We start from the raw sequence: 60,317 nt of genomic DNA, 5'->3' as shown, positions 1-60,317 counted from the left end.
TAAAAACATCACAGTTTTCCTGAAAATGAGCCTTTTCACTTGCTAGCGAACTTTAGCCAAGTTCTTGAGGGCCATACTCCCCACCGGGCTGGAGTATGTAAAAAAAAAATCAGGCTCTTTTAGGGTGAAAATTTGTCTGATGTTTATGTTGGGGCTGAATTGATTTACTTTGACACTTTAAGAAATATAACCTTACCATTTTACCTTCGAGGTTAGTGTCGCGCTTGCTGGTGAGCCCAGGTTTGTCGTTAGCGTGGAGAGTGATCGCCAGATCGGCAAACAGCAAGATAATTACCAGAACGTGCAGCCACGGCCTCTGCATAGTGGCTTTTCTCATCCCCGGTTTATATCTGACCACATGCTACCTTTCAACCGCTTTATTTGTAGTCTTCAAAACCGCTTTAACGCCCACGCAAATGAATACACTTATTAAGTTGACCTGCAGCAATTTGTTTATGATTAGTAGGAATGCCCAACTATTATTATTTTTCTGGTTTATTCAATTAAACTGTACAGGGTAGGCAGCCACATCAGGATCGCTGATAAAACCCCATTTACAATAATTTACAGGCATCACATATCAGTAGAAGGGAATATAAAATGATAAGAGTAAGAAAAATGATTCATAATTTTAAAAAAAGTAAAAATGAAAATTATGAAATATTAAGTTATAAATCTATGTTCACCAAACCGGGGGGGCGTTTGAAGACAGTTTATTCAGCACAGTTGGTGAAATGACAAATTCTTACTCCCACATACGAATAAAAATATTACAAATTACAAAAGTTTAGCTAAAACTGGAATTGTAGATTTCATGCATCTATCAGTTTTTCACTTTGGTACAACTAGTGTAGTCATGGAACTGTCTCTGAGTATTCTGGTAGTTTTGTTGTTTAATGGGCGTCCTACAGTTCAGATGAATGGAATAATTGAATAGTTGAAGTTTTACCTTACTTGTACAACAGGATTGCCCTTTTAGGACTTAAAACATAAATAACATTTATAATGGGCCATTTTCTTACAAGAAATTTCCAGCTGTTTATTCCGAACCAAAGCCTGGGCAGTTGTGTTTAATGGAACCCATGTTAATTCTGTTTTGTATATCAGGCTGACGCATGTCCCTTTTACTCGCTCATGCATGCGTGCATTTTGATTTAAGTTTTCATAATTTTAAAATTGCCTTGGGTGCACAGAACTCAAAAAAAATTCATTTTAACTTTCAACAAAAGCTGTATAAATTTGGCATTAAATGGGAGAGTGCCTTCATTTATAAATTTCATATAAACACCGATTTGCTTCATATTTAATGATCCATGGCATCTGCACTCAGAATGTAAATTACGTTGTAGATTCAAATCTAACTAATGACTGGATGGAATGGCTATTCTATTTCACAGTAAAACATCCTGAAACAAATTTAAACGTGTTGCTCAACTTTCCATGGTGAATGTGCTCTTCCTCCGTCCACTAGCGCCTCTCCACAGTCAAGTACTCCACTCCTCGTTCTCAGCGTGCTCCCCCTCGGTCTACTGTTAACTACTACTCGTCTTAAGCGGGCTCCACCATGGTCTAGTGTTAATCCACTACCCGTTCTAAGCGGGCTCTACTTTCGTCTAGTGTTGCTCCACTCTTCGTTCTAAGCGGGCTCCACCGTCTATTGTTGATCCAGTACTCGTTCTAAGCATGTTCCACCTCAGTCTAGTGTTGCTCCTCTCCTCGTTCTCAGTGTGCTCCACCTCGGTCTAGTGTTGCTCCCCTCCTCGTTCTCAGCGTGCTCCATCTCGGTCTAGTGTTGCTCCACTCCTCGTTCCCAGCGTGCCCCACCTCGGTCTAGTGTTGCTCCCCTCCTCGTTCTCAGCGTGCTCCACCTCGGTCTAGTGTTGCTCCATTCCTCGTTCCCAGCGTGCCCCACCTCGGTCTAGTGTTGCTCCCCTCCTCGTTCTCAGCGTGCTCCACCTCGGTCTAGTGTTGCTTCGCTCCACGTTCTCAGCGTGCTCCACCTCGGTCTAGTGTTGCTCCATTCCTCGTTCCCAGCGTGCCCCACCTCGGTCTAGTGTTGCTCCCCTCCTCGTTCTCAGCGTTCTCCACCTCGGTCCAGTGTTGCTCCCCTCCTCGTTCTCAGCGTGCTCCACCTCGGTCTAGTGTTGCTTCGCTCCACGTTCTCAGCGTGCTCCACCTCGGTCTAGTGTTGCACCACTCCCCGTCCTAAGCGTGATCAACCTCGGTCTAGTGTTGCTTCGCTCCTCGTTCTCAGCGTGATCAACCTCGGTCTAGTGTTGCTCCCCTCCTCGTTCTCAGCGTGATCAACCTCGGTCTAGTGTTGCTCCCCTCCTCGTTCTCAGTGTGCTCCACCTCGGTCTAGAGTTGCTCCCCTCCTCGTTCTCAGCGTGCTCCACCTCGGTCTAGTGTTGCACCACTCCCCATCCAAAGCGTGATCAACCTCGGTCTAGTGTTGCTTCGCTCCACGTTCTCAGTGTGCTCCACCTCGGTCTAGTGTTGCTCCCTTCCTCGTTCTCAGCGTGCTCCACCTCGGTTCTCAGCATGTGCCTCCTGGGCATAGTCTCTCCGAGCACCTTGTTATATTCCTGGGGGGGGGTACCCCACTAGGTCATTCTTTGGCCCAGCACACAGTACCTATAATGCCAGTATGGCCAAAAACGCATCTCGCAACCTCAAGTCCTCGCTTCGAATAGTACCAAGTGTCAAACATTCCAATTTAAGACGTCTGTGTTTTTTTAATGTTCCAGCACACAAAGGGCTTTGTATTTTAACTTAGGTAGGCTTGCGGTATACCCTGCAAGATATGTTGCAGAGGGGGACCCCCCTAAGGTGATGCACGAGCTGTATACCCTAAGGCTATTGTGACTATACTGCACCCCCCTCAGAAATGTGAAAGGAATTCCAAAGATTCCATCAACATGAAAGAAAACACAATAGAGGGGGTCCCCCTCTGCCGCATATCGTGCATTATATGGCTTGCAGTTGCACCATGTACAAGAAAAATATGTCTTTTATGAGTGTGGCGTTCTGAGAAGAACTGATGGTGAACACTCGACGTTCAATATGCTTTGTTCGTCTTCAGGAGGGTGACTAGACCGAGGCATTGTATTTCCTACTGTTCCAACAATACAAGTGCTCAGTTCGAACAGTATCAAATGTCAAACATTCAAGCACGGTTGTGTTTTGCAATGTCCCAGCATTCAAAGGGCATTGTATTCCCTATTGTTCCTACAATGTGACATTCTCCCATGGAGAACTTTGATGCATGGAGGAGAAACTGACGAGGATAGGGTTGACAACTTCATTCCCTTTGCTTCTTATCTTCGTAAAGTATACAAAGAAGGCCACCGTTGGCAAAACACAGAGAAACGTAAACTTACATGAATTGAATGCAGATTGTATCTCATATGACGAAGCAATGAGCAGTTCTGTTGCATAATCAGTTTGAGGCAAAATAAATTACAGATTGAAATAATTTATCACAGCGGAACATTGGAGGCCCTCGTCACTAGGTGGGTCAGTAGTGGTCACTCATGGTTGTTTGCACGGTGATTTAATGCCTCGAACTAGTTACTGGCGTGACCTTAAAATGTTAGTAGCTCTGGAGAGAGTTACTTCCGGTCACTTTTGCTCGAGCAGCCATGGTGTTTGGTTGGAGAAGAGAAAAATCTGTCTGTTTTGCAAAAGTAATTTCGTTAGTTATGCCCCGCGCCAATTCCAAGCACCGGGCCCCTTCTGGGCCGACGGATGAAGCGAAGCGTTCCCGGGGGCGGACGTGCAAGTCTTCCCGTCGAGAGGCGCCGGTGGTCGGGGCCCTTTCAGGGTCCAGTGCACAATGGCCCGCATCGCCCGGTCCAGATTCCAGTATTATACCGTTGGCTACTACCGGAATGATTTTAGGGAGTGCGAGTGTTTAGTCTGCCCATGCAACGCCAGCGCCTGCTACCATCAGTCGGCCTGGAGGAATTCGACGCAAACGTTGGAGCCGGATAGGTCCCCTGTTGCTTCTCCTGTTGAATTAGCCCCACAATCTCTGCTCTCGGTCACTTCTTCCAGTTTCACGCCCGTGGTGTCGGGAACTCCAGCTCTGAGCACATTGTCAGTTACCTCCTCTTCCGTTTCGAATATGGCATGAACTAGTGTCTGTGACGATCTCGGGGCTGCGATTCCTCAACATCTGAAAGACAAAATTTGGAGGGGGGAGTACGTAGAATTCGGAACCTTGTTGATCTCCTCGCGCGGCGCAGGCTTGGAAAATTCGTTTGATGAGACGCTTTTTACAATCGGGTCCAACGAGTCCCCACTTTGGCAGATTCGTCCCCATAAGCAGGCTCCACGTATCACGTCGATCGAGCAGTGGACTTCGGCGTTTCTAGTTTTTGCGTCTGTGTATTTGTCGCAACATCCTACCCACGCCCGTTCGTTACTGAAGTACACAGACACTATTCGATCTGCGGCATTTCGACATGTGGGATATGGTTGGCGCGAGTACGACATAGCTAAGGTTATCTCCAAACCTCACCACGAACTTCACATCACTTCATGTGCACGAGCAGACTTGCTGGCGTGGCAGTAGTTTTTGTCACATTTCAGCGGAACGATAATGTTTCCGGATTCGGTATGGTACAATAGTGACCAATTGCACATGTACACTGATGCTGCTGCTGAAGTTGGTTTTGGGGCTTACTTTGCTGGCCATTGGTGTCAAGGGAGGTGGCCCGAGCATGTAAAGTCAGTCCCGTTCTATTGCCTGCTTAGAGTTTTTCCCATTGTGCTAGCGGTCCAGCAGTGGGCTGTCCAGTTGCATAATACACGCGTGATATTTTGGTGTGACAACCAGGCTGCAGTCAGTGTCATCAACAGACAAACGTCTAAACTTAATGATGTGTTTGGTGCGACGCCTCGTGGTGACATGTCTCAAATTAATATCCAGTTTCGATCTCAGCATGTTCCAGGCGTGGATAATGGCATTGCGGATACTCTTTCACGTTTTCAGATGACCAGATTTCGTCATCTCTCACCAGCTGCAGACCGCGATTTGACCCCCTTCCCCGCTAACCTGTGGAGTCGTGTCTTCAGTTAGAGGTCCAAAAGCTTTTGTAGGACCCGGTGGCCCCTTGCACGAATTTATGTTATCAGAGGGCTTGGCATCTGTTTCAATGGTTTAGTCAAACCCATGGTTTCGGTGCCGAGCACTCCCCCTCCCTGCTTCAGATAGTTCGATTTATTACATTTTTGTCGGTATCTGGCTATGCCCCTATAACGATTACCTCTTTCATATCAGGGGGTTCCTCCAATTTGCACTTAATGAGTTATCCTGATTTAACTGAGCATTTTCAGGTCAAACGTTTACTGGAGGGATGTCGTAGGCGTAGTAGTCGTCGCGACAGACGGCGCCCTATCACTTATGATATTTTATGTCGTATGGTCTCAGCCTTGCAAGCCGTTTGCTCGAGTAATTTCAAGGCTCAGCTTTTCCGAGTGGCTTTCTTACTTCCTTTTTTGGGGTGTTTCTTCGCATTGGGGAATTTACTGCAAAATCTCAACAATCTTTTAGTCCATTGTGTCGGTCTGATGTTATCGTCAAAGACTCCCGTTTAAGGGTTGAACTTATCCTACGTCACTCGAAAACAGATCAATATGGCCATGGTTATGTAATTTCCATCCCAGCAGCGCACAGCCGCCATAACGTGACGTGCCGACTTTGTCATATCTTGCCTGTTCCACATCCCCTCATGGCCCGCTTTTGTCACATTTTGATGGCAGTCCTGTCTCGCGTTACCAGTTTGTCTGGGTACTCCATCGTACCCTTGAGTCCATAGGGCTTTATGACGCCAGATTTACTTCTCATTCTTTTTGCATAGGTGGGATTACGTCTGCGGCTATGGCAGGTGTGTCTGAGGACGATGTTAAAATTTTGGGGCGTTGGAAGTCTGGGGCTTACCGTCGTTGCATTCGGATTCCCCGGCTATTTTCTCTTGAACGCTCCCTGTTGTATTAACTTAAGTACTTTGCTCGTGTTTTGTTCCGATTTTCTTTTCATTTTTCTTGCGAGAATTGGCCCCTGGCAAGCCCACTGTGTGGGTCATTGAGGACGGCTCTGCGTGCTGGTGTGCCCGGGTGGCAGGGTCATCGCCCTGGGGAGAGTGTCTTAATCGACTGGCCTATATCCACTGGATGGGACGGACTCCAGATGTTCCAGTTCCCCGATTTCCTGTTGGAAGGGTGGTCGGCAGTTCCGATCCTACCTGACGCCATCATCCTGCAGATTGGCGCCAACGCCCGGGGACTTGTACACCAACATTTACTCAGTATTTTAGCACGTCTGTGCATCAATTTGACCAGAGAAGCACTGCCGCATACTGTCATTTTTATTCCAAGTTACTGCCCCGCCAAACTTATTCTCATGCCCTGAAGCAGAGTTCCCTCGAGCGTACACGACGTTCGCTGAACACGTACGTTCATTCCTTATTTCAAAACACTTGCAGGATGTTATTTTGCCCTCCTACAGATCCAGTGGTCGTCCGCGGCGTTATATCATGCGGACGAATTTCATTTGACTGATGATAATTGCTCGTTCATTCTTGGCAACTTCTACCAAGCCCTGGCGCCATATTGTTTGTCCGTGGCATCTCCCCTTAATACTACCACCTGGGGCCTATTTGGCGGCGGTCATGTTGCCAACTTCATTCAGCAACAAGCCCGTTTGGTGTGAATTTCATTTCATGCACCGCACCTCGTGGCCCCAGCGTTTGATAATTGGCCCAAAAGTTATGGTATGCTGGAGTAAATCCTTGTTAATTTGTTCATGAAAGTTGGGTAATTTTGAATTCTGCTAGTTGTAATTGCTGTTTGAATTTGCATATCGAAGGCTTTGTACCGCGGAGGTACATTCCAAAAATTTATTTACCGCTCCATGTGCTTTGGTTGGAAACAAATGCTGATAATTGCTTTTCATACATTTTGCTGATATCTTTGTGTATTTGCTGATATGAGTTGCTGTTCTGCGTCACCAGTTTCGGGCGGGAACGATCTTTGTAATTTTTGCTGAATGGCTACACTTTGCCTGAAACGCAATGCAAGATATATGTGCAGTTTGGCGTCACCAGCTACGGGCGGGGAGCAATATATTGCTGAGTAGCTATACTTTGATTGTGCAGCTTCGGGCGGGAACAACCTGAACTGTGTAAAGTTCAATAAACAGCTGCTCAGGCCATTCGACAAAAGTTAGAATGCAAGTGTCCACCTATCACTGAGTTCAGCTCTCTGGTCGTGTGCATGTGGGGATAATAGAATGATAAAATCGCTTATATACAAAGTCAGATAATCCCTGTCTTACAATGTCTGTTACATATTCACTGACATTTAAAGCAAAATCGCTGCGTCCTTTCAGGCGTGACATTGCACATCCTACATCTGTTAACAGGCTCGTCATTCATGCATGCAATTAAAGTCAAGTCGTGACACGTTCAGCCTAAAGTTGGGCTGAAATTTGCTTCGTAGGCCCGGATGTTAGATTACGACTGTGAAGTCATTTAAAAACATGAAGATAAATATTTCTTGATCACTCAACGAAAATCGTTACCACATGAAACATCGAAGTTGACTCCACATCATCGTAGTTATCGTACATAAACAACGAGGCTTCTCAGCAGCCATGGCGGGTCGTTTTTGCCTGGCAGTTTTGGTCATAATTCTTCTGAGCGTTTACAGTCTGGTCACCCGTACCGATGCTGACGAGACTGAAGGCACTTCAGAGGAAGCTGTAGATCAGAGGAATCTCCAGGTAAATAGAAATATGTTACATCCCATCCCATTACATACAAAAGAACTGGGTTTTCTGACCATTCAAAAATTACTGGGAACCTCCCCTTGAAGATCGTAGTTGTGCAGTTGATTTGCACGAAATAATCTTCATTTCAGAGCATGTGTAAAACTTGAATCCAGATTAAACTTTTCGTTGAAGTCAACTCAAACAAAAAAGATCTTACGGGTCAGCTAATGCATACTTAGCAAGCAAATGGGATATAGTATAGTTCTGGTTAAATCCCCTCGGAGGTGTATATGCGATATGCGATTCACGAAACTAGCCTCGATGAGTTTACGACTCGAAAAGAGTCCAACGTCAACCACCTTGACAGTGACACTCATCAACGCCTTGGAAAGCGTTTACCACCTCCTGTGATATTCACACAGTACAGTGATCGCGTTTCGGCTGGATATTAGGCTAATGAAAGATCGAATTTGACCCGAAGAGCAACAGTGTTTTGAACATTTTCTTTGGTTCGTTCACCTGTTTCTAGGGGCCTACGTGTTAAGCAACTATAGTTTCAGTGGTCAAATGTATACAAAATGTAGTCTTTATTAATGAAACATCTTTCCACACAAGGATGAGGCAACATTCAGCTGCAAGATAAGTTAAAAGTATTCCCTGTTTTATTTTAACGTTAAAATATTCTTTTGATGGGAGTGACCATATTTCGCTATACGACATATAGTATTTCACTGTTTAATTAATCTATTTCTTTAGAGGCAGAATTTTATGGAAGTTTGGTTTTCAAATTGTCCCAAAAGCACAAAAGCAAAATTATTTCTCCTGCAACAACGTGAACTGGCATTAGACACGGCAGAGCCTTCATTGTTTAAAAATTGTAATTTAGTTTGAAAATTATACTCATTTGAAATTTCCGAAATTAATTTCCAGAATTATAAATGCCGACGCGCTTCATAAAAAAAAATAGTCCGTGACCACCCATAGAATGCTGATTTCGTCATTAAGTTAAATGTTTTTACCATCGAGATGGAATAACCAATATACGTCACAGTGAGTGAAGAATCCAGAAGCAAATTTCATTTATTTACTATTTCGCAGGTCAAATTTACAATGGATGAAACAGAATAAGTAGAGAAAAAATTACATACGGCAAAGATTACATAGGCAAAGAAAAGGTGTTGTTGAATTTGGGCTTTCTTCCTCAATATACCAGCGCTTTTTCTCTGTTATCAACATGCTGAACATAAAAATACCTTCACCGTGGTGATTATTTTGGTCAATATATATATATATTGCATTTAAACGAACGAATCAAATAAATTTAACACACGGTGTTCTTATTTGTTTTAATTAACTGCGTCTTAACGGATATAACAATCAAATCATAAACGCCTCAGATCATGCCTAAATTAATTTTCCCGGCTATGATTTGTAACAATGATTCTGTAATGAGGCATATCAGGCCCGGACGCAGTCGTTCTTGGATCACTAACTGATAAAATGTTAAGTATCGACGTTCACTTGAAATACGTTGCCGAAGTTTCAAATAGAAGCCATCAAGAATCACAACAGTTGTGGTGGATCGGCGCTGGTCATATTTTAACTCAGCGTTGGTCTCTGATCAGCCGTAAGACGCTAACGATAGTCGTGGCTTTTATTTGATCATTTTTATAACAGATACTCAACTATTTCATACCTGATCAGGCTAAATGAATTATATACTTTCTGAACTGAGAAAGCGTGTCGTTTGTTCTTGTGTCCACACAAAAAATGGAATGGTAAGGATAATACTGTGATGGTCACTACTTGCATAGCCCCAGGCCGGGTTTTGTTGAAGTGTAAACCCTAACAGATCGGAGGTGAATCCCGGTTCGGACCACTTCTAATAGGAGACACAACTCGAACTTGACCGGCAAACAGCAATCCGGTTTATTCACTTATCATTTATACATAGACACCCTGTATGATAAAATCCAACAGTGAAAAATATGCTTGGGTTCACATATACGGTTCATGTATAAAATACGTGTACATTACCTGCGTGCACTTAATGCACGTTGACCTCGATTTCAAACAGTCAGGCTTTTGGCCCCCCCAAAAAATCATGCAAAAACAACACTTATAATCACTACACTACACAAACCCAGGCCTGGGTAGGTACACTAGCTGGCACTTAACAAGCTGTTCGATGTCTTTTTGATGATGCTCTAATTACGCAAGATAGAATGATGGATCGATGGAACTGTTCAGCAAGGCTGTGTGAGATAGCTTATGTCGCGGGAAAATGTGCTTGACACGTGAGGGCGCACTTGCATCTATCACAATACGGACAGGCTGCCTCTCATTTCTTTTCTTGTCATCCTTGCAGATATTGGTTCACCGTGGCTGGGCGGATGAGGCGTCTCGTCAAATCGGTCGTCCCAAAGAACTCAAAAAGGGTTTGGGAAAAGGTGGGAGCAATCCACACCGACCACCACGTAGAGGAAGATCTGCATCATAAACTCCAGCTGGCAAATCTCGTACTACAATCCTACTTTCGTGTTGTAGTATTCATCAATGTGAATTTGTTACCGGAGGCGTTCATGGGCTACTTGCCATAAAAAAAAATAAAATAAAAACGGGTTAAAGGTCACACCCGAATGAGACATACCCAAGTTAATCTGTAAGTTTACTGGACCCCTTGGATCTTATACACAGATGCCAAGAGAATATGGTTGTAATTACCATATAATAACCATGTCACGTACTGCATACCGCATAGAGACGTGGATTATTTCAATCAGTTGGGAAAATTAAGAAATTGGGTAACGTATCTCCTCTTGGTGGCAGCAAACAAAGGGCAGTCCGTTACTGTAAGACTCTTGGTTACATGTATAAATCTTACCCTGAAAAGGCCAACAGGCACTATACCGTCGTCTGCAACTATTAATTTAAGAATCGGAATAATTATAGGCCTATTACTGATTATTGTGTGAATTTAAGCCTTTTCTGACAATGGCAACTTCATAACCATCACTAAAGCATATCCGAGATTCAAAGTCTCAACAAAAACCTGAAAAAGTTACACAATTTTACTTCTTCGTGAGAGCTCACTTTTTTAGCATTACAATGGTAGGGCTCACGTAGAAATACACCTATTGGGGCAAGGGTTAAAAACTGTTATCGATAATATTCCAACTCAGTATTTGTTTCATTCGATAAAGTTGAACAGGTTTCTAATCTACTTGAATACTATGTACTATTGTAACTTCGTTTCTATATTGGTTGATGTTTTGTTAGTGTCTGGTTAACTCCAACTCCCCCCCCCGTACCAACTAACCGTCACTGATTACCGTAAGCATCCGTTCACTGGTCAACATAATTCGATTTTATTTTACTGTTAAAACTGTCACCATGTTGTTTTAACACGGAATTTGAAGATTACACATAATACTGCAAAAGGTTACATTTTCTTCTCACAACGTTTTGACAGATGTTATGAATGACAACAGAAAATCATTTGGAATCTCAGCCATTAAGAATTCTACAACACTGATGGAAATAACTGTGGGCGTTAAACTTTTCTCTCCTGTTTTTAAGAAAATGTCAGAACACAGCTGTTTGAAACGAACAATCATAGGGGCCGACTTTATGCGTAATAAACTCTAAACGCAACTCCAGCTGTTTTGATGTTTATATTATGTAAACGTAAAATTACATTTAAATCACTTTAAACTCTTCGGTGTTGCCGTATGCCAAATAAATAATTCAACCAATTAAAAAAAGGAAACACAAAAGAATACAGATACAAGTTAACAGACACCCTACGTAATGAGGAAACGACATAATGGGAGGGGGGCTCTGGCTGTTTAAAACTGGTCCCCTCTCCATATTGAAATATCCATCAAACTCACGTCTGTTCAGTTATCAAGGCATGAAAGAGACTGCAAGTTTGTAGCATTTTCACAAATGCACATTTTGGGCAACATTTGGATATCACCAACACTGCCTGATGTCAGCGTCAGCTGGTAAAGGGTCGATTAAAAATGACATCATTATAAAGCTTTGTGCACTGTAAACAACCCTGGCCGATGCTACGTGTTCTGCCTCGATTCTGAATCAGCCGGCTGATATCTCAACTAGCGCCTTCACGAAAACGAGCAGGAACTTTTTTTCCACTTCCCAACGTCCACAATACATGAGAGACAAGGAGAAAGTTATGCTTTCCCTAACTTTCACACAGCTCTGACCTGACAAACAGAAAAGGACAAGACTTGAAAGGCCACTCAACGAGGGTTCGTGTATGGTTGATATTCTCTCTACCACCGCATACATGTACCTGCACCAAACAAAGACTGAAGCAAGAATACCTCTAAACCAACATCTTCTGAGAAGCTAAGCTAATGATAATTTAACCAGCAATTAGACGTACAATATTATTGCCATATACTTTCTCCTACATCGACGGATACAATAACATATGTAGACAGATCTCTCCAGCGGGCAAAATATACACCGATTGTGTGACACTTCAATACTGTTAATATTGAAATGTTCTTCCAGTTTCACAAAGTATTGAAGGTGTGGATGGAATTTAAGGATATTGGCGGTCCGAGGGGGCACAAAAAGAAACCAGTTTCGAAAGAAATGCTAAGAAAGGCAACTTTTGGGAGCTATTTCATATCTATTCCTTCCAAATATAGGTATTTTCCTTGCCATGGCGACGACGCTGGTCCTCACCGGAAAAAGACGACCACGCAGCTGGGCACCCACGCTCGTGCATATGCCAAAAGGCTAAGCACGGACCACATATTCCACCAAAAATTGGTAACACATGCTCGGTGCAACCCACATCGGGTGAAAAAAACGTGAGCATATGCGGTGAGTTCCCACCACGCGCCTGTCACTAATGTGTCAAAGCACACCGTGTCTTTCACGAACACAAGTCATATATAAGAACCACAAGTTTTTACGATACCATTTCAATGCTTTAAGAAGACCCACAACATTTCAATATCGTCTAATAAAAGTACTTTAATATTAACATCTTCCTTGATATATTTATAGATATCTGTGAAGCAAAGGGAAAGGCGGTTAGTCTTCTAGGTTTCGGAACTGCGTCTGCATGTTTTCGGCGAGCTCGTTGAAGTCTGCCTTGATCTTGGCCTCTCCGTCTTTGACCGGATCCTGCGAGTATTGGGAGAAATTATGGGAAAATTAGTACATAACAGCCCAATTTTCCATTAACAGCACTATCGACTGGCAAAAACCCCACCTGAGATCTCTTTGACTTAGGACAATATATTTTTCATCTCACGTGGGTGAATGGTATCTACCGTGATCTGTTCTTGCACACAGGTATTTGAAATGGTTACTCTCCAACGGAATGTGCAGAGTGAAAGTAAGCGGTTGTACTTAAAGACAACTTGCAGAATATTTTGGCAACAGCACCTTTGTCAATTACATCATATGTTACCTTGTACTTAGTCTCTCCGGGACGACGTAATCGTTTCTGATTCTGCTATTATTTTGCAGGCAACCTCAAAAGGGTTCCTCGTAACATGTATACTTTGACGTGACAAACAAGGTTCCGCAATTCAACTTGGCCTGAGTCTCACCTTGAACTTCATGCTGCTGAGTTGGTACATGATGTCGCCCATGTTTTCTCGGATGATGGCCCAGGTGATCTTGTTCTCGGACTGGGCGGTGCTCTCCACGGCATGCCTGGCAAGATCGTAGAACAGGACAATGTTCTGCAGCATACCCACCGTCTTGTAGAAGGGACAGTACCTGGAAAAGAAAAAGTTCTTTTTCTTTTACAGAACTTACACACTGTATTACACAGCATCTATGGAGATACCCCAACGAAAAAAAGGAATTGCATGACCGAACAATAAAACTGGAGCCTTCCATGGCAAAAAATCTGACCCATTTTGCCATAGGGGTCCAAGTATGTTGGCAGACAACACACTAAAGTAGGGGTCTGTAGTGCAGTGCACTCTGGAACATATGACAAAGGTAGGTGGTTCGAATCCCACTCATTGTTCACATCCAACCTTTAGTTGGTAGAGCCCCAGAGTGATTGACAAAAGGTAGCTTATTTAACCCTAACACTCCCCAGTCCTCCAACAGGAGAAGGACTGAGGAGGGTTAGGGTTAAATCCTACAGACTGCCCGTTTTTAGACCTCTGGGCAAAGTTACAAAGGTAGGTGGTTCGAATCCCACTCAATGTCAACTTCCTACGAACCTATCGTACGGAGTGTAGCCATTCTGTTGGAGGTAGTCATCTTTAAGGAGCTTAGCCACCTCCAGTGTAATCTTATCTGACTCGGCCAGGGATGCCTTCCCTACTAGCTGCACAATCTCCGACAAATCCTCCTCCTCTTGCAGAATCTCCTTGACCTGGGTATGAATATTCATGAAGGTCAAACACTGGAAACAAGGTGCACAGATGATTCATATGAATTAATGGTCTGTTGGAGATACAAGCCCTCACCACTGGGCCACACCGCCCTCAATCATGTTTACACTGAGGCGACCTGAAGTGTACTGAGAATCCACCCTCACCTTGGTTCGGAGGGGCACAAACTCTGCAAAGTTCTTATCGTAGAAATCGTCCAGGACCCTCATGTACTTGGAGTAGCTGATGAGCCAGTTGATGGACGGGAAGTGCTTACGCTGGGCCAGCTTCTTGTCCAGACCCCAGAACACCTGGACGATGCCTAGGGTTGCCGTGGTGACCGGATCAGAGAAGTCACCACCGGGTGGCGACACACTGGACATCAACAGGAGAAAGCATCAGTGCAGTGATATGATATGATTTCTGTCAGAAGTGTCTATGTGAAAATCCAAATGTGCAGTTGCCAATTATTCCTAGAAGATACTTTATTACTTCTTCCACAGAACCCTGAAACCGAACTTCAAGGACTCTCTAGGACTAAAATATGACAATTTCGATGACATTTAAAGTCATTTTACAGAGAAAATGTGTTTGGCAATCTGAACTGGAAGACGGCCAATAGCTACCACTATGCACTGACAGGGTAGCATGTAAATTTATTACTATTCTATCATCACATCAAAAGTGACCAATCAAGGCAACCCTTGTATGACCTTAATTTCCATGACTTTTCTATGACTCTTTTCCTGTGACAACAGGATTCCAGGACACCATATGTTTTTCCAATACATGTATACATGTATTCCATGACTAACCAGGTCAACCTATTTTCCAGTTATTTCCAGGCGCACGGGAACCCTCCACACAGCCAAAGCCCCAGAAAAATATATATCCTTAATAACATCCCCCTTTTTGCCCTGAGGGACTGAACAAAAAACTCAGTAGCACAGACAAATCTGGCTACTGGATTTGAAGTCATTACTGTCATGTCAGCAAGCTGTAATGTGGGACACATGCCACACATTTCAGTGGTCTTGAAAAAAAATCCACACTTCCAGCCTCCTTTTGTAAATTTCTGACATTTTTTCAATAATTTTCGACACTTTCGGGAAAAAAGTCATTCTCCACAATTTGGTGATTACTTACGCTCCCACAATGCTGACGCTTCCCTCCCTGTTTGGGTTGCCCAAGCATTTGACCCGGCCGGCCCGCTCATAGAAGGAGGCTAGACGAGCACCAAGGTAGGCTGGATAGCCGCTATCTGAAGTACAAGATCAGAGGCAAGTAGTCAAAATGGATGGAGGGGCAAAGAAAAGATAGGCTGGTAGGGGAAATTTGAACAAAGTGCAAGGTGCACAGGTGAATGTCGCACATTCTAACGATTACAGACCACTGTACTGATAACGCCATACATGCACTTCGTTGACATGCTTTTCCTTTGGTGCTAAGTGGACAATGGGCCCCTTACTGGCTCCACGGGAAAGTGGCAAATGCACATGTATTTGATGTGACATCTTCAGAGCATAGACTACTGGTTGAGCATGCTCATGCTCATTGACAAACATGCATGAGACTGTCCCTAAGCAAATTCGTTTCTAAGAAAACAACATCTTCTTTCCTCCACGTAGAAGATATATCCGGACTATTTCTTCCTGAACAAGGCAAGATAGAGAGTGGGTTATCATCAACAGAACAGGTGCAAAAAGTAATTAATCATTACTTTCCCTACGTGCACGCATCAGGCCCATCAAAATCCCTACAACAATCTCAGCTGGGAGAGTACAGCATGGTGCTGCCATTTCTGGCACAGACATCCAATCAAGCATGACAGCCGTATCTATCCTCACAGGTACCCATTTACTCCTAGGTGAAGAGAGGCACCTAAAAGAGCAAAGTGACTTGCCCACGGTCACACTGCATGCCTGCCGCTGGATTTGAACATCCGACCCTATAAACACAAGTAACGAACCCTATGCCATAGGTTCTTAACTGGAGCATTTTGAAAGGAACAGTGAACAGACTCTAGGGATAAAGAAACTGTATAAGGGGGGGGGGACTTACCAGCAGGCATTTCAGCCAAACGGCCGGAAATCTCTCTCAGGGCTTCAGCCCATCGGGATGTAGAGTCTGCCATCATAGAGACATTGTAGCCCATGTCACGGAAGTACTCGGCTAACGTGATGCCTGCAGTCAGAGGGGGAAAAGACATTTAGTCACAACAGCCTGAGGTTCTCCTAACAGCCTTTAAAATTGCACACGACAAGCAAATGGGTCTTTGAAAAAGTTGACAGACATCAAGGATTTGGCTGTTAAAAAAATACTGGCAGCAAATACTTCATAACAAGTACTTCAGATGGCTCCATCCTTGACAGGATAACTTGCTGACCAATTTTTATCACAAGCAAATCTACAAAATGGCTTTGACGACAAAACATTCAAGGCAAAACATTGGCTTCCACGTCGAAAGATATTAAACAGCTAACTGACAGCCTACTTGCAACATGCTAGCCAACCGATGGCCTTCAGTTTAAAACACACAAGCCAACAAATGGCCTTCACCCTATCATACACAAAGTTATGGCCTCCTTACCACAGCACACTGACAAACACCCTACAAAGAAAACACACAAACCAACCAGCCTCTGTGCACTGGTCAACAAGGGCCTACATAATATCCACACCAAAACACAAAAACCAACAAATGGCCTCCACACTACAGCACACTAGCCGACAAATGGTCTACACAAAAACATCACCCTACAAATGGCTCAAATGTACAGTACCAACCCCAACACACCACTCAACAAATGGCCTCCAAACCACAACAATGAAGCCAACAACTGACCTCCAATCCACAAAACTGAAGCCAACCAATGACCTGCATACCTGTGTAAATGGAAGCCTCTCTAGCAGCCACTGGCATGTTGGAGGTGTTGGCGACCAGAGTTGTTCGCTTCATGATGGATTCAGTTTTGCCGCCAATCTCTACTGTCAGCTGCCAAGACATGAGCAAAGATTACATGTAATTCAATTATGAGATTCTGTATGAAACCAGTCATATGCTATTCATTCATTCAACAGATTTTCTGTAAGCCATCCAACAACACACTGAACATGCAGCTGGGCCACTCTATACAGTTGGGATCCCGCATGTGGCACTTTCTGTCCCTGTTACGCCTGACCTGCATAATTTGACAGGGAATGTATCATTGAAATTGATTTCAAACTATTGTTGCTTATTGGCAGGCAAAATGTAGCAATTATTAACTCTTGGAAATTAAAAAATGAGTTCTAAACTTTAAAAAATCATGTGCCGAATATATTAACAGGGACAGGAAAAATTAGACCCCACATTTATAGAAAGACATATTTGCAAGATGGCACAGAAAGGGACAATTAAGATCAAACAATTAAGTGACAAATAAGTACGTTTTGTCAAGTTTAGGTTGATAAAGGTTGGTAATGAAATACTAGTTATTTAAAAAATGGTGTCCATACTGAGTATCTCAAAGTGCCCAACTTGATGCTTATAAACTCTGTTGTGTTGCGGAACAAAGGCCTAGGGTGATAGTGTTGGATTTTGTTAGATTGGGGACACGCAGCGGTTGATCTGTGGAGTGACTGGCTGGGGGTACCATGTCTTGGACTCTGCTCATATCAGGTTTGGTTCTACTTCAATACAAGTCACCCGTATACTGCTGAGATCTATCTATACCAAATGGCTCAAATTCTACAGCGTTGACTCGCTGGTGTTAAACAGGTTCTACCCTGTCCTGTGCTAGTAATTACAGTGACCAATCAGCATGGGTGTGAGTAGCCAGTTAAAATCAAAAGCTGACAACAGCTAGCAAAAAGCCGAAATGTAAAAAGTTCCCATACTTTTGTACAGACCAGGTGTACAAAAAAGCTGAAAATCGGCGTCAGCATCAACACAAAAAAGCTGAAATCAGCTGAAAAGCTGAATTCTCACACCCCTGCTTGTACCTGTTTAACTGTTTTAGGTTTGGCACTGTTTCAAACTAAACAGGCTAGTAGGTCAGGGTGAAACCAGGGCAACTCCAACAGTTATCAATAAACCCTCCCCCCCTTCCGCCACAAGAAGACAATGTGGTAGAAACAATGTGGAGGTAGTTTCCTCACCTCCGGGAAGTCACGAAGCACTTCGGACATCTCGTTGCCACGCTCCCCGCACCCTACGTACACGATGACGTCGCTGTTGGAGTATTTGGACAAGGACTGTGAGATGACGGTCTTGCCGCAGCCAAACGCACCAGGGATGGCGGTGGTCCCGCCTTGCACGCATCTACAGACATGGACGAATCCAAACCAAAAATAAAGCTTTCGTTTCCACAGGGCTGTACCCGATATTCCAGTACTTGAGCATTCCATTGGTTATTGAATATTTGTTTTCAAAATTGAATATTTAAAGGTGAGAATCAATGAAAGGAGAAAAATTCAATAATTCATTCAAAAATTTGCTTTCTGAATTTGTATTTCAAGGTGTTACAAGTAAACTTAACAGCAGACAATGCATATGCCGAATATCTTTGACCCACTTTGCAAAAATGAGTCACATGTCGCCACAGCAAATTTTAAGTTAAAAGCTTTTGAAAGAATCTTATGCAGTGTTTCAGCAATAGGAATCTTCAACATATTAAACTTTACACAACATCCCTTTTCACTATACCAAACTGAGTGACACATCAAAAACAAAGAGCTCGGTATCCTCTCTACAATGTAAACAAAACTCAACAGCGGCTCAATCACTTGTGACTCTTTCTGACAACGCTGGTCACATTTTGGGTGAAGCTATTTTGGGGGTCAACTTTTGGGAGCAAGTCATCTGGAGCACTGGGTAGCTGGTTGGTAATTTCTCAGACGTGATATCTTTGACCGCTGCGGTTTGTGCTGATACAGGAAAACAGCTTACGGGAACAACGCATCAAGGACTCTTTGTCCGGTCAGCAGTGGGTAGTTGGCGGGTAGTTTCTCATTGACAGGCCGCATCTGTCTGACAGGCCAGACCTGAAGCATGCTGTGTTTGGTGACCTCTCCGTCAAACTCGGTCTCTAAGATGACATCCTGAAAAGGCGGGGTCAAAAGAGAAAAGATGTCATAAAGTATCCACAATCAAAGAGGGTTGTCGTAAAGGTAACAAAGTATGAACATTTGGACTTTTCTAGGCTTGAAATGGCTCACAAGATATGGGCTCTAAAAACCGACCACGACTATACAGGTTTGAATCTCATGGTTGGGTTTCAAACCGAAGTACTGCCACACAAAACACAGGAATGGTTAATAAAACCTCTGAAAGTTCACAGATTGTGGATTCAAAATCATGAACCCCGGATATGTCATGTGAAATCCCACCTCTGCCCCCTGTTTAAATAAGAATAACAACAGCACCTGTGAAGCAGCTAGCCAGTGGCTGCGGCTACTTTCCCATGGACACTTACATTAAACCTAGCCACAGCCAGATCCTTTAGTTAAGACCACTCACAATCTTGGCTACTCACAGTAATGTCGTAACTCCCGGTGGGTGCTATCCACTTGACGGTTCCCCGACACTTTGGTGGGAGCATCAGTCGGTGCTCGATGAGGGAGTTCTCGTGGACGATACCATAAAAATCCCCACCTGTTATATGACTTCCCACCTGTTGACAAAAGTAGAACAACTAGCCATGATTACTGACTGTTGTGGTGTGGGACACGTTTCCAAAGTTGAGGGACATATAGCATCCCTTATGCATGGACGTCCACCCATTCCACATAATCCACGCACTTCAGGTAAGCCTGACTTACCTCAATCCCTGCACATCCACAAATTCCACAAGTTCCAACTTATCCTGTCCCCTTGGACATCCACACATCCTGGACAAGTCTGACTTTTACAATCTGTGGACATTCACACATTTTACAAATACCAACTTACCCGGATTCCCTGGTAGGGTTGGTAGTCCCATCGTATATCGCGGTTCAACGCCGCCACGTTGATGCCCCGCGGAATGTAGATGCTCTGGGTCAGGTCGTTGATATCCTGTTCAATTCAAAGGGAATGACATCTTAACTACAAACATCAAGCATACTCACAATGTACACTCCTGAATCCATCAAACTCCTCCACTCAACTTTTGATGAAGAACCAAAGCCCCATTTGAAAGTGTAGGGGTTGTGCTCTACATTCGTTCCTCAATCCTGCAAATTCTTTATAGCTTTTTAACAGATTTTGATGGATCTGAGAACATAAATGGTATTCCATATAAACTGGTTCTTGTAATATTCAGTACCTAAAAAGTTACCAGCCAAGAAGGCATGGCATGTACATGTAAAAACCCATGACTGGTGGTTTAAAAACTTCCTAAAAACATCACTTTGCCGAAAAGATTTCCTATTGAGCTGCATTTTCTGCTGTGAAAGATTTCCTAACTAAGCAACATTTCCCGCTAAGTAAGATTTTTCCACTCTGAACGATTTTTCACCAAGCATTATTTTCCACTCTGCAAGTTTTCTGTTGAATAAGATTATCTGCTAAGCCAGATTCCATTGAGTTGATTTTTCCACTATCTCTCTCTTTTCCACTTTTCTGCAAACATTTTCTCCTGAACAAGATATTCTGGTTTTCTGAGCAAGATTTTCCACTCAGCATGATTTTCTGCAAGGCAAAACTTTCCTTTAAGATTTTGCAAGAAACAAGATTTTCCTTTAAGCAAGATTTCCAGCTGGTCCTTGGGTGATTCTACTTACTCTTAGAGGTCGTTGGATCCCATCAAAGATGGATCCAAGAATTCCTGGCCCAACCTCCACAGAGAGAGGCTTCCCAGTCCTCAGCACGGGGTCGCCCACACTCACACCGGCTGCACGACTAGTAAAGGAATTCTTCATAAACACAGCAAAGACGGCAACCAAATGCTGTGGTTGCGGCTGTGGCTTAGTGTGTATGGACAGAAGTTAGTGGCTTGCAACTGCAACTCCCATCGATGCACATGCCAATTGAAGCCACAGCCACAACTTTCTCTGTCCAGGCTAGCAAATCAGACCTTTCCCCACAGAAAAGTGTAACATTGTCATAACAATTAAAAAAAACACGACTAATCAGCCATATTTTTGTCAACCGTAATCTTAAAAAAAGGCCTCATGTGGCGACATCTAGGTGGCACACTGTATCTGCCATGAGCAGAAGCACCCCCTCAGTGGTTGAAAAGAGACAAGTTGGATAGGATTATTCACTTTGCTGGTAGCATAACGCAGTTCTCACTCTCTCTTGGTCCAGTGTAACGGTCTCATTTATCCGGTGTGCTCGGATTTCTGGAAGAACGCGCCAGATATATGAGCACGTTGCCGCGACGTGCTCACTTATCCGCCATGTTGATTTTTCCAGTTGCGTACGTACAATGTACCTACGCTGTGGTCCTGCATTTGGTGCGCGCGGTGGCTTAGGCTTACGAAAAAATGCAGATGAGACTGGGAGATCCGGGGTGGTGCAATCATTATGGATGTACATGTACATGTATGTCGAGCCCATAGAATTGGACAAAATATCCAACTCTATGGTTGAGCCATGAGTGCGGACGTTGGAGATGTATCCACGGTCAGCACATGTACATACACAACCTCGTTCTCATTGGTACGATCTTGCAGCGCCATACGCTGTTTCCCAACATGCCTTGAGCAATCTTTAATTCGAACGCGCACACAGGAACTCAGCACACCCATAAAAGTGAACAAAACGGGACTTACTGCGCAATTGTTCGGATGCTAGTTTGGGTCGTTCGGCAGTTTTCGGTTAATGCCTGGATATCTGAGCACGAAGGATAAATGCGACCATTACACCGGCTTGGGGCTCATTGTGTAAATTGTCCTTATTCAAGGTCCAACTGGTAAACAGATCAAAGTCAATGTGGTGACTGGTGAAAACGGTGCTTCACCAACCCAACCTTTAAACCCTCGATTTCAAACAGCCTCTGTCAAAAGGATACAAGTTTCTTCGTAAACTTGGATGGTGGCGAAGTCCCCTTCAAGCCGAATGATCTCTCCGACCAGCTCGCTGTGACCGACACGGACTAGTTCGTACATGGCCGCCCCAGCCATTCTCTCCGCCGTAACGACTATAATCAAGATGGACATTTCCACAGCAATCATGCATCATTCTTTAATTTCTTTGTCTCCAACGTTTTATCGTGAGTAGGAATAATTTCAGTCTATTGATACCAAAGCCAGTTTTGAATTTCAGAAAGCCAAAGCCTTTCTGGAACAAGGCGCGCATGAGTCAGCATGTGGCCATGCTCGTAAGACAGACTATCATGCACAAACACAGTTATTCCCGAATAGCCTTGTCCCTGTTGAAATACCGAATCGGCTCATCAGACATATACGGTCTTGGTCAGCAGAATTTAAAAAAACGTGGATGGGCAAAACCCGCACACAAAACAAACTTTCTTGAAGTGAGATACTGCTGAGAAAATTGATAGTATTTCTGAAATTGCTTCCCGTCTCACAAATGTTTTGACGAGAGTCATTTCTCAATGAGTTAGTTTGGTATTGCAACAGCCCATGTCCAAATTGAAGTGCGTTTGAGGTCATTTGGGAACAGCAGTACGCGTGTGCGATTTTCTACCCTATGAGCGCTGTTCAGCACAGCCATACGCCCCCTTTATGTGCACTCTTTGTTCCTGGAAGACCTTGCCTTTTTTGAAAAACCAAATCGGCTCATTTCTTTCATTAGTTCAACCCTAACCACCCCAAATCCATCAAAATCCATTTCCCCCTTTTTCGGGGAATGGATTTTGAAGGATGACTTACCAGGGCCAGAGACGGCATGCACATAGCCATATTGGCTCTCTTTCTCCGCATCTTGCACCTTAGGTAGCTTGTCAAACTGTGACATGATTTGATCAGAAAATTCCCTGTTTGTGAGAATCAAAACATAAAATTCCAAATGTTATTCATTTCACCCGGCACAAATACTGTGCTCTGAAAAGCTTGATAAATACAGAAGATATTTGACCTTAGGAGAAAGTTTCATACCCGATATTACATGTCCTTGGCAATCTGTGTACTCTGAAAGATTTTAAAGTGTTTTTCTACATAAATGCTTCAATATTTTTCCTGCCTAAATGTGGCTTTGAAGGACATGTGTAATAGCTTTCTGCAAAATTGTGTTCTTGACAAAGTTGTCCTATCAGTCACTATCAGTCAAATGAACCCCATGTCTGTGTACTGTGGCAAATCAAGTGGAGGGCATTTTTGACTGTCTGCGATGGTTACTCTCAAAAACTAAAAAACTGAGAACAGGTGTCACATCTCCAAAAATCCTCCAGAGCCAAAGATCTCAAAAAGAGGAAGTGAAATATCCTGCATTAGAGTACCAAAGTGTGACGTCACTGTGAACCAGAAAGTGCAGTGCAAATGAATGGAGTATGCGCGAGTGTTGGTTCCCGCGCTAATGCCTTTTACACACTAATTGTGCGCGTGACGCATTCACTTCAGTACTCTATATAAGTTGGAACATAAAGGCATGCTAAACTCATTGAAGGAAGTTTGGGTAAGGAAAAACACGTCCGGTTTATTATGATCCTGTGTGCTCACTCACTTCTGTTCCAGTGGAAGAATTTAATAATTACAGCATACATGTTATGCATGCCATTATTTACTGCCCTCTATTTGTTATTTGAACAACATAATATCCGTATTCAAGTATTATTTGATTAAGACCGGATTAAAGGCAATACAGGCTAGGGCCTACATGTACATGTGTACAGTACTAGGCCTACTTTGAATATTACATAAATGTACTTATAAACATGATTTAAAAGGTGACACCATGGAGGAAGGTGACACAAACCACACAGGGCAGAATCTGATATCGGTCTAGGCCTACGTAACATCAGCCCAACCACTACCTCCATGGCCCAATTAATCATTTAAATGACGAAGCTGCTGTTTTGCCATGTTTGCACGCATGCATGACATTTGTTGTACTTGTACTATAAGTACATGAAGGGGGGCTGGAACAGCCTAATTATCAATATCATGCAACATTGCAAACTACAAGTAGCCTAAGCCGACATGTACTGAAGTAAGTACAGACCAGCAAAAAAAACAAACAAACACTGCGTGAATATGAAAATAACGTTAGGCAGTAGTTAGCCCAGGTTGGGCGTTCAGGGAGTCCACCTGCGCAAGGCAGTCCAGTAGTATGAGTATGGCCAAACCTTTTTTTTTTAAACATGAAAAGCAAAGATGTCCCGAAGCTTAAACAAGTTTATGTTAACAGCTTCAGCGCCTTGCACGGCTAAATTAAATTAAGTCAATTTTAACGCAAAGGCCAGCAAAACCTTCAAGCAACCCTACCTGTTTCATCAGTGAACCACCCGGGTTGTACAGCCGAGCTAGGATCATGTGATGATGAACTGAACCGTACAGTCGACCAGATCTACTACTGCAGGGAGCCCAATGATCAATTCCATAGCACGCTGATTGGATTTTGTTTGGGCTATTCAAGAAGCGCATGAAGGTACTATAATAGCCCAAAAAGTCTACTACCCAGACTGTTTGAATACATTTTCCTAGATATTTGGGAGAACCTGGCTGTGGTCAGCAGACAGTAAAAAACAAAAAAACGGTGACCGATTACTGCATGTGACTCAAAAGGAGACTGCAGGACAGGATACCAGTTTTCACGCACATGCCAAAAATACAAGCATGATATGCGCACTGTATGCAGTGTATGTTAGACATCGCGATCGGCATTGCCCTGGCCTGATCGCACCGAAATTTCCCGGGAAAAACTAAAGGTCGCCGTTCCGGCTGCTACGTTTGGAAATAAGTCATCCAAAAGGCGTTCTAGAATGCAACCGACTACATGTAGTTGGGTGAATCAGTTCAGATAAAAGAGAGGGGCATCGATCAGTCTAAACAGGAAATCATGACACAGTGAGTTTTTGACTAGGTCTTCCACACCGTGATTCTACCTCCATGATTTGGCTGTGCTTACCACTATACTTGTGAAGTTGTGTAGGCTAGGCCTACATTGACAAAATTTTGACTGTAAATGCATGTTATGCATGTGCTAAGGTATTAAAATTTACATGCATGACAAGAACTTGAAGAAGTGCAATGCTGATATCTTCTTCGCGCGGTACCTCCATCATGTCCATGGGTACATAAAGCGGGGGGGGGGCATGCGGAGGGCATACCGCGGCGGTAATTGTCGGCGCTTATCCCCATCGGTCATGTTGTCAGCAAAGGTATAGCATTATGCAATAGGGTCGACCAGGGAGGTTTTGACTGTTTTTCTGTTTTCATTTTTGAAGGGATTCAGGTTGGAGATGTCATAAACCATGGAAACCTAGTTTGGATTCCATCATAGCCTACACTGCAAAGCAAAGAAATTGACCCAGTTGTGATGGGGCCCAGACCCCTAGAATGTCATGTGATTCATGATGCACACTGCCAATGCCATGCGACAGTGATTTATAGTTAATAATAATAATAATTAATAATAATATATTCATTTATAAAGTGCAAATTTCATATAGATATGTTCAAATGCGCTGTACAATGAAGACATTAAGTGTGGAACAATGAATACATTTAAACATGGTTGAGCCGATGGCATACAAGGGTGCCTCGGGCAACAATAAGAAGCAGTTACAATTGGGAGGAACACCCAAGAGGAATAGTCTGGGTAAAATCCATGCAGTCAAGTAGGGACTGAAAACCCAATCCTGATGTGGATAGTTAATAGGCCTACACGTCGACTACACGTACAACTACAAATACCAGTTATGTCAATTGATTTATGTTAGGGTTAAGGAAACAGATCTGTTTCCATGCTTTGTGCCTTCATTACCTCCGTTTTGTCATATTATCAAAACTAAGAGACGATCTTAAGATTTATCGTTTGTCTTTGTTGCCAGGGGAAGGATTGAACTGGGAGCCATAACACCGCACAACATCAAACAGCTGAAGCGGCTCAACTCGGTGGTGTTCCCCGTCTCCTACAATGACAAATTCTACAAGGATGTGCTGGACGTGGGCGAACTGGCTAAATTATGTGAGTGCCACTGGCTCTGTGTTGGGACAAAAGTTGCATTACTTTGGCTGAGGATTTACTCTTAGAGCTCGTTTCAGTTCTGAAGGACTGTCTATATATGGCATATTCTGCAAAAGAGATCTGCAACTCACAAAGTTCTTTGCCTTCTGAGCTTAATCGAGAGAGAGAAAAACATGTAATAAAAATGTGTCATTTTGGAGATATGTAATACAAAACTGCTGCAAACTGCTTGCTGACTACAGTGACCTAACATACAAATCACAGAATAAGGAGGGCCTGATGTTTCGATCGTAGCAGAATCTTTCTCAAAGGCAAAATGACAAATGGACAGGGACAAATAAGCAAACAGAGAATCAACCAGCATGGATGAATGCTAGAGGACAAAAGGAAAGGTCAAGAAAGACAGAGGCGGGATAAAGTGGCAAAGGGGGTACAGGGGACTGCATGAGGACAGCCCCCCCCTTTGCCCCTTTATCCAGGGTGTGGACAAAGTGCCATGTTAGAAGATGCACCGCTGCGGTGGGCTTCAGTCAATTCCTGAAAAGATATTAGCCTGTAACATCGACTTATTTTTTATTTATTTTTTTTAATTGATATTGAACCAAAACATCCTCTGCAGGCTACTTCAATGACATTGTGGTCGGGGCTGTCTGCTGTCGAGTCGATACCACGGAGGACGGCACACGACGGCTGTACATTATGACGTTAGGCTGCCTGGCTCCTTACAGAGGACTGGGCATAGGTAGGTTTCCCCCCCCCCATGGTGGAGCAAGACATGGTAAAGACGGCAATGAGTAGCTTCATGCTGAATGAATTGTCCGAGTCTGAAGAGTCGTCTTATACCCAGCCACCCGTCTGTAAACCACTCCCCTCACATGCTCTTGTACTTTATCCCTAACCCTACATAATACTAAAAATTACAACTTAGCAGCAAACAGCTCTGCTGCTTGTAAAAGACAATGTACCATACAGTGATGTGGCACTATGAATGCATGGCTTTATTGTTCTCTGTACGAGTACATGTAACAATGGAGAGTGCCCTAGCCGAAGTAGTAATTTGTTTGGCGAGGTCCTTCAGGCTCGGATTACTACGTGGTACATGTTTTGTAGTACCGAGACCCCATAGCCAAATGATATGCTTGGGGGTTGAGTTGTCACAACCTTTGACCTTTCTGCCTTTTGTGTAGGAACGGTGATGCTGAAACACGTCCTGGATTACTGCAACAAAGATGGCAACATTAGCAATATTTATCTGTAAGTATCAGAGGTGTTTATGCATTGCCGAGTCTTCAGTTTTTGTGAAGACAGAAGTAAAAAGGGTCGATCTATATAAAGTGAGAGTAAACATTTTGGGGGCATTATTGGGCCTGTCCATGCATTGCTGTTGGATTCTCCTGACACCTCGAAATAAGATTTTACAACGCATTTCTGTTTACGGCAGCAGATGAATATTTTCCTGTCATGTTGCAATGCATTTTACCATTAGAAATTTGATTGAAAATAAACAGTAGTGTATTTGATGTTTGAAAGTTTGAGCATGCAGCATCAAAACTTCCAACCAGTACGATTTTATTGTATTTCCTACGATTTTGCAATGACAATACGACACTACAGTTTTTCTCAATGAAATACGATTTACAAAAAAAAAATCTTTGTAGTTATTTGAGATTTTGACCTATTTTTTGGCTTGAAAATTGATTTTTTTCACAAGTTAATTTTGCATGGTAACATCAGTTGTCGGCAATGTCGAAAATGCCATGCAAACAGATGCAACACACATAACGCGGTGTCCGCCCACCAGGCCCTCTATCGTCCGTTGCTGTTTCATTTGTGCAGTTCATCTGTGTGCTGTACGAAAACTATGGATTTATAAGCAGAATCAGTCTGGGGCCCAGACTACGCATCATGCTCGCTTGATCATTTGCATATGAATCAAGCTCCAAGTTATTATGCAACAGTGAAGAATAGGTTTTTTTTTAAGAAAATAGGATTTTTAAGGTAAAATCATAGAACCTTTGGTCAAGTACAAGGTTGGCAGGTCTGCAGCTTAATTCATGAAGGGGTACTTATTTGAACAAGTTTGATCAAAATAAGTTTAATTCCTTAGAGTGGAATTGATTCTTTTCCATTCTAGCCTGGAGTTGTTTGAATAATCTAGCTGAAGGTAGATGTTAACCATGCATTTACATGTACATTCTGGGAATCAGAATGTTGCGTGGAAAACAAAAAGTATCAGTTCTACCGTATCACAGAAATTGAATAGAATTCATTTCAAGAATCAAGCCGGTTTCAAAATTGGAACCGAATAAAGTTAGGTTCTCTCAAATAGGACTGAAACAGAATTAATTCCAAAAAAGCTGTCGAATGCAATCAATTCTGCAATAAGCCCACAGAACTGATTCTTGAATGCGATCTGAATAGAAATGATTCCAAAATAGATCAGATTCCGAAATGTATGGAGGAGTCATGATGTCTTGTTCCAAGTAGATGTCAAATATTCCTGTTTGTACTTAAAGATAATTTCCACAATTGTTGATGCCAGGTTTGGTTTCATTTCCCAGACATGTACAGGTTAATAACGAGTCTGCCATTGAGTTCTACAAGAAGTTTGACTTTGAAATCATCGAAACCAAGGAGCATTACTACAAGAGAATTGAGCCAGCCGACGCCCACGTCCTGCAGAAGACGTTACAAACCAAAGGAGTGTGAACTCAAAGGATTCAAAGTTTTGGACTTATCAGGAGTTTGTTGGCCTGTGGCCACCAAATTAGATTGATTTAGTGGCCATCTGGCCTCTGGCTTCCAAAACTAGACTGATTTGGTAGGCAATAGAGAAGAGCAGAAGACTGGGGCTTGTGGAATAATGCTGGAGGGGCTTGGACTTTTTGCTGGACACTGGCTGCCAAATTTGACTGATTTATTGGCTCAAGGTGGCTTTTGGCTTCCAAACTGGACTAATGTGGCCAGGAGTACTCAGTAGCATACATGTAGGTGTGACAAACATGATACAGAACCAAGACGCTTTTGTTGGCCGTTGGCTACCACATTTAGACTGATTTGCTTGCCAGCTGGCGTCTGGCTTCCCAACTGGTGGCCTTCTCTAATTTGTAGCCGATTGGCCAGGTAAACATCTGGGCTACCACGGGAGGAAGCATCAGCATGTTTCTGGCCTTTGGCTACAAAATATTACCAGCCAACAGCGCATAATAGACTAGCAAGATAAATAGCACCTCCTTGTCAACTGCAGAGATTTCAAAGATCATAACCTTCACTTACTACAAAGTACCAGTTTTTTTTGTCCTACCTTGTTTTTTGAAGTTCTCTTTGGCATTCAAAGCTCATTGGATGGTGACCAGAGAAAGCAATTTTATACATAATCTCTGATGAGAATCTATATAGATTGTGTTTTCTATATTTCCACACTGGACATTTTGTTACATTTGAGTTTTAGCACCATACAGAATCTTTGTCAAGATCCGTACAAGTATGCATGCAAACCACAACAAATTTTCAATAACTACGTTGGATACAAATGATATTAAATAAATGAAATTGAAATTGAATGAAATTTCTCAGATTTTACAATAGTCACGTCATCACTTCGAAATTTTTCAGTGTTGATTTAAGTAACATATTTGTTAAAAAAAGGTTTTTTTTCCTTTTTTCCCAAGTAATGACTGTACATGTGGTAACATAAATGTATAGTCTACACATACGTTGAAAGTTCTTATTTCTCACAGAATTGGTTGTTTTCTTGTTAACATGCCTATTGTTTCTGTTAGTATTGGTACAGTTGTTGGTACTTTGATTTATCTCTGAGCGTACAGTGTAAAAAACCTGCCAGATTCTGTTGAGTGAGAAATGGCCATTAAAGTGTGTTTTGGAATATCCTATCGTGTTGTGTCCTGCAATACAGTGCATGTGTTTGTATGGTGTCCAAATACAAGACAAGGGTGAGATTTGTCAGGAATTTCCAGACTCCAGGTTTTTTTGACAGGATTTTCCTCGTTTCTGGATGTTTCAAATAATCCCTCATAAAATCAAGAAAATGCTGAGATTTACCATTCACTTGTTTTTAAAACATGGCATACATAGAAAATATTTTAAAAGGAGCCTTGAGTCCGATTTCTGAAGTTGCAATGTTGTAAGATAAAATTATGATTATTTAAGTTCTGGTAATGACACTAAGGTTCCTCAACTAAGTGCCCTAGGCACTGTAGGTCACAAGCCTGAAGAAACCTGTAGAGAGGAGGCAATGAAAAGCAGTGTCACTGTTAGAGGTGGGAGGAAAACCCCAGAGGAATAATCTGGATTAAACCCACTAACTCGAGTAGGGACTGAAAACCCAATTTACGTGGACCGAGCCGGGAATTGAACCCAGACCAAAGAGGTGGAAGGCAAGCAAAGAACCACAACGCCAACCTGACTCCCTGCGTGTTGATTGAGCTACAGCTGTGACCCGGTCCTACAACTGGAGTCGTTAGGCCATTTTCCAGTACTTTTATTACTATGGATCGGAACGAGCAAACTGCTTTTTCTTTTGAGGAACCCCTTAGCCTGTAAGCCTGATGTCAATAGACACTATCTGAATGAAAAATGGGGAGCGTTTAATTGATTAAGCAAGATTCTTTTCAAGGCCTTCAATTTAAAGCCACTTATGACTCATGTTTATTAGGCTGGGCAACATATCTCTGATGTTGAGGAGGAATTCTGGCTTAAATGCAAAATGTCCATCCTTTAAAAAGGATTTGTTCGGAGCAAAATACGAAACTAAAATCTGACATGACTTCAAGACTTACCATCTCCACAATCCATAATTTCCTCCATTTTAATAATTATCCTTTGTAATAAAATACAAAAGCACAATACCCATGATTTCAGGGTCACAACTAACAACTAGTCTACACTCCAATAATTCCAACTGAAGTTGAAAAGGGTCAATGAAGAACTAGAAATACATTTCAATTTAATATAATACATTGCTAAATGCACCATATACATGTATTGTATTCATGTACAGAATGTCTACTTGTGTTAAACGAAAACAAAAAGTAATATGAACTATTTACATGATTTCTTTAAATATTTAAATAAAACATGCAGCTACATTGTTGATGGTTTGCAAATTTTACCTGGATTTGTCACTAATGAAAACAGGGCGTTATCATTAAGAAACCACTGTCGATATTGCCCACAAACTGTCTTTGCTGCCGCTGCTAATTGTGGGCAATGGCAGTTGGTTAAGATAGCTCGGTCTTTCGGAGACAGGTTTGTCAGTCAATAATGAATACTGAATAGCAAAATGAATAGTGACGTCTTGTAACCAAGACTAAGACAGCAGCAACACTGAGCTTGAGGGCTTATTTAGAAACTGAAATAATGGAAATCTGCACAAAACATGATATCATTCACACCAATTTCCTCTGTGACTGTTCACACCAACAACGGACAAACCACACAGTGGGGCAAAAACCCACTGCAATCAGACACCTAAAGCGATTTCTCAAAGACACCTCACTAAGACTTGGTGTGTAAGCAATCAGCAGTCTTGTTGAGCATGATGTCACAGACTAACAAGCATGGCTCAGCGCTTCCTCGTTGTGCATTCAATTGACGATTGCTCCCGCTAAGTCACATGATGATAGTGGGTATCAAACATCCAACAAACATACATGAAGCGTCTTCCCACAGTAAAATGTGTCATAAGAATAATTTCTTAAAAATAAAGTCTGCAGTCAGTACTAACATGCTGGGTAATACATCAAAAATCGGCCTGATTTTTGGTAAATCCTTACAGCACACTTTGCTATGGGTTTTACTGATGTTTGATACGGTTCATGACTTGGCTATTATTCCTGTGAGCGCTGCCGTTATTGCGGAAAGACATCAACAGTGATTTGCTGGGTTTCTGACAGCTTTTAAAATGTTCCATGCTGCCCAGCAGGTTACCGTTTATGAAAGCTTCCATCATTGCTCACTTCTGTAATTATCTTGAGCTTCAACTCAGAAAACTAAAATTGTACCACAAGACTTTAAATGTCATTATGGAAGTGAAGCTAAGATTTGGAGAGCACCCGAGAACTCCACAAATTTGTTAATACTTTAATGAATAAAATCTACCATTTAGAATTTTATCAAAGCAAATCTGGTTAAATTACAATTGAACAAAAACTTCTAATAATTAACCTAAATTTCCCAGCTGCATGAGCACCACCAATAACGTCTGAATAATGCTATACCGGTTTCATATTAACTCCTCTACAGAAAAAAAATTAAGTGACCAAGAGTCGATATCAGAGTTGTTGACTGCTCACTAGAGTTACGGAGTTGGAGTAATAAAGCAAACCCAAATGAAAACTCTCTTGCTTATATCATTTCAGGAGCTTGCATTGCACCCACTTGATGTCTTATTTTGATCAATCATTCAATTAATACATGTACAAAGGGAGCTGTAACGATTGCAAATTCTGGACAGGGGTGTAACGAGTGACATTTCTGAGGTGGTTTAGGGGCATGCAGACATGTTTTCCACGTGTTAAAAAGCAAATAGATGGATTCCACATTAGCGCCGTCTGCGCATATCCGCATTGAAACCGAGCCTCTCAGTGTTGAAGAATTACATTTACCCAAGAACACGTAGTAAATTCCTTCATCTCCCCCAAATTTCAGACTTGATGGTGAGTCTTTTAAAACATCCTGCTCGGTCGCATTGACGCCCCCAAACCTGGGTGTATTACCCCGCCCCTTCCACTTGTTACCATTCAATATGTCATACAGGGAACAAACAAATTATCTCACAGGAAAGAGACACATTGAAGATGAAAGAACTAAGGGCAAATTCTTGTTGAGCTGATTAAAACAATTTTTAAAAAAAGGCTTTCTACATTTCTGTCATCACTGATGATAATTTCATCAGCAGAGGGTTTGACTGGAATCAAGCTTCCATGATTGGTTGGCAGTTGATCACACGACCAGTGACATCATTCCTTTGTCGAGGAGGTGCATTGCTGGGTCTGGCCAGTGTTCCAGCATGACACTGTGGACAAAACAAAAAACATTAAAAACAGAAAGTTGACTTCAACAATCCAAACATGAGAGGTCGTTTTGTAATTCTAAAGCCTCTATTTTAGCTAACCATATGCTGCAGGGGAGCCCGGTTTCGGGCACATAGGCTTTATACAAGAAACCAGGGAGCCCGAAACCGGACAAAAGAGCAGGGCCTTATAACAAAACACCGTACTCGGAACAAAAGACCGAGCTCCTAGGAATTGCCAACTTTTTTCAGTTGTCAATAGCGGAGGAAATTGGTCCTTATTTTGAGAGATTATACCACTGTTTGTGGCAAAAGCGCGAGTGGATTACCACCGGGGACAAAAGCGCTCCAGCGATGAGCGATACAATACCGCTGCACGCTAATCTGGCCCCTATCAAAAAGATGCCAGTAGCGCACTGTGCCAGTTTCAGGAACTTACCTCGCCGTGACTACCTCATAACGCATCCTCATCATTGGTCACGTGAACGGTGTCGCCCAGGTTGTGCTTATCTGTTAGACTGATTTTGTTTCTACCCTGATGAAGTTCAAAGATGATTATCTGAAACGACGAATTGAAAAAAAATATCATGCAAAGTCCTCATTAGCTGAGAGGGCAGACAGGATGGAATCTGCCCACCAACCCCAAATATTTTCTCCAATATCGTTTCAGTGCCTCTTGTAAGTGTCCACTCCACATAAGTTGCGCTAAAAGTTCAAAGCTAGGAGCAAGGTATTTCTTCTCGAATTTCAATTTTGCCTGTTTGTCAGAATTAACCTCTTTGATCTCAAATTTTCAGGTTTTAGGAACATGACGGTTGCTAGGGAGATTTACGGTGAGCCTTCCAAGCCCCAAGTCTGTATATTTTAAAGACTGCTTTCCAAGCTGAATAAAGTTGAACCCTACAGAACTAATTAACATGAAAAAAAGTCCTATCTCAGGACTGGGATGGGAAATTGAGCTCTGCTACACACCTTATAAAGCTTACACTCTGGGCATTACACAGCCACATTTACATTTTTGGATCAGACCACACGTTTTTCCAAGAGCAGGTTACAAAGGTAAATGGATAACTGGAGAACATTTTTGACCAAGTTACCTCATTTTTGCCTTGCTTTAATAGCGGGCCAGGCAGGTAGTAGGTTGACGTCGGGCCGAGACTCCAGTAACGGCCCAAGTTGAAACCGTTGACGCATATCACCCCCTTTTCCCATCCCTGGCAAAATACATGAAGATAAAACCAAAGGAAACACAGATTCCTAAGATCAGCCATGGTAAAACACAAGAAAAATCACACACCACTCTCTCTTGAAAACCTTAAAAGCCCAAAACAATCCTCAAAGGTCGAGTTCAGGCAGTCTCTTCTTGACACAGGTTTCTTGTTCTCTATGATAGGAACACGAGGATCATATGCCACCTCCTCGTCATGGTTTTACAGGAACACACCGAAAAACTCGTGAGATTTTGATTTCTGAACAGGGGAAAAATGCAGAGAGATGGCTTCCAAAGCCACAGACAATGGGAAGTTTTGCAAAATTAACATTAATTATTTTCCATCACACAGAAATGAATGTTTCCTTTTAAACAGAATAGAATGTAACCCATTTATCCAAACATTAACCCCTAAAGAACGTACATGGACGCCGTCATGTTGCATGCCACTCCCTACCAGCTATAACAGGTTGTACGTTCCCGGCATTTGAGCGGCCGACCCACGAACAACAAATCGAGCTGTTCATGAACATACGAGAACAAGCCGCCCGAACTCAGCCTAAGATTGTCCAAGAGTAAGATAGCTCTCAAAGTGAGGTTGTACAATGTACTTGTAATAACAGCTAAATAGCCAGGTTCCATCTCCTTTCAGAGTGTTCAATAAATAAAGTGGAGGTCAGAAGCAAGATCTTCCATTCAGCAGGGCCTGTGTTAGCATGGGAAGTCATGAAATGTCAAATCAAATGCAGTTAGGGTTTTTAGTACAAAGCTGGAGAAGTAATTGAATGCATTGCTTGAGAAAAAAAAAAGAGCCCTCTTGCATCCCTGCGACAACTCCATCACCAGTTCATCTTTTGGCGAAGTCATGTTTTTACTTGCCTTTCAAGTCTGGAGCCTGGGTTCCAATCCTGGCTCAGTCCATATGCGGATTAGCTCCTTGGTCCCTACCTTATTTTGTCTGTTTTACCCAGAATACTGTTCTTGGGTTTCCTTCCCTCCCACCTCTTAAACTGTATCTTGTGGTCAATGTCTCTTCCATAATAAGTTTCTTTCGGCTTACGAGCTACAGTGCTTTTGAAGAATCCTTGGTTTCATTACATGGAATAATTAATTATAATAACAAAAATAAAGACAAGAAATAGGTTACGTACAGTCATGTCGACAAAAGTGTCCTTGGGTTGTTTTTCAGAAACTTCTAGCGTCGCTTTGTAGAGCGCTGGGCGGTGACCTTCAACTGGTGCAAACGCCTTCCACTTACTAGAGGCCGACACCCTTTTGGGGGAAAGAGAGAAACAAACAAAACACAAATTCATGATTATGTCTGCACTGCCTAGCCGTCCAAACAGAGAGCAAAGTTGGTGATCCAAGACGAACGGTTCCGCTTTGATCACAACACGACGCTGCACACCTGACTAAAAAGCACTACGCCCACTATTTTTTTCTTTTGGAACCCAAAACCTTCTGATCTTCTGAAAACAACCTTTCTAAGAAGGAAAGCACAAGTTTCTGCCAATTAGTTTACAAAAATGATCAACTACAAATAGGAACAAAATCTCATAGTGCAGCTGAGCACAGAGTAGCAGGAACAGGTGACTGGTCAAATTGCCTTGCCAAGTATAACACCCGACACTGGTTCTCTGAACGCAGAAATGCAATTGTAATGTTTCCTGCATCCTGGCAGTGTTGTACATGTAGTTGACAAATCACGAGAACTTTCACAAGACCGGACCACGCACAAGATCATTCCAAAGACCAGTTACAAGTGGCAATGTGAACAATGACAAGGAATGTTTTTGCTGCTCAAGTCATTTGAGTACACGTAACATGTGACTTGAATTCAGACTGGAGGTCTTGTGTGGTCTTGTGATGGTTTTCTAGGATCTGACGGTCTTACAAGGTCTCAATTACAACACTGCCTGATATCAGGCCCCGGTCAACACGCTCAATCAACTGAGCATGTCCAGACTTACGCTTCAAGGAAGGGCTTCTTAAACTCAAAGGGTAACATGTCCCACTTCAATTGGGTTTTGCCGTCAACTTCAACCTCTCCGAGTATTCCTGAGAAAGTTGAAACAAAACATCCTCGTTGGCACACAGTCTACTTTTTATCAAACTTTGCTGAAAGCTTCCAAATCTGAATTCTTTTAAAACCTATGAAACTAACTGTAGAAAGAAGTAAAACATGACCTGACAATTTCAATTATGGAAGAAACTTGGCGAATCTTCTAATGCGACACACTTTTTAGTTATTTCCTCCAGCACTTTTATAATGTCATCAAGCCAAAACTCCACGGACGGTGAAATCTGCTTAATCCTAACGATCAACCATCTTGGCCTGTGAGCTCCAAGAGCATTTCAACAGTTGGGAAGAGAATTCCTTGTGGACACCATTTCCCAAGTTCATCTGAATTGTTTGCAAGACGTGCTCGTTCACCTATCCCATCATGCACTGCAGTGAACACTGTAAACTTGACCAAATCAGGATCCTCTGTGTACCTTTGTCTCCATTTATGCTTTGGGTATAGGTTTTTTCAACACTGAGCAGTGTTACTTGCTTCGCGCCCTCGTGTCCACTTATCGTGTCCATGTGAATAAACCCTGACTCGATGAATCTGCCAACCGTTTGTATGCAGCGAATCGGCTCCTCTACCAAAAGTGGTAACAGCCACTTGCTGGACTTGATTTTACGTCATTCATGCCTGCATTATAATTAACGACTACATGTACTTTGATTGGTGCAAATGTCGTATACATTATGCAAGATCATGTCGTGCATACGCAATTATAAATAACTACATATCACTGACGGGGGTCTGATTGGCTGATCTGTCAAGTCGGACTTACTGACTGGTGACGTTTGACACACGTTATACGATAAAGGTTAACAAATGAGGGCGCCTTATAAGGGTTATGCAAGCTGCCGAGCTGGACAATCATGTAATGTGTACAGAGGAGTGAAGGGATGGTTGACTGGGAAGAACAAGGCAAGTCCGACTTGATTCAGTCCTATCAACACTGTGATATGTCAGCGGAACGCAGGGTTAATCTCCATATTTACAGTACCTTTCCGTTCATGGTCCAGATGATTTCCGTAATTGACACGCCCCATGTTTTCTACAAACAGCTCCAACGTATTGGGCCCATTCACCCCTCCCTAAAAAACAAACAACAAAAATTAGAAAAACATGCCTAACTCATTTGTCAAATAGACACAAAATGTGCCCATGATTTGAGGGGGGGTTGACCCACCATTCCCCCCCCCAATCAACAAATGGAGCGATCCATCCCAGCTTGTTTGGTTCCTCCCAATATGCCACTTTCTTTGTTCACGAAGTGCAAATCTGAAACCAGAAAAATGCTAGCGATATCTGCAATGCAACATATCGGGGACACAACCTCTCAAAGTTGGTACATTTAGGAAGGTTCTCAGAAAAACTGCTTTATGGTTAAAGGCAACAGAGTGATTCTCTCTATAACATCCGTGTCTTTACAACAGGTTCTCAGAGAAATCTGAAAACCGATTTCTATGACTTTCCACGACTAAAATATGACAACATCTATGAATTTAATGCCATTTGATCAGAGACAAGTTGTTTAGTATTATGAACTAGAAGACTGCCATAGCCACTACAAAAAATTACAAGAGCATCGCCTCTAAATTTTATGTTTTCAAGTGTCACATCGAAATTATTCCTCGTACCATCTTGATTTTTTTTTTAATTTTACAAAGGTATTATGTTGAGAGGCCTTCAGTGCACCTTTTCTCTTCTCCTGGCATATGTCACCAGTTTGTCAAATAAAATAATAATAACAACAATTTCTGTGACTTTTCATTATGGCTTTTTGCTTTCATCTGACAGCAGGATTCAATGACACCATTTTTTTTGGGGGGGGGCCAAAATTTTCCCTGACTTTTATGACTTTCCAGGACAACTTTTTTCCAGGATTGTTCAGTTGCCAGGTCCCTTAATTCTCTACTCATTGTGAAGTCTGGTTGGTTTTTAAAGTAAATACTGGAATTAGGGACTGGGTGACTATACGATCAAAGACGTTACTAGTGTCCCCTTTTCTCGCATGGAAGTGAAAACACAGCCCCTTTAACACATGTGGAGACCGTGGATAGTCAGTCACCTTTAATGTCAGCAACGTATCCTCATGGTTGTCAACTCTGGTCATCACACCGACTTGCTTTGAATTCAGAAACACCTGCAAATTTGGGGAAAATGATATCTTTACATGTAATCCTTGTTTTATATCTCCACTCTGATTTCTGGAGTAAAGTCACACACGTATACCCAGCAAGAAATGAGACCGAGGGGTAACCCCCAACATGTCCAATCCCTATACACATTCAAGACTATTGTTACTTAACACATTCCCCCCAAGATGTCTGAAAGGAATTCCCCAGATTCCTGCGATACAATGACCAACACAAAGCAGGGGGGGGTTCTCTCCATCTCATACCTTGCTGCATATGCAAACACGAGATGCCAGCGGTCAATGCAGGTAACATTGAATTTGAGAGCCAGATTGGATGAGATGGTTACAGGGGGCTAGTATGTCTGTTTTGAAGCATCCAAGTGCCTAAAGTGTGACTGCATTTAGGAGATTTTTTATGTAATTTCCAGTTGTTTTAAACTGATTGTAGAACTTGGCATGAAGCTGCAGACACAGCCGCAACTTGGTTAAAGCCCACAGGCTAAATTTGCAATTCCCCGGTGCCCAGTTATATGTATTCCATACAAAGAGCATGATCAGTGCTAGAAAACCGGGGAAATGTAAAGCAAGAACTCATCAAGCTGTGTCAGAAACAGGCTTCCAGAGTCTACTGTATGGGCGCATCTCAGATTCATAAACAGCGCCCTCTGCAGTTTTACCCATATCCAATTCAGAAGTTGATCTTCTGACCAGTGCTGTGAGAAAAAAATGGATATGCTGGCTTCAGCCCCAGAACAGAAAAATAACATCTGTAGAAGGGAAAGGATGTCACTCAGTTACCTGAGCTCTGTCTTGGGGTGGGTGATCCAACTTCAGCTTCTCTGGGTTGTGGTCGACGGTCGTGCGATAAAGGAGGAATCCATAGCCCTGGCCCCCACCTTGGTTGATGGGCAGCTTCTCCATGGCAACGGGATGGTCCATTTTGATTGGCTCCTGGGAAAACCAAAGAGAAAATATGAAGGAGAGTTTTTAGAGAAACAAGATGAAGTAGGTGTTTGGCGTACATCTCCGTTTTAGAAGACTCACACCAGGGCAAAGTAGAAAGTGATACTGCAGAAGAGCTGGTAATGTCTCCATGGCAACAGAATGGTCAAACTTGATTAGTTTCTCAGACATTCCACAAGAGGGATGGTAATGAATAAGCCATTCGTGAGTTAAATTTGAAAAAAATCTGGTACAGTGAGTTATCTGCACATTAACATAACAATTTGAATTCCCCAGACTAAAGACACTGTTGCTGTACTTTGTGATTTGGGGCAAGCTTTTGCATAGCGACCACCATCTCTGGAATGGACTGGTTCCTTCATGCCCTTCTTATCTACTGCAAACAGTACACTGGTGCAAGGCGTCTCTTACGTAACTACATGTACGCAAAAGCTTGCCCCAAATCACGAGGTATAGCAACAGTGTCGTTAGGATGAAGAATTCCAATTGTTATGCTCAACTCAGTGTGCTACATTTAACTCAAATTTGTCTCGCAAATAGCTTATTGAACTGCATATTGGAAGAAATTTTAATGGTCATCTGCTGGTCAGTCTTGGTTTGGATGGTTCAAACAGGGCAAGCCAGTGGCTATGGTCATACCCAGGTATTTTGGACATGGCCTTTGCAAGACATTGATTTCAATATTTATTTTTCCTTCTTGCGATTTAACTCACCCCGACAAATTCCATTGAATCGTCCAGCGTCATGTAGTGAGTGATTTGTACATCCCCGTATGCCATTTTCCCAATCTGTGTGGGTATCCGGGGCAATGAATCTGGAACTTTTGAAAAATCAAAAAATCAATGTGTCAATGCCAACACTTGTATCATTTTTTTTTCAGGATTGCTTGTAAATCCTCAAGATTATCTATCTAGACAGGCACAAATGAATTTCAATGAAAACTATTGTGTACGTGTACATGTAATTATAACACAACTGATATATTTCTCTTAGGCGCTTATTCGTTCATGCTAACATGTTGTATCTCAGCCTGCCAAAGGAAAGCTGTGGTACGGTCACGTTCATGCGAAACCATTGTTTCTCAAAAATAAAATTCACACATTCTTTGAAAATATGGCATCAAGTGTGTCTGTTTTGTCTCTTCTTCACACTTAATGCTGAAAATAAATCCTAGCACACAATTCACTTTATAACAGAAAAATGCATGAAGGTAATAAATACGAGAAAGCAAACAACCTTCAGTGGAAAAATATGGTAAATTGAACAAAATGGAATTTGATCACTGACTTTGATGGATTTTTTGCACGAATGGTGTTTGCTTATTTAAGAGTAAATCAGTCTTCTCCTATAATTGGTGTCAAAAGGACGGCAAATATATTACTACAAAACCTAAACGTACAAAAGTATTGCTGCAAACGATTGCAAAGGGGGCTCCATATTAAGGTTACAAAGTGAAAGGTCTCGGGTTTTCTCAAAACGTCACACAAATAGCGAAAAAGCTTACACTATGTAATCGCTAACCTGTTCCTTTGGGGGTATTTGCCTTCAAAACTTCTTTGACCTTGTAGTATTTTTCCGTCAGGTCACCAGCCTCGGACAGAGGGGCATCGTAATCTTAGGAGTAAATGAAAACAGGTCAAACTACGTTCAACGTGCTGTCAATATCGCAGTTGGAAATATGGGACCTGTTTGTTTCACATGGATCCGGATCTCCATCAGTAACCCCCTGTTGATTCACTGACACCAGAACCTGCCTATCGGATGGAGGGAACCAGCATCGTGACCACTGATCAAGAACAAGGACCTTTTGAAACAAACCGGCCTACGGAGTGAGCTGGAAGGTGCCTCTGATGTTAGCAGGGGCCTATACTTCCTTTACATGACAAGTGCGATAGTGAGGCCGCCATGCTTGTCTTGTTTCCCATAGGCCTGCTGGCAAGAGTAATATAACTTGACATATTGATAAAAGGGAACAGACTATTTTTCCTTCCAGCCTCAGTTTGGTTACAAAGCTTTGAATGGTCGAAAAACAAGATGGTTGCCCCCTTAATAGAGGCCTCATGCACTTCACTGTTAGCCCTGATTTTACTGTACCAGTCACGGTCAAAAAATCCTCTCACCTGATCTGCCAGGGTATACAGACACAAAGGGGTGATTTGATTGATTTTGACTTATAGGACAACTTGTCATGAATCCATCTTTGCATAGCAGGGTAAAAGTCGGTCTGTTATCATGTATATGACTTGTGTGCTTCTTTGGATGCCTTGGTGTTATGGAGGCTTGCCCCTGCTTCATCAATAAGACTGATAGCAGGTGGCTATTGTTCATAACAATTAAGTATGACGTCGTGCTTAAAGGATGACCATTTCTTGCACATCCATTCCTTTTTTCTTACAGTCCTCAGAAGTGAAGCTGTGTACATGTAATACTGGGGGTCAATGTAAGAGGTAATGAGAAAAGGTGAAATTTGCAAAGAGAAAATTTACATTTCGTGTCAAATATTCATAGATATTGACGGCAGAAACCAGATATCAACAAAATTGAATCAAAACATGTCATTTAAGTCGTCCCGGGTTCAATTTGTTGAATTTCATTCCTTCAAGAGGTTTTCAAGCTTGATTTCTTTTCTGTGAAGATCCCAATCTTCAAACAACCTTTGTATACAGCAGTGGAAGTTGAAACACGAAAAGATTTGATTTTAGACATTTCATTCTGAAATATAAATATAAATTTGCCAAACAACTACTATAATATTAATAATATTAATTAATGACAATCAAAATTTTAGAATGCACCATTTCCATAAAAACGATCAATAATGAAGTACAGCTCCAACTTAAGGAAATAAATGGATGTCATCTCGCTGGTACCCAAACAGCAGTATGGCGATACATCTGTCGTGCCAACTGGGAGAATAATTTTACCTAGACCTAACCCTGATGGCATTGGTAATGTCTCAATCTTCCCCAGGAACAGATGCCTCTAATCCTACCTATGCTATAAGAAACTTCTACAAGACACGCTGACACTAAAATTACGGAATTACAGCTAAGCTTGTATTGAAACTAACAACAACAAACCTACTGGATAAAACCACTGAAAATCAAATATCTTGCAGTGCAACATCATCATCATGGAAATGCATCTTTAAAAAGGCAAGTTTGAACTTCACATTTGAAAACGGCAAAGCTCTGTTCGCCCCGTATCTGTCATGCCAAGGCATTCCTTAACTTAGAAGCAACCATTCATTTAGCTTGACCGTGTCAAATATTACATTTCTACGCTCAGTAGTGTAATTGTCTTCAACACGAGTAGCATGCTCTACCAGACCCGCCACCTGTCATGCTCCTTCCTGAGCTCAGGCATTATTTAAATGAGCTCTCAGTTCATTTAAAATTCTAATCTATAATGTGGTGATGCATGACCTCAGGAAGGAGTACGACAGGTTGGCAGGTATGCTCTAAAAAGACTACTACAGAGCAATCGAGACTCACCATAACTTGTAACATCTGGGGCGTAGATCTTGTCTAGGTTTGCACCGTTCATGAATCCAAAGTTGGTTCCACCATGGAACATGTAGAAATTGATGGAAGCATCCAGGTCCAAGATACTCTTGACTAGGTCGGCAATACCTGTGGAATATGGGTGTTAAACACGGGTACCAACTGAGGTCAAAGGCTACAGGGTAATGTCAACAACTACTTAGTCCCAAAATTTACTCAGCACAGGAATCTACCTGCTGAAGAAATGTGGGTCACCAGCCAAACCTTCACACATTTTTTGTCTTGGCCGGTTTCCCAGCTAATTTTGGCTCTTGGAAATTAGAATTCCTCTGGTTTTCAATAATTTACAAAAGAAACATAAAGTTTCCAAAATAAGGCGATTTGTGGTATTGTCATTAACAACTGGAAATATATCTTCAAGGTATTTTATTCACTTTCTTGTGGAATATTTATTTATTTTGTAAAGTTTTCCGTAACGCTGACTTTCAGGGCACACACCACATCCCAGACATGCTGTCATACATGTACATCTTACATTGCTGTCATTACTGACAGCTATTAGACCAACAATTTCATAAGGGCAACTGTCGGGTGTCGGAACTAGACTATACACGATATGTTCAGTTGGAAACAGCTTTTGCAGCTTTGTTTGGCAAAATAGAAATATCTATTAAGCATATTAGCACAACTTGCTTGCAATGATAGTACCGTGAAAGTTGGCCAACTCTGGCGCAGCCAGATATTTCTTATCAGGGGAGTCGGACTGGCGTAGTGGTTCTTTCCTCGCCTTCCACCTCCTCGGTCCGGGTTCGATTCCCGGCTCGGTCCACATGTAGATTGGGTTTTCAGTCCCTACCTGATGTTGTGGGCTTTTACCCAGAATATTCCCCTGGGGTTTTCCTCCCACCTCTAAAACTGTAACTGCTTCTCAGTGTCTCTTCTATACAGGTTTCGTCAGGCTTGGGAGCAACAGTGCCTACAGGTAGGGTGCTTTTGAGGAATCCTTGGTGTCATTACCAAAAATCAATATCAATAATAATAATAATGGTGTGGAAGGACAAAATGTTTTCTGAACCCAGCAACTGTGAAAAAAAAAAAGGCAACATGAAAACCGTGTCATACCGTCGGCACTGAAGATGTGGTGTTTCTCTCCCCAGTGGTCAAACCAACCTGACCAGAACTCCATCACCATCAACGGTTTGTCCGTTCCCTAAGAATGAAAGAAACAAAAAAAAACAGTGTTGTAACCAAGTCCTTTTTTTGAAAGTCAAGTCAAAGTCATTTTTCCATGAGTCAAGTTGGAAGTAGCATTTTCCCAAGTCAAGCCCAAATTGCATTTTCCCGGGTCAAGCTGCGAGTCATTTTTTCACCAGCCAAATTATGAGTTTTTACTCATGAGACATCATCATGGAAACTATATCACAGACCGATATTTGCAACAACCAACCATGGCACATAAATGCTTGAGGACTCCTATCAACCACTCAACCTCAACCTGCCGGCCAAACAGGTTCAACAGGGAGTCTCAGCCAGCATGAGTTGCCTGCAAGAGGGAATTGTCCCCCAATCATCACAGGATGGCTACACGATGATCAGGTTTTGGTGCACAATGACCGGATGACCAAGCAATGTATTTACGTGTAAGTAGTTTACTACATGTGTGACAGGCTCTAGAAAAATGGGTAATAAGTCACCAGATTCGGGTTATGAGTTTTTGATATGACTGGATTCTGTACTTCAAAAGCTAAAATTTGATATATATGAATGACCCCTGTAGTGCACTGCGTTCCAGAGATATATAGACATTTGTATATCCACATTTTTGGATTCAATAAAAGCACTTTTTGAGAAAAAGCTCATAAAGTGTAGCACTTGGAAACACAATGCTATGTAGGATTTCCTACTGAATGAACAATTTTTTGTCTTTATCAGTATCCATGTTTGCAATCACAAATTCTGAAAATATAAATATTACAGAAGCTATTAAAAAAACACAAAATCATGTTTTTGAAGAAATTTTTCCCTCTCCAAATAGATCAGGCCATTACATGTTTTGCAATTGCGTGACTTATCATCCTTTTTTTGCAGAGCGGGTCACATATCTACGAAGTGAATGCACTGAGCAATGTATAACCTATTGGAAACTGCACCTGTATATTTTTAACGTCCTGGAAGTGTCTTTCTGGAGCAACTTGGAAGTTTGCTGTCAGCAACACTGGAGTATAGAAACATCAAACATACATGTATCACATTAACTTCATTTAGCATTTTTTGTATCCCACCGAAGTAAACAAAAAAATGACCAAAATTAATTTCAGATATTTGACAAAGGATTTTCATTAGCCAGGGCCCAGGTGCCAGTGTACCATTCATGTACCACTACATCCTAGGTTCCATAGGCCGTATGTGTCAGTATTCCATAGGTCCTAGGTCTCCATAGGCTTGAGGCATCTGTCTTCTATAGCCCTAGGCATAGGTTCCATAGGCCCTAGGTGCCAATTTTCCATAGGCCTTTAAGCACTATTGTTCTGTAGGCCCTGGGAACCAGAGTTCTGCAGGCCCTGGGCACCAGTGTTCCTAAGGCCTCAGGCACCTGTGTTCCACAAATTCTTGGTGTCAGGACTGCACAAGCACAAGGATGGATCCAGGACAGTGAAATCAAATAGGGGCCATCCCTTCAAACAAACAAGAGCAGTGAACAAACAGGCGACATGTTGCATGTAATACGAACATGGAACACAAATGTGAAATGAGGCAGTGTTACTTGTACGTGAAAATAGATTACAATTTGTAAAGTGACAACTTTCCATGTGATAAAAGGTGAGCTATGTGACAAAAGGTTAACACTTTTGCATGACATCCATACAAAAGCGCTTTTAAATAACACAGCAAGAAGTCAAGGTGTGCGCGCATTTACCTCCTGGCAAATGACCATTCAGCATCGCTGTCCGACTGTTATCCGATGTCAAAAACATCTCCTTCAGGTTTCGCTTCTCCATGGCCTGAAAACAACAAGAGGAACAGGAAGAGTTGATTTCAACCGTGCTTTCCAAAGTTTCACTAACTTAAAGATGTACTGGCAATTTTTTGCACTGTTGGGACTCTTCGGGTCCCAAAAAGACAAATAAAAAAGCTTTGGGTCATTCTATAAATCCGGAGTCCAAAAAGTGTGACATTTTTGTGTCCATGTTACACCTGACCTGTGTAATTTAACAAGGGAATATCACCGAAATTGATTTCAAACTATTTTTACTTTTTTGCCAGGTAATTTGCATTAATTTATCACTCCTGGATGTCAGAAAATGTGTTCTGAACTCACGAATCATATGGTAGATGTGACAGGGACACGGAAAACACTGGACCCCTAATTTATAGAATGACCCATTCAACAACTTGTGTGCCACCACGGTAATGACTTCATAATATTGGCCCATGTATCAGGTTCCTAATGGTGCAAGCGAGACAGAAACGTACCTCTTTGATGTAGGTCATGTATTCCACATCTTTGCCATAGGAACCATATTCATTTTCCACTTGGAAGGCTATAATTGGCCCTCCACGGTAATACTGCAAATGAAATACCAAAAAAAAGGGGGGACCTAGGTAAACACTGACGTTGGAGTTAGCTTTGTCACAGTGTGAAAAGTTACAGAACATGAGGAGACAAATAAATACACGGCAGATCATACCGTCCAATCAACGCTTTCTTTGACATTATTACTTTGAAAACCCAAATACGTTTCTGGTCAGGGGAAGGGGGCAGAAACGTTTTTCAACTCACATTTACATGCTGTGTACTTTTGTCAACTTAACCAATCTGTTCTTTTTGTACTGTGCAGCAGGCAAATTAAACAAAAACACATCAAAAATCGTACATATTATAGTATTATAATTCATAGCAAATATCTGGTTACGTGTATCATGTCTGAAAAGGGCATAAAAGTACATTGTATAAACATTGCGGCATCGTTGATCCCAGAAGTAATTAACAAAATGATCAATTAGTGGTATTGGATACTTCCCATGATGCAATGCAGGTGGAGGTGAAGTGGGATTTGATAGGTCTTGTCCAAATTTCTCGGCTGGGGCTTGAAATTACACAGTAAATCTATTGGAAGCAGCTGCAGCCACTATCACAGACTTGTGAGTAAATTCAAGCCGTAGCCAGGAAATTCAGACACGGCCTACATCCGTATTTGAACATCCATTATTTTCTGCAACAAAGTGAGGCAAACCAAACAACTGATGCTGCACGGAAGAGCATTAAGACGTTTAAATATTTTGACATTACATGTCAGAAATGGACGTATGGGAACGAGGTTGGGACGCATGGAGGTGAGGGTGAAAGTAGGGTCAAAGGTCAAGATGGCCAGAACTAAACTCACCTGCAGTCCCTCCACCCTTGGCAGTAACTGATCAAAATACTTGTCCACAGAGTCGATGAACAGCGGGTACATGGTACGAAGCTTCATTTCATCGTAGCTCAAGAGCCAACTGATAAAGAAGGAAAACGAAGCAAGTGTCGAAGTGAAATTTCCTCAAACTTGCAAAAAAGGACCAGCCCCTTTGAAATTAAATGCAATCTTCTCTGCTTATGACCCAACATTACATAAATGAGGACTTCGGAAGTCCGCAGAGCAACTTATAAGTGAAAGATACAGCTCCAATGGTACAGTCCATTGTTTTTAGTTATCCAAAACCTAAAGGCCAGTTCATACTTTGCAGGAAAGCGAAAACAAATGTGAATTTGTGAGGGGCGATCAAATATTTGTGTTGCGAATTTGTAAAAGTTGAACACATTCCAACTCTGATGAAATTTCGCTGCAAAGTTGTCATGACGTCAAATTTGCTTCATCAGCTTGAAGTATGAACAGGCCTTAACTGACCAAAATATCGTTGTTTGTGGCCTCTCTTTCACAGTTCTGAGTAAGTCTTTTGTGAATTAGATTTGAATAAAATCTGGTACACTGAGTTATCTGATTACATATAAACATAACAATTTGAATTCCTGAAACTAAAGACTAGTTGCTGTACCTTGTGATTCAAGGCAAGCTTTTGCATAGCAACCACCATCTCTGGAATGGACTGGTTCCTTTGTGCACTGTATACACTGTATACAATGTATTGGTGCAAGGCGTTTCTATGTAACCATGGTAACTAAGCAGAAGCTTGCCCCAAATCACACGTGTAGCAACAGTGTCTTTAGTATGGAGAATTCCTATTGTTATGTTTCCGTGAATGTAAAGAACCCAGTGCACCAGATTTTAGTCAAAATTAACTTGCCAAAGGCTTATTGAGCAAAACTTTCACTATTTTGCAACCGTCACCATGTTTCTAAACAATCTACCAGGTACACGCACAACAATATCAACATTTTAATTCACATCACTTGACTAAGCCTCCATGTTATCCCAATGCATTGTGGGATACTTCCAAAGGTAATCGACTTGGAGGTTCAGGTACTTGGATTGGGCATGTGAAATGTCAAGTGGGGGGTCAAATCAATCACAGTCACGCTTGTAGGAGAAAGCACCCGGGGTAGTAATTGAATGCCCCATGACTGAGGTTGACCACACTTCCTGTTACAATTACACTGTTCCGTTATTCTCCAATAAAGCGTGTTGGCAAGGCAGGCCACGCTGATTAATCTGTCACGCCTAGCTTTACAGGGGAGAGCATACAGGCCCAGTTATTATGCTGATTTACGGAAGTTTCCTTCTACAATCACTTGTATTCATAGGTAAAGAATAATTTCAAGATTAGAAAATTTTTATGTCATATTACCTTGGCAGGCCGCCAAGATCCCATTCGGCGCAAATGTAGGGCCCCGGCCTGAGGATAACGTACAGCCCAACCTTCTTGCAAAGGTTCAGAAAGGCCCTGCAACAAGCACAAGAAATGACACATCATGCATGGAATCTAAGACTTTCCACAGCTTCTGTTCAGTAATAACTGCTTTAAACCTTTTCACTAGCTCAGACAGACGACAGAGAAGCAGTCCCAAGCCATGGAAATCCTACCAAACCTTGAGGTTAACATGGAGGTAGGAAGAAACCTGAAGTCTACATTGGTGTGTATGTGGCACGAAAGCTTATACATGTACATCAGTTTAGATCTTGCTCAATACCCATAATGCATTTCCTGAAGCAATTCTTTGGAAATTATACGATCAATGCTGCACTTTTTTTAAAATTTAGTTCAACTGTTTACTTAAAATCTGCAAAGTTCTGCAATATCAGATACCAAGTGCTCAGCCTTGTTGAATGCATAAAACAAAAACTACAAGGTAACATAGTCAAACCTTTGTTAGAACTCAAATTCGTGTCTTCATTCACCATGTTGACTGGAAAGCACAGTAGTCAAATGTTGGTTTGCTCGGCTAACTTTCAATGGAATGTACACAAATACATTTATCTCATGTGTGTACCTTGGTAAAAGACGAGTACTGAAGTAGAGATGTGTACAATATCTAAACAGTTGAGAGCAGCACCGTGTGGCAGATAACTTACACAATATCCAGCTGGCCACTGAAGTCAAAGTCACCTCTGACCTGCTCATGCATATTCCATGGCACATACCTGCAACAGATGGGTTATAGCACAAGCATACTTGTAATGGATGGCTTTTGTGGTATATTAATTAATTAACATTCAAGTAGCATCTTTACATCACTGACATACTGGAATGTATGGACATTGGACTCTAAATACCGATTGAAGTCCCGTGTTGTGATACTCGTAAGAGGTCTTCACTAAAACCATGTCCTTGCGGGGTTGGACATCATAGTGTTATGTTGTAAGGAATCGAATAAACAATTATTATTGTTCTTACGTGGTGACGGTGTTGAGTCCACAGGCCTTCATCTTGATGAGGCGGTCCTCCCAATATTCCGGCACCACTCGGAAGTAATGGAGGCTGCCCGAGAGAATCCGCAGCTTTTTGCCCTCCCTGCCGAGGACAAACTCCGGCCCAACATTCTTCAGCGATGGAAGCTGAAAAGGAAAAGAAATATTTAGTATGTGCAAGTACATGTAGCTACATATCAACATGCGTACATGTACTCACAGAGTACTAATACTTGGAACATATGCCCAAATCTTTCTTCAATAAACCCAATTGTGCCTGCCAGTGCTATGGAAAGTCAGGTGACCTGTAGTAGGTATCAAATATCAACAGAAATGGCATCTGGGTCATTCCATGTGGTTAGGGCACAATTTGTGACGGTGTCCTTGTTACATGGGTAACTTTTACCACCTGTCATGACCTGTAGAGTAGGTCATTTACTCCAGAAAAATAACACACACCTCTGTATTTGGCCTTGCAAGATGTAAAACAATGTCAGTTTGGAATTCACTTGCAGGGAAATAGCTGTTCGTTTTTACAGAACCCACATAACAATGGACACCGTCACAAATTGTGCCCCTTTACAACAAAGAAGAAATTGACATGCACAGCAACTTAGTTACTGAATCAAAAGTCACACACCAAAGCACTCTTCACCAGGCAAAAATGACCCATGAATGGACAACATTCCAAACAACCAATGACAAAGTGAACAAATGTCAAAATGATGTGCATGAGTGGTTTCTGTATAGGGATGCCATCCTTACTGACTATGCATACACATTATTGAAAAGTAATGATGGTGAAATCTTTCTTTATTTCGTCCTGTGACATGGATTTCTGCGTAAAACTTACAGCTCATTCGGTTACATTCTGTGACTTTTGATTCAGTAACCAAGTTGCTGTGCATGTCAATTTCTCCTTCGTTATAAAGATAATCACTTGCTTTTGATTAGTAAGGGGTATTGCAGCATACATGTACCTGTGTACAAAAATTGTTTATTTCTATGGGGTTAATTTTTACGTGCGGCCTTTAACAGAAGTGGCAAGTTTCCTTTGCTGTCCAGTTTATATGTACTTCTGAGTTTTGGTCACAGAGTCTGCGCAACAAAACCTGACAGCGGCAAAAAAGACCCATCAACTCAGGGTGATTTCTACGCTAGCTTCGCCTTTCAAAATCTGCCCATTTATGCACTAACACGTTGACAATGCTTGTCACCACTTGTGGAGTCATTTTTGTTCTCCCTTTCAAAGACGATGCACCAAAATGAAAGACTGCCTCAACCAGACATCACTTGACACCTGTGCACAAACTCTATTAGACTCACCTCGTTAAAGACATCCATGTACATGTACAGGCATCATTGATTTTTCCTGGCAGTGACATATATATCAACCACCAGAAAGAGATTGGCATGTAACAAAATTATCTTAAAGTGAGCAATTTTAAAATATTGGAGTGTTTTACTGAGAAAATACTTGAAATTTTTCAGACCAGTCTCATCTGGTCTGAGCACAGGGTGCTACAGATACGTGACATGTCCAAGTACAGAACCCTTTCCATGGTCTGATAGATTTGAAGTGTTTTCTAATGTTTCAAATTCTTCCCCGCTTAATTTAACTCTTTACGACATTTGCTTTCTGATGACTGATATAAGTACATACAGTATATGTACATGTACATGTGCATGTATAGGCCCTATGTAAATGTACGTTTACCGCAAGCAAAAATGAGTAATCTGTATGGAATTTTCTCTACTTCAACTAAATGCAAGAGTTCCATACAGACGCCATCTGACATCCTGTGCACAAACCCAATGAGACTTGTCTGAAAGATGAATATGTACTGTCCATGTACCTCTACCCTTTCCCCAACTAAATTCATTTTTCTAGGTCGTGTTATCACTTTCAGAATTTCAGATGGGTAACAGATACATGTAACTCTAAGGAAAAATGAATGGAATCCTAATATGGAGTTCTTTCCAAATTAAAACTCCAATTTCTTTGGAGTTGCTCAGGCAAAATTCACATTGTTTTAACAGGCAATAAAACATTTAAAAATATACTGAACTATTGTACAATTCCATAAAAATTATGGAAGAGATCTATGAAATACGAATATACGAAATATCAAACTGACAAACTGTAGGTCCAATTCGTGGGAAGGAAATTTTTTTTCTAGTGCACTGACCTACATGTATAAAATCAGCCATCTAAATAAATGTACATCTATAATTGGTACATGTCAGTAGCAATTTAAAACTACATGTACTGAGGTACAGTGTATTCGCTCAGAAAATAGAATTTTTCACACCAGTGTCACGGTGTTTGTGCAGAGGGTATTAACGATGTCTGTATGGAATTCTTTCTGAACTACATGTAGTGGTAACGAGATGTACATTAGCCTTTAATAATTATCTTCATGTACTTCTCACAGTGCTTAACATTGTGCAAAATCCCCATGCAGTATTTGCAATTACTAGGCGTGGTTACTGAAATGTATCGCTACACGCAACTTTGTCGTGAATTATCAAGTTGAATATTGGGGAGTCAGGTTGGTGTAGGGGTTCTTTCCTCGCCTTCCATCTCTGCAGTCCGGGTTCGATCCCCGGGTCGGTCCACGTGTGGATTGGGTTTTCAGTCCCTACCTGATTTTGAAGGCTTTTACCATCATGACCATAAAAAACAAAAACCATTGCTCCTTTTCCCTTCCCACAATGCCTTTCTACCATTGTGCAAAATCACCCATGCAATATTTGGAAAAAGGCTTATGTTTACCCAGAATATTCCTCTGGGGTTTTCCTCCCACCACTAAAGTTTAACTGTAACTGCATCTTATTGGCTCCTCTCTAAACAGTTTCTTCTGGCTTACAAGCTACAGTGACTAGGGCACTTTTGACAAATCTTTGGTTTTATTCCCAAAAAGGCTTAGGCCTAAGTTATAACATGTGTAATATTAAACTAGGCCATAATGATTTCAACATGTCAGACTTCCGAACTAAGTACCCCAAACCTTACCATTGTGATTCCAGAAACCGCCATGACATGCATGTATAATCCTCCACAAACTGAGAGAGATCACACTGCAAGAAACCTAAGTAAACCCTGAGTTACACATGTTATATAACCAAAGCTCTTCTCTATTGAAGAACTTCCCACCAGCACAAATACAATCCTAAGTTAGGCCTTGAGGGTAGGCCTACGATTCGGCCGACCTCGAGAAAACAGACCACATAAAAGAGAGACGGGTAAATCCTCCGGGTCTGTGTTGCCGCTCACCTCTAAGTGGCTGGCTTGGTACTGGAGATTCCAACGGTGCCAATACCAGAAATATATCAGCGACACGGCGGCGCACAGGATCACCAGCCATCGCAACAGGTGCACGGAGCGCACGGAAATCTGAGACATGTTGAAGATCACCGCGGATGACGAACCGGGTGCCGCTCCAGAGACAGCGCCACCTGGTCCGTTGCCGGCTGCTGTCGAGTAGCGGCTCATGACGATGGTTGATGACCGGGGAACGAAATTTGCACCTCAAAAGCAACGCCGTTGAGGAAAGTCAGCCAAGCGAGACGGAGAGACATGTACCTGTACACGTTGCAATGACATGAATGAGGTTGTAAATTGCTTACCTGGTCGACTGACATGACCCCGTCACTTGAGGGCGTATATGACTCCTTTAATTAAACAATGATAGGCACAATGGCTAATATAATTGATGAAGAGCCTGCAAAAACCGTAGTTCAAACCACCTGAAATTCCAGTCTATGAGAATGCAATCATGAAAATGACGCCGTGGTTTGCCACGCGCGCAGTAGTCAACGAAAGTGAGGGTACTGCACAGATCACTCTCATTTGTCCTACATCTTATATGGGCGGCCAAACATTGCAGAAATATCGTCTTTGGGTTGGTTTTCGATTTTACCTCCAAATCGTTCAAAATGGACATTTGTCTAATAAATCTTAAACAGGCTAATATTTTCTTTTAGTATCTAGTAGTACGCGTATTATTGTCCAGTGTTCTGATAGCTTTGGGGATTTTTAACACTTCGTGAATTATTCTTTTACTTTTGTACCGACGGCCAACCATAGTGTTGGCCACTCGTACATGAAAAAAAACCACGACTGTGACGTGGCCACTGTCGTTAACGCCTACAAATTGTATGAGCGGCCAAAGAGGCAGAAATGTCAATTTTTGGTTGGTTTTCGGTTTTACCTCAAATTCGTTAAAAGTGGACATATGTCCCATTAATTTTAATAAGGGTTGTATTTTCATTTAGTATTTGGCAGTGCGTATGTTATTATCCCTTGTTCTGGGAGCTGCGTAGGATTTTAAAAATTTTGTAAATCTTTTTTTTTACTTTTGTGAGACGGCCAGCCATAGTTTTAGCCACCAGTTGGAAATGCACGAGCAGACCTTTTGGTATACCCATGTACATGTACTTGGCCCGAAGATCAGAGTTCAAATAAAGGACAGAACCTTGGAATTCAGTTATCCATCGCTGGCGGCGGTCACGGTCAAGTGATATAGACGAAAAAAATCTGCCCCCCCCCCGGTTGGTTCACTACGGTTTGAGAAAACACCAAGAACCATTGATCAGGAAATTATTGAATCTACGGCTGATTTGATTTCACTTTTTCACTTTTATGACACTTTAGATTTAGAAATTTGTCATACCACACCAAACATGACAATAATTACGATTGACAAGGGCAGGGACAGCACAGCAAGGCATAAGTGTTCTCCGTCATTTGCCAATGAGTGAGGAATATAATTGAAATAACTTGAAATTTTGAACCTTTTGGGGTCTTAACTTATTTCGTTTGTATTGCTTTACAATCATTTCTAATTGCCATAATTGTCATATGTTGGCTTTTGTTTCAGAAAATAGGAATTTTAGAGTTGAAACATTGGGAAGCTGAAAAAAATAATTGACTTTCTGACTCAAACAACGTATTCACGAATGGGAATGGAAAAGTCCCTTGCTTCGGCTCGAGCAATTATCAGCGTCCAGACCGCGGTCTCAGTGAAAAAACGATCATTTACAGACACATCCAGCGCACCATGAGTGAGTTGTCATACAAGACCATTCTATTATGCTTTATGAGTACAATGGCCGGGGTCTTATTGGCCGGTCAACGATACATGCAGCTTAATTGTATAGCACTGTACGATAACTGCATATGGGGCCCGGGGAATAAAATTATGTGGAAATGCAGGTGGTGTTCGGCCGATACGCAAACTGAATGCATCCGGTCGATCAGGAAAGAAAAATCTAGCAAAAACCGAAGCTGCTTACTGGTCAGAAGCTGCTTACTGGTCGACGTTCATATCAATCATTTATTAGCAAGATGGGTATTGCTTTCTATCTACACTCATTTATTTATTTCAACCACATCCAACGGCGACCAAATCGCCAGTTACAGGATGGTACATGAAAATTAAATAATATTTAAATATTATATTAACACCCGCTTTCAATTCAGTTACCGCTCAGTGTACACTGTGTCGACGAACATGACCTTGTTGAGGTGAATGAAAGGTCATGTGTTTTTAGTGCTATGGCACCAAACAGTGCATGATGAAGTAAGCCCTCTACAGTACACAGGAACGGACCAGACGGGTACACGTTTTGGGGCTTGGACACCAGTTTCTGCTTGCTCCCATTATGGTACGAATTTCAGATGTAGCCAAACCCGTCTTTCTTCTTTCATTAGTGTTTCTATCTGTTTATTATATTTCAAGAAACTCTAGCTTTTCTAACATAAATGGTTTCGGCTATGGTCAGAGGCATCCACCTCCAAAATATCCGGCGATGGGTCAAGGTCGCTCAGCGGGTACCTACGCGCTAAGAAGAAACGATGTGAATATCATTCCAAAGAACACAGTAACACTCACTATTCGCATGAAGGCCTTACCGAACCTTCGCCGGCGTTTCTATTGTGTACTCCTGATGTCTGCTGTGTTGTTCTGGTCGCCAAAGCTGGGCCCCATTACGCTGATCCTGGATAAGGAGTCGAAGGCGGACCACAAGATGGCAGCCAGACTGCGCAAGCACGAGCAGGAACTCGGTTTCAAGTTTGACATTATCTTCGAACCCCTTCCCAATGACACCACCATCCTGAGAAGCTTTCGAGGGAGGGGCTACGGCCGTCAACTGTGGAGCAGCTTCTTCATGGATCTGTACGTCAACGCCTCTGTCATCGGCTGGACGGACACGGATGTATTGTTCACCACACCCGTTACCCCGGAGAATATCTTCAACGGCCGTAGGCTTCGGGTGCTATCTTTTACGAGGGACAAGGCCGCGTTGGATAGAGCGCACCAGCTGCAATGGTACGAATCGACAAAGGACGCAATCGGTAAGGAGATGGTTGCCGACTTCATGTCGTATTTTCCAGCCTACGTCTGGAGAGACACCATCACCAACTGCAGGAACCACATCATGAAACACATGATGGTAAGTCTGGGATGTAGGCGTTAATTGCACTGGGTTATAAATCGACTTCATAAAAATCGTTCTAGTAATTTTCACCTTTTAAGATCACCATTGAAATGGGACAAGAACACGCATAAGACAAATCCGTGACTGTGGACATGTAAAGAGCCAAGAACAGATGCCACTCAAACTAGGACCGTAAGCATGCAACATGTGGTGGTTTCATCAGTGAGGCGGTGAAGTATCCTACACTTTTACATGTCCACTCTTGACCACCATACTTCTATACCTAGCAACAGTACCTCCATGAAAATGTCCCCGCAGCTCTACCCTATTCTTGGCCCCACCTGCTTATCCATCAATCATTGCACCCCATTAGGCACAGTTCCATGAATCGAATGTAAACAGTCTACACCAATACCCTGCATCTGGATTCCGCAATAAACCAAACAACCACCCGAGGGTCAAATCAAGCTCGTGTTGACGAGCACACCACGTTAGTCAGGCACATTCCCTTGAATGAGACATCACGTCATACTTGTCAAAAGTTGGTTATGGAACTTTTTTGGCTGTTCAACTGAAGTACATGCTCGGGAATCTGTACAATGTAGAGGCCACAGAAAATATAGTGTTAAATAGAGTCACGCACTGTTCGTGAGTTCAAATAACCCATTTCAGAGTCGAGCGTTATTGAATATTACGTGTACTTCAAACAAAAGTCCTGATACTCATTTCTGGCTTGGAGGACGTCGAATGCAGTGGCTAAAGTGAATTTAAATTAACAGTTGAATTTGAATATGTGAATGAGGTTATTGTAAGCCGTAGGCCTATACCTAACATAAAAAAGAACGGCTGTATTTTACCCTGGGAAGTAATTGCAACTTTATCCGTCATTTGGAAACCCTTTCCAATATCTGGTCAGCAACGTTGATCACTATCAGGCTAAATTTCTACAGAGAAACTGAGATGATTCATATCTTCTAAATGCAAGATAACACAAACACAGTAACACAACCCTTTGCTTAGTTTGTTGGATGAGAGGCTTCCTGCAAACTTGAAACCAAAGATCGTATAGCGCCGCCTAGCGGCGCAAGATGGCGAACTTCACCGTGAATACACGTAAAACGTTGTAATTACCATTGGCGCCATTTGAGCAAGCGATACGCCTGCGCAATGCCCATTAATGCACAGGCGCAGGCGCTGCAGCAGGCACGTACGTGCACCTGGTGAGCCTGGGCCGAAGCATTACCGTAAACTGCGCAGGCGTATCGCTTGCTCAAATGGCCCCATGGTAATTACACCTTTTGGGTAGAGTTATCCATCTTGCACCTTCGGCGCTATACGATCTTTGCTTGAAACTGAGGTGGCTCCACACCCACACTTGCATTCTTTTTAGCACGACACGCGCGTGCATTGGCAAATCACGACACGCTATTGGTCGAAGACGCTTGTAACGCGCGCGTACCACCTGTTAACGTGTATAACTGAGCGGCGTGCCAATGAATGGTCTTTTGGATTAACTTGAACATTCCAATTGGATGGACGTCTTTTGCAGGTATCTCAATTTGAGGACGTTTTTCGCAAGCTTTACCCAATTAGCCCGGTCAACATCATCATGAACTACGCCTACCACTTCGAGCATAATCGTTACGACTGGCATCTGGATTTCAATGAAAGTCTCGAGGCACACAACTCTGAACTGCTCCCAGATGTCAACGTCACAGTCAACGACACTTTTCCAGATGTACACGTCGCCATACACACGAACAGAAGCGATGCCTTATTGCAGGGATACTGCGTTGCCAAGCGGTACGTTGGCAGGCAGCCGACCAGCTGCGAACGTTTCGCAGAATCCATAAACTTCCTCATGTTCGAATTCACTCCTGCGAAAAGCCACATGAAGACGTGGTGCTCGCCTGACAAAGGTCGTAACGACTGCATCCGACGTATCGAAGCGCATTACCAGAACTTTCGAAAGTACTACGATGCGGGATGGTATGATCTAGACCTGGGCCGAGTGACCGCCCTGGAGAGAGCCGCTAAGCTAGAGCATGTGACATGCCCACATTTGCGCAACTTCGATTAAATTTGAAGACAGATTACGAGTTCTATACCTTGTAAAGGAAGGCAACAAATATTAACATCAAACGATTTTTTGGGAAAAAAAAAGAATTCACCCCTGCAGTAAAATTTGTATGCCATTAGGGGGTGGTGGCGCAAGTCAAAACCTTGCCCAACTACGGAAATTTAATGTAGGGGTTAATTGCTTACGCCATGTGACACTGGGGGCGCTGTTCATTATACCGATGTGCATATACAATATTATATACTTCCACTTTTGAACCTTATAATTAGGAACTCTACCGTACGTGTATTGTAACTTAATTTGCTTGCTCGTCTGCCATGTTTTAGTGTTCTAAAGGAGTAATTTGGGCTTAAAATTCCGAAAAATTGCCTTTCTGTTTTCCTCAGCGTGGAAAAGTAGGGGTCATTCGGTAACCCTTATTTAGTATGTATTATTGTTAAACGCTACATGTCTGAAATATTCAAGGACAGATCCGGAACAAAACCTTTGGGCGCTGCGGGTCCACAATGTAGATATGTTGATATGAAACGGGGGGGGTGAGGCTAAATTTGGGTGCTCTTTACACGTGTTTAGAAGGGAGGAAAGGACAGGAGACCCCCCCATAAAAAATTCTCATTAAAAAAAATGGGTAGCCTTCCACTTATCCGCCCTGACAGACATGACCGTAAAAGAGCCCGGGTAGGGGGTAGAGTCCCCCGCCCTTATCCGATTTTGTGAAAATTTAACACACTATTCTTGTGCAGCGCCCATTTTTGCGAGACGTAAAGGTAAGTCAAAATGCATTGCCACTGCGGTGCTCAATGCGCGCAGGCTGGCACAAATGTAGCCGTGAATTTCAGAGGCCTGATTGAGTTCAAACTTCACATTTGTAATGACAGCTTAGTGTTTTTACATGCATGCCAAGTTTCAAAAATTAAAGCGCAGCCGAGTTGGGGGGGGGGGTCGCCGCAGCTGTGGACTGGGCCGAAATAACCCGGCTCCTTGAAGTTTAGGGGCTGAAGGGTTTAATGTGGGCAATTTTGTGCGGGGGATGCAGGTAAAATGGTGGATTGTGGGGGGTAACTTGCCGGGCACGGAACTTTGAAAAGGGCGAGGGGCACTGACACCCATCTGACACTAGGGGGCGATGTTTAAGAAGTTGTTCTCCTTTTGTAATTGCTACTGGATAAATTTTGGTTGTTTGGAGGTCTGAAAAATCTTTACGATCCGCATTAATTTATTTTTCTTGCCACAAAAAGTGGGGGCATCGTTCCGTAGCCCATCCCCGGGATTTACGCCAGTGACTAATATGTTCCCAACTGATGGGAAGGTGGTGTTGCATTGCTTAATTGACAATTTTTTCGAGTTAGTGGGGGAAAAAAATCTCATTACTTGTTCTATTTAATTTTTAAGAGCCACTTTATCGAAGTGCTTGGCCCCTCTGCCCACTTTCAACAGATCCACCAATGTAACCGTTATGGATGACTGAAAAAGCTGTCAGAAGCACAACACACGAGAGCCATTGTGCCTTGAGCAGAAGCACCCCCTCATCGGTTGAAAAGAGCCTTATGGGACTGTTCATTGCTTTGGTAGCGTCGCAACCATAACGCATAGGCCTACCTTTCATAGGGCGTTTGTAAAACAGCGGAAGTGCAGTTCTCACTAGGGAAGCCTTCGTAGCAAGAACAATTGCGCCCTCTCTTGGTCAAACTCACAGATCACGTTCTCAGAATCTTTTTTCACTGTAATCTGTTAAATGGGGTTGTTCCAGATTACATGACTATTTGGGGGTCCATTCCTCATTTGCATTGTTCTAAAAATGTGGCTTATTATGTAGATAATAATAAATAA

At 42.3% G+C, this 60,317-nt stretch overlaps 4 protein-coding genes and 1 long non-coding RNA gene across 7 annotated transcripts in view; 3 read left to right on the top strand and 2 right to left on the bottom strand.

Moving 5' to 3' along the window:
- The first annotated feature begins 7,392 nt into the window (after positions 1-7,392).
- On the top strand, positions 7,393-11,433 carry LOC147797913 (uncharacterized). The gene is made up of 2 exons (XR_015426616.1): positions 7,393-7,786; positions 10,143-11,433. It is a non-coding gene; the product is annotated as an uncharacterized LOC147797913 (long non-coding RNA).
- On the bottom strand, positions 11,119-24,639 carry LOC110990397 (V-type proton ATPase catalytic subunit A). Its single transcript, XM_022255389.2, has 15 exons — positions 24,505-24,639; positions 22,954-23,057; positions 22,131-22,259; positions 20,899-21,008; positions 20,087-20,191; positions 19,671-19,808; positions 19,085-19,236; positions 18,295-18,457; positions 17,041-17,149; positions 16,216-16,338; positions 15,301-15,415; positions 14,322-14,529; positions 14,002-14,156; positions 13,372-13,543; positions 11,119-12,940 (listed from the first exon to the last, which is right to left on the bottom strand). Exons 2-15 carry the CDS (start codon positions 23,036-23,038, stop codon positions 12,848-12,850), a joined length of 1,857 nt encoding a protein of 618 aa, XP_022111081.1. The 5' UTR covers positions 23,039-23,057; positions 24,505-24,639; the 3' UTR covers positions 11,119-12,847.
- Positions 24,640-24,793: 154 nt separating this feature from the next.
- On the top strand, positions 24,794-30,102 carry LOC110990398 (N-alpha-acetyltransferase 50-like). The gene is made up of 5 exons (XM_022255390.2): positions 24,794-25,086; positions 26,073-26,209; positions 26,829-26,951; positions 27,397-27,463; positions 28,771-30,102. The coding sequence occupies exons 1-5, from the start codon at positions 25,079-25,081 to the stop codon at positions 28,916-28,918; spliced, it is 483 nt and encodes a 160-aa protein (XP_022111082.1). The 5' UTR covers positions 24,794-25,078; the 3' UTR covers positions 28,919-30,102.
- Positions 30,103-31,004: 902 nt separating this feature from the next.
- Positions 31,005-53,821, bottom strand: glb1l2 (galactosidase beta 1 like 2). Of its 3 annotated transcripts, XM_022255391.2 has the most exons (21): positions 53,714-53,821; positions 53,241-53,549; positions 49,950-50,110; positions 49,628-49,696; positions 48,903-48,998; positions 47,504-47,612; positions 46,593-46,685; positions 46,036-46,120; positions 45,269-45,333; positions 44,241-44,328; positions 43,110-43,247; positions 41,137-41,229; positions 40,329-40,435; positions 39,451-39,603; positions 38,584-38,658; positions 37,516-37,606; positions 36,423-36,510; positions 35,604-35,724; positions 34,340-34,456; positions 33,682-33,801; positions 31,005-33,245 (listed from the first exon to the last, which is right to left on the bottom strand). In XM_022255391.2, exons 2-20 carry the CDS (start codon positions 53,457-53,459, stop codon positions 33,697-33,699), a joined length of 2,073 nt encoding a protein of 690 aa, XP_022111083.2. In that variant the 5' UTR covers positions 53,460-53,549; positions 53,714-53,821; the 3' UTR covers positions 31,005-33,245; positions 33,682-33,696. The 3 variants fall into 3 exon arrangements, with proteins under 3 accessions (XP_022111083.2, XP_086998071.1, XP_086998069.1); XM_087141945.1 differs by lacking the exon at positions 53,241-53,549 and having other exon boundaries at positions 53,594-53,799; XM_087141943.1 differs by lacking the exons at positions 53,241-53,549; positions 53,714-53,821 and adding an exon at positions 52,980-53,018.
- Positions 53,822-55,323: 1,502 nt separating this feature from the next.
- The window catches only part of LOC110990400 (uncharacterized), a 5,189-nt gene continuing 195 nt past the window's right edge, over positions 55,324-60,317 (top strand). The window contains exons 1-2 of the mRNA XM_022255393.2: positions 55,324-56,422; positions 57,957-60,317. The exon at positions 57,957-60,317 is cut by the window's right edge and continues 195 nt beyond it. Of these exons, the coding sequence (XP_022111085.2) occupies positions 55,631-56,422; positions 57,957-58,487 (1,323 nt within the window). The 5' untranslated portion in view covers positions 55,324-55,630 and the 3' untranslated portion in view covers positions 58,488-60,317. The remainder of the gene's footprint in view (positions 56,423-57,956) is intronic.

Source organism: Acanthaster planci, linkage group LG10 (assembly GCF_054643075.1).
Source record: "Acanthaster planci isolate LZ-2023a linkage group LG10, COTS_SCS, whole genome shotgun sequence".
NCBI lineage: Eukaryota > Metazoa > Echinodermata > Asteroidea > Valvatida > Acanthasteridae > Acanthaster > Acanthaster planci.
The sequence above is the reverse complement of the archived record's forward strand: the minus strand, read 5'-3'. Positions and strand labels throughout refer to the sequence as shown.

Bases quoted from the DNA above. Each gene is read 5' to 3' on its own strand.
- LOC110990398 (XM_022255390.2), top strand. The intron at 26,952-27,396 runs GTAGGTTTCCCC...CCTTTTGTGTAG, and splicing joins TTACAGAGGACTGGGCATAG to GAACGGTGATGCTGAAACAC. The intron at 27,464-28,770 runs GTAAGTATCAGA...TTCATTTCCCAG, and splicing joins AACATTAGCAATATTTATCT to ACATGTACAGGTTAATAACG.
- LOC110990397 (XM_022255389.2), bottom strand. From the start codon at position 23,038: ATGTCACAGTTTGACAAGCTACCTAAGGTGCAAGATGCGGAGAAAGAG. The intron at 19,237-19,670 runs GTGAGTAGCCAA...CCGCCTTTTCAG, and splicing joins CCGGGAGTTACGACATTACT to GATGTCATCTTAGAGACCGA. The intron at 13,544-14,001 runs GTTCGTAGGAAG...TTTCTTTTCCAG, and splicing joins GGCTACACTCCGTACGATAG to GTACTGTCCCTTCTACAAGA.
- glb1l2 (XM_022255391.2), bottom strand. From the start codon at position 53,459: ATGAGCCGCTACTCGACAGCAGCCGGCAACGGACCAGGTGGCGCTGTC. The intron at 43,248-44,240 runs GTATGACACGGT...CATATTCCACAG, and splicing joins CCACATCTTCAGTGCCGACG to GTATTGCCGACCTAGTCAAG. The intron at 35,725-36,422 runs GTAAGTCTGGAC...TTCCCCCAAAAG, and splicing joins AAGAAGCCCTTCCTTGAAGC to GGTGTCGGCCTCTAGTAAGT.